Source organism: Saccopteryx bilineata, chromosome 4 (assembly GCF_036850765.1).
Source record: "Saccopteryx bilineata isolate mSacBil1 chromosome 4, mSacBil1_pri_phased_curated, whole genome shotgun sequence".
Taxonomy (NCBI): Eukaryota; Metazoa; Chordata; class Mammalia; order Chiroptera; family Emballonuridae; genus Saccopteryx; species Saccopteryx bilineata.
In genome coordinates this window covers 80599095-80668894 of record NC_089493.1, presented here as the reverse complement: position 1 = coordinate 80668894, position 69800 = coordinate 80599095, and the positions used below count along the sequence as shown (strand labels likewise).

The 69800-nt window shown below is 51.4% G+C and overlaps 2 protein-coding genes across 2 annotated transcripts; both read left to right on the top strand.

Annotated features, from left to right (window-relative positions):
* The first annotated feature begins 196 nt into the window (after nucleotides 1-196).
* On the top strand, nucleotides 197-13239 carry VPS18 (VPS18 core subunit of CORVET and HOPS complexes). The gene is made up of 5 exons (XM_066277046.1): nucleotides 197-653; nucleotides 1704-1845; nucleotides 8247-8338; nucleotides 8486-10356; nucleotides 11042-13239. The coding sequence occupies exons 1-5, from the start codon at nucleotides 563-565 to the stop codon at nucleotides 11765-11767; spliced, it is 2922 nt and encodes a 973-aa protein (XP_066133143.1). The 5' UTR covers nucleotides 197-562; the 3' UTR covers nucleotides 11768-13239.
* A 23774-nt stretch (nucleotides 13240-37013) lies between these two features.
* Nucleotides 37014-46916, top strand: DLL4 (delta like canonical Notch ligand 4). Its single transcript, XM_066277045.1, has 11 exons — nucleotides 37014-37469; nucleotides 37579-37848; nucleotides 38327-38384; nucleotides 39179-39445; nucleotides 39872-39932; nucleotides 40015-40145; nucleotides 42314-42483; nucleotides 42655-42874; nucleotides 44027-44729; nucleotides 45246-45354; nucleotides 45887-46916. The coding sequence occupies exons 1-11, from the start codon at nucleotides 37404-37406 to the stop codon at nucleotides 45890-45892; spliced, it is 2061 nt and encodes a 686-aa protein (XP_066133142.1). The 5' UTR covers nucleotides 37014-37403; the 3' UTR covers nucleotides 45893-46916.
* The last annotated feature ends 22884 nt before the right edge of the window (nucleotides 46917-69800 follow it).

The following is a 69800-nucleotide window of genomic DNA, read 5'->3' as shown; positions in this document are numbered from 1 at the left end:
CCACTGAACACGTCCTGATCCGCCCCAAGCGGAGAACCGCCGCTGCACTCTCGGCCCCCGCCCTCAAGGGAGGACTGGGTCACAGCCCAGCCCCGCCCACCCCGCCCCGCCCCCCTGCTTGGGGCCCGCCTCCTCAACCCTCGCGAGGCCTCCCAGTGGCCGGACCCGCGAAGTTCCTGCGCCAGCGACGCGAGGTTCTGAGAGCCCGGAAATTACGTTTTAGGCCGGCGTGCGGGGGCCGGGAGTCAGCTGAGCTGCTGGGGCGAGGTTGAGATTACCTGGGCTCGCCTAAAGGGAACCGGGGACCTCTTGGGGGAGGGAGTCGCGTGCAGGACTGCGCCAGATTCAAGGGGGAGGGCCCCTCGGTCTTCTCGGTCTGTAAGGCGAGAGTGAAAACATCCTCAGGATTTTAAAGAGGACAAGGCGGCGGCGGGTTGCCAGGATCTGTCAGATCCCTGTCTAGTCTGAGAGTCGCAGGTTCCCGTCGGGGCAGCAGGGATCCCTGGGGGAAGCCCTGTTGTAATCCCTGGGCCTGGGACGGAGAGTCCAGAAGCCAGACACCATGGCGTCCATCCTGGATGAATACGAGGATTCCCTGACCCGCTCAGCTGTCTTGCAGCCCGGCTGCCCCAGCGTGGGCATCCCCCACTCGGGTAAGGGAAGAAGAGTGCCGCTGCCTCTCTCAGCTCCCCTGGCAACTTTTTGGAGAGGAGGGTGGCTCTAAGAGCTCTGATTCACCTACTAGACCTGCAGTTTGGGTCGAGGCCCCTGATTCTCTTCAGGCTCTCTTGGCTCCCAGCTGGTGGATGGTCGAAGTTTGAAAGAGCGGCAAGAGCAGCCTCCTGATCTAGGCCCAGCCACTAGGGTCCTTCTAAGAGGGAACTGGCACCCAGATAAGGAAGTGACTCGTCTTACAGGGCTGCAGTTGGGGGAACTGAAAATAAGTCTTCAGGATTCACCTGATTCTGTTCTTTTCTCACTAGGGCCCTTCTGGGGGTGGGAAGAAGAAAAGGGGCAAAGAAACTGGTGAAAGGGGAATGTTGTAGGGGAAGGAGGAGTGATCCTAGAGGGAATTGTGTCACTAAACAGGATAAAATGAGTTTTAGGCCTTTGCTAGAGCTGGGTGCAACCTAGCATTGAGGGGAAATTTTTGCAGAAAGTAGTACAGAATTGGCAGAGGGGTCTGAAATGCTGAGGTATTTTGAGCAGTGCTAAAAGAATGAGAGTAAAGCCTAGAGAGAAAGCACTTCAGTTAGTTAATCAACTGCTTGGAATAGTTATCCAGGATTCCCTCTTCCCTCATTCTTCTGGAGACTCACTGAGAGCATTACTGCATGGGCAGGGAGGAGGAGAGTGGAACTAGATGACTTTAGTTGAGTTGGACTTGCTGGGCCAAAGATTGATGAGGGAAATTGCCCAACCCTTTTCCCCTGTTACCATTGGGAACAGGTACATCATGGCATAACAGCATCCCAAGTGTCCAAAGAATCAACCCCTCGCTGCTGTCAGACAGTATGGGGACAGCTCTCTAATGTAGGGATTAGCAAACTACTTGACATATTGATATTAAACTGTTTGATAACCAAGGTCCTGGAGTGGTAATATGTTGGGAAAGTGGAGAGGAGCACTGGTTTTTTGTTTATGTTTTTTTTTGCTTTTCCTGTCTCTTCTAAGCTAACCTTTTCTTTGCTCCTCACCTGTAGGGTATGTGAATGCCCAGTTAGAGAAGGAAGTACCCATCTTCACAAAGCAGCGCATTGACTTTACTCCTTCTGAGCGTATCACCAGTCTTGTCGTCTCTTGTAATCAGCTCTGCATGAGCCTGGGCAAGGACACATTGCTCCGGTAAGTGAGGGCCCAAAATGTATAGGAGTAGGGAGTGGAATGGTTATATTTTGGGCCTATTAACGGACTAAGGCCTTTCTGTTCCTCTAAGGAATAGAAAGAGGGGATTGGGAATTTTCAGGAAATATCTTTCCCAAAGAGAACCAATATAGTGTAGTAGTTAAGAATTATGTAGACCTGGATTCAGTTCCCAGCTCTCCCATTTATCAGCTATAGAATTTTTTTTTTAAGATTTTCTCCACTTTTTTATTTTTAGATTTAATTTACTCATTTTAGAGAGAGGAAAGAGAGAGAGAGAGAGAGAGAGAGAGAGAGAAGGAAGGAGGAGCAGCAGGAAGCATCAACTCCCATATGTGCCTTGACCAGGCAAGCTGAGGGTTTCGAACTGGCAACCTCAGCATTCCAGGTCGACGCTTTTATCCATTGCGCCACCATAGGTCAGGCATTTTAAAAAGATTTTATTTATTGATTTTACAGAGGGAGAGGAGAGAGAGAGGTGGGGGGAATGAGAAGTATCAACTCATAGTTGCTTTGCTTTAGTTGTTCATTGATTGCTTGCATTGCCTTGACCAGGATAGCCCAGGGTTTCAAATCAGTAACCTAAGCATTCCAGATCAATGCTCTATCTACTGTGACACCACCGGCCAGATCCAGCTATGGAATCTTGAGCAAGTCAGGCAGTCTCTCTATATGTGTTTTTTCATCTGTTAAAGGTAGTACTAACACAAGTTAGTCGCATGAATCAGTGGAACTGTCTAGAATCCTGAAATAAATCCATTAGAAATGGAAATAATGTATCTTTTTTCTTTTTCTTTTTTTTGTTGAGAGAGAGAGAGAGACAGACAGACAGAGACAGACAAAGAGAAGGGGAGAGAGATGAGAAGCATCAATTTTTGGTTGCAACACCTTAGTTGTTCATTGATTGCTTTCTCATATGTGCTTTGACCGGGGCTCCAGTAGAGCAAGTGACTCCTTGCTCAAGCCAGTGACTTTTGGGCTCACGCCAGCGACTATGGGGTCACACCTATGATCCCAGGCTCAGGCTGGCGACCCCATGCTGCTCAAGTCAACGACCCCATGCTCAAGCCGATGACTTTGGGTTTTCAATCCTGGGTCCTCAGCATTCCAGGCCAATGTTCTCTGCTGTGCCACCACCTGGTCAGGCAGAAATAATGTATGTTAATAAAGCTGGAAGTAAATACATAAGTAAATAGAAATAATATATGACAAAAGCAAGCCCTGGCTGGTTGGCTCTGTGGTAGAGTGCTGGACCAGCGTGTGGATGTCCCAGGTTTGATTCCTGGTCAGGGCACACAGTAGAAGCAAACATCTGCTTCTCCACCCCTCCCCTCCCACAACCTCTTTTCCCCTCTCTCTTCTACTCCCACAACCATGGCTCGATTGGTTCGAATACATAGGCCCTGGGTACTGAGGATGGCTCCATGGAGCCTCTGCCTCAGGCGTTAATAATAGACCTGTTGCGAGCATGGCCCCAGATGGGCAGAGCATCAGCCCCAGACGGGGTTTGCCAGGTGGATTCTGGTCAGGGTACATGCGGGAGTCTGTCTCTCTATCGCCCCTCCCCTCACCTGGAAAAGAAAAAAATTAAAAAAATACATACATGACAAAAGTGTTAGTAATACTGTTTATCTATCTGGAATAACCATCTGGGATAAAACAGAGCTAAGTCTCTATATCATAAAAATGAATTCTAGGTGGAATAGTTATTTTAAAAAAATGTGAATATTAGAAGAATTTTAATAAATTTCTGTGTTTTTGAGCTGAAGGAAGACCTTTTTACTTAAGCTAGAAGATTTAGATGCTACAGGAAAAAGATATAATTGATTACATTGCTGTTGTGACAATACAAAACAAAGCATATAAATCAGGCCAAGACAAAAGATAGTGGGAAAATAATGTACTGTGCCTGACCTGTGGTGACGTAGTAGTTAAATTGTTGACTTGGAGCGCTGAGGTTGCCGGTTTGAAGCCCCAGGCTGGCCTAGTCAAGGCACATATGGGAGTTGATGCTTCCTGCTCCACCCCCTCTTCTCTCTCTTTCTCTCTCCTCTCTCTCTAAAAATGAATAAATCTTAAAAAAAGAAAGAAAATAATGATTTTCTACATGACTAACAATTTACATCCTTGTTTTTTGTTTGTTTTTGTGACAGAGACAGACAGAGAAAGGGACAGACAGGGTTAGACAAGGAGAGAGATGAGAAGCATCAAGTCTTCGTTGCAACACCTTAGTTGTTCATTGATTGCTTTCTCATATGTGCTTTGACCGGGGGGGCTGCAACAGAGCAAGTGACCCTGGGCTCAAGCCAGCGACCTTTGGGCTCAAGCTAGCGACGGTGGGTTCATGTCTATGATTTCACGCTCAAGCCAGCCACCCTGTACTCAAGCTGGATGATCCCGTGCTCAAGCTGGCAACCTCAGGGTTCCTAACCTGGGTCCTCTGCATCCCAGTCCGACTCTCTATCCACTGCGCCACTGCCTAATCAGGCTACATCCTTGTTTCTTAAAAAGCCCTTCCAAATTAATAAAAAGACAACTTAGTAGAAAAGGAAGGGTAAAGACCATAAACAAGCTGTTCATAGAAGAGGAGCTCTGCATTTCCACTAAACATCTGAAAATAGTTTTAACCTCTGGGAATACAAATTAAAATAACAGTAAGATGCCATTTTTAAAAAGAAACCTATCAGCCTGACCTGTGGTGGCGCAGTGGATAAAGCCTTGACCTGGAACACTGAGGTTGCTGGTTTGAAACCCTGGGCTTGCCTGGTCAAGGCACATATAGGAGTTGATGCTTCCTGCTCCTCCCTACCTTCTCTCTCTCTCTCTCTCTTCTCTGAAATGAATAAATAAAATAAAAATAATTTAATAAAAAAATAAAAAGAAACCTATCAGATCAGCAAAAATTAAAAAACAGTAATATCCTGACGGACCAGGTGGTGGCACAGTGGATAGAGCTTTAGCATGGGATGCCTAGGACCCAGGTTTGAAACCTGAGGTTGCTGGCTTGAGTGTGGGATCACAGATATGACCCCATGGTCACTGGCTTGAGCCCAAAGTCACTGGCTTGAGCAAGGGATCACTGGCTCAGCTGGAGCCCCTCCTCTCCATCAAGGCACATACGAGAAAGCAATCAATGAACAACTAAGGTGCTGCAACTATGAGTTGATGCTTCTGATCTCTTTTCCTTTTTGTCTGTCTGTCCCTGTCTCTCTCTAGCTTGCTAAAAAGAAAAATAAATAAATAAAAGTAAAAACAGTAATATCCTGGTGCTGGCAAAGATATACAGAAATAGACTATCAAAAATTACTGTTGAAAGTATACATTGCTACCATTTTATAGGAAAATAATTAGTCATGTCTATTAATATTTAAAATATATATAACTGATCCAACAATCCCTTTTGGGGAATACATAACTACAGAAAGAAGAGTACCAGTTTGCAATGGTATAGATCCAGGGATATTGATTGCAACATAATTTGTGGTAGGAAAAAATGAACTAGAGCTGAATGCTCATCAACAGGAAAATGATGATTAAATTATGGATCAGCCATGAAAGGGAATATTATGCAGTTACTACAATGAGTTAGAGCTCTATCTGTTGACTCAGTGGAATGCTCATGAAATGTGGGTTTTTTTATTTGTTTGTTTTTTTACAGGGACAGAGAGAGAGTCAGAGAGAGGGATAGATAGGGACCGACAGACAGGAACGGAGAGAGATGAGAAGTATCAATCATCAGTTTTTCATTGCAACACCTTAGTTCATTGATTGCTTTCTCATATGTGCCTTGACTGTGGGGCTACAGCAGACCAAGTATCCCCTTGCTCGAGCCAGCGACCTTGGGTCCAAGCTGGCGAGCTTTGCTCAAACCAGATGAACCCGCGCTCAAGCCAGTGACCTCAGGGACTCGAACCTGGGTCCTCTGCAGGTTCCGGAGCATCCCCCGTCCGATGCTCTATCCACTGTGCCACCGCCTAGTCAGGCACTCATGAAATGTTAAGTGAGTAAAGTATGTTCTGAATTAACATGCACACACATATATACAATATGAAGTCTTTTTTTTTGCAGAGACAGAATCAGAGAGAGGGACAGACAGACAGGAAGGGAGAGAGATGAGAAACATCAGTTCTTTGCTGCGGTTCCTTAGTTGTTCATTGACTGCTTTCTCATATGTGCCTTGACGGGAGGGGGGGAGGGCTACAGCAGACCGAGTGACCCCTTGCTCAAGCCAGCAACCTTGGGCTCAAGCTGGTGAGCCTTGCTCAAACCCGATGAGCCCGTGCTCAAGCTGGCGACCTCAGGGTCTCGAACCTGGGTCCTCTGTGTTCCAGTCCAACGCTCTATCCACTGCGCCACCGCCTGGTCAGGCATGAAGTCTTTTTTTTTTTTTTTTAAAGATTTTATTTTCTGTTGATTTTTTTTTTTTTTAATTTTTTTAATTTTTTTTGCATTTTTCTGAAGCTAGAAACAGGGAGAGACAGTCAGACAGACTCCCGCATGCGCCCGACCGGGATCCACCCGGCACGCCCACCAGGGGGCGATGCTCTGCCCATCCTGGGCGTCGCCATGTTGCGACCCTCCTGGGTGTCGCCATGTTGCGACCAGAGCCACTCTAGCGCCTGGGGCAGAGGCCACAGAGCCATCCCCAGCGCCCGGGCCATCTTTGCTCCAATGGAGCCTTGGCTGCGGGAGGGGAAGAGAGAGACAGAGAGGAAGGCGCGGCGGAGGGGTGGAGAAGCAAATGTGCACTTCTCCTGTGTGCCCTGGCCGGGAATCGAACCCGGGTCCTCCGCACGCTAGGCCGACGCTCTACCGCTGAGCCAACCGGCCAGGGCTCTGTTGATTTTTAGAGGGAGGAGAGACAGAAAGAGAGAGAGAGAGAGAGAGAGAGAGAGAGAGAGAGAGAAAGGTGGGGGCGGGAGGAGTGGGAAGCATCAAGTCACAGTTGCCCCTCATATGTGCCTTGACCAGGCAGCCCAGGGCTTTGAATTGGTGACCTTAGCATTCCAGGTCGATGCTCCATCCACTGTGCCACCACAAGTCAGGCAATATGAAGTCATTTTTGTAAAGATTGACAGAACAACCCTATTCTATTATAAGCATGGAGAATGATGTTAACTTTAGTTTTCTCTGTTGAGAATGACAGCTTTGAGAAGAGAGTCATTAACTTTTTCTTTATACATTTTTGCACTGATTTTTTGCATAGAATAAGCATATAATTTGAAAAGATTTTAATAAGGGAAATATAATTCAAACAGGAGCATTCCTGAAGGTTATTGTGAAGATTGAGATCATATTAGATTAAGTCCTTGACATGATGCTTCATATAGAGAAAGTACTCAGTAACCATTAGCTACTATTTTTCGTTTTTTTTTGTTTGTTTGTTTGTTTGTTTTTAAGAGAGAGACAGGCCCTGGCCGGTTGGCTCAGTGGTAGAGCGTCGGCCTGGCGTGCAGAAGTCCCGGGTTCGATTCCCGGCCAGGGCACACAGGAGAAGCACCCATCTGCTTGTCCACCCCTCTCCCTCTCCTTCCTCTCTGTCTCTCTCTTCCTCTCCCGCAGCCAAGGCTCCATTGGAGCAAAGATGGCCTGGGCACTGGGGATGGCTCCTTGGCCTCTGCCCCAGGCACTAGAGTAGCTCTGGTCGCAACAGACCGACGCCCCAGAGGGGCAGAGCGTCACCCCCTGGTGGGCAGAGCGTCACCCCCTGGTGGGCGTGCTAGGTGGATCCCGGTCGGGCTCATGCAGGAGTCTGTCCGATTGTCTCTCCCCGTTTCCAGCTTCAGAAAAAAAAAAGAGAGACAGACAGACAGACAGGGACAGACAGGCAGGAAGGGAGAGAGGTGAGAAGCATCAATTCTTCATTGTGGCATCTTAGTTGTTCACTGATTGCTTTCTCATATGTGCCTTGACTGGGGGGCTCCAGCAGAGCTAGTGACCCTTGCTCAAGCCAGTGTCTATGCTCAAGCCAGTGGCTGCGCTCAAGTCAGGTGAGCCTGTGCTCAAGCCGGCGAGCTCAGGGTTTCGAACCTTGGTCCTCAGCATCCCGGGCCTACACTCTATCCACTGTGCTACCATCTGGTCAGGCTGTTGTTCATTTTTTATCCAGAAGTCTGGGATACCCCTCCCCATCTTTCTGAATGTACTGAAGATCTGTTGAGCAGAGGGAAAAGACTTTTGCTTAGTGGACTTCTCAAAATGAGGTGCAGGAAGTCTCAGCTGAGGGTTAGGTAGGATCCTGTATATGTTTCAGAGTTCCCTTGGGATTGTATTCAGTTTTATGTGTATATATGGATTTCAGGGAAGAAAAGCTTTGGCTTTCATCAGGTTGTAAAGAGGTCTGTGATTCAAGAAAAGGATCTAACCTTCTTTTGTCCTGACAGCATTGACTTGGGCAAGACAAATGAACCCAACCATGTGGAGCTAGGACGCAAGGATGATGCCAAAGTTCACAAGATGTTCCTGGACCATACTGGTATGTGGTGATGGTGGTCTGAGGTGGGAGGGGGCTGAGGTTAAGCCACTGCCTGGGTGGGTGGGATCTAAGGGTGGAGGGGCAAGGAGGAGGAGGAGGGTGGGGATGGCAGCATCCTCTAGGATGCCATGCTCTCCCCCACTCCAGGCTCTCACCTGCTAATTGCTCTGAACAGCACTGAGGTCCTCTATGTGAACCGTAATGGACAGAAGGTGCGGCCACTGGCGCGCTGGAAAGGACAGCTGGTGGAGAGTGTGGGCTGGAACAAGGCACTGGGCACTGAGAGCAGCACAGGCCCCATCCTGGTTGGCACTGCCCAAGGCCAGATCTTTGAAGCAGAGCTCTCAGCCAGCGAGGGTGGGCTTTTCGGCCCTGCCCCAGATCTCTACTTGCGTTTATTGTACACTCTAAATGAAGAAGGGGGTCCAGCACCTGTTTGCTCTCTTGAGGCTGAACGGGGCCCTGATGGACGTACGTTTGTTATTGCCACAACTCGGCAGCGCCTCTTCCAGTTCATAGGCCGAGCAGCAGAGGGGGCTGAGGCACAAGGCTTCTTGGGGCTCTTTGCTGCCTACACTGACCACCCACCCCCATTCCGTGAGTTCCCCAGCAGTCTGGGCTACAGTGAGTTGGCCTTCTATACCCCCAAATTGCGCTCTGCGCCGCGGGCCTTCGCCTGGATGATGGGGGATGGCGTGTTGTACGGAGCATTGGACAATGGGCGTCCCGACTCCCTGCTGAGCGAGGAGCGAGTCTGGGAATACCCAGAGGGGGTAGGTCCTGGAGCCAATCCACCCCTGGCCATTGTCCTGACCCAGTTCCACTTCCTGCTGCTGCTGGCAGACCGGGTGGAGGCAGTGTGCACACTGACAGGGCAGGTGGTGCTACGGGATCACTTCCTGGAGAAGTTCGGGCTACTGAAGCACATGGTGAAAGACTCCTCTACAGGCCACCTGTGGGCTTACACTGAGAGGGCTGTCTTTCGCTACCACGTGCAGCGGGAGGCCCGAGATGTCTGGCGTACCTACCTGGACATGAACCGCTTTGACCTGGCCAAAGAGTATTGTCGAGAGCGGCCCGATTGCCTGGACACTGTCCTGGCTCGGGAGGCCGATTTCTGCTTTCGTCAGTGTCGTTACCTGGAAAGTGCCCGCTGCTATGCCCTGACTCAGAGCTACTTTGAGGAGATTGCCCTCAAGTTCTTGGAGGCCCGACAGGAGGAGGCTCTGGCTGAGTTCTTGCAGCGAAAACTGGCCAGTTTGAAGCCAACTGAGCGTACCCAGGCCATACTGCTGACCACCTGGCTGACAGAGCTCTACCTGAGCCGGCTTGGGGCGCTGCAGGGTGACCCAGAAGCTCTGAACCTCTACTGGGAAACACGGGAGCGCTTCCGTGCCTTCCTCAGCAGCCCCCGCCACAAGGAGTGGCTTTTCACCAGCAGGGCCTCCATCCACGAGCTGCTCGCCAGCCATGGGGACACGGAACACATGGTGTACTTTGCTGTGATCATGCAGGACTACGAGCGGGTGGTGGCCTACCACTGCCAGCACGAGGCCTATGAGGAGGCGCTGGCCGTGCTTGCCCGCCACCGGGACCCCCAGCTCTTCTACAAGTTCTCGCCCGTCCTCATCCGTCACATCCCCAGCCAGCTGGTGGATGCCTGGATTGAGCTGGGCAGCCGGCTGGATGCCCGGCAGCTCATCCCTGCTCTGGTGAACTATAGCCAGGGTGGTGAGGCCCAGCAGGTGAGCCAGGCCATCCGCTACATGGAGTTCTGTGTGAACGTGCTGGGTGAGACTGAGCAGGCCATTCATAATTACCTGCTGTCTCTGTATGCCCGAGGCCAGCCAGACTCACTGCTGGCCTACCTTGAGCAAGCTGGGGTCAGCCCACATCGTGTGCATTATGACCTCAAGTATGCACTGCGGCTCTGCGCCGAGCACGGCCACCACCGTGCTTGTGTCCATGTCTACAAGGTCTTGGAGCTGTATGAGGAGGCTGTGGACCTTGCCCTGCAGGTGAGCCAATGAGTCTTGATGCCATCTAAGAGGGGTCTGGAGAGCAGTAACTTCAGTGCTGAAGGGTTGGAGAGGTGGCTGTGTCTGGGGTGTGCTGGCTTCACTCGCAGAGAGCTGCTGTAGTATAGAGGTTAAGAACAGGGGCTCCAAAGTCAGGAATTCTGATTCTGCCACTTTCTAAGCTGTGAAATCTCTGTGCCTCAGATTATTCACCCAGACTCTGGGGGTAATATTATAGTACTTCCCTCATAAAGTACTGTATATAAAAAGCACTCAGAATGCTTAGTTAAGTTCTGCATACATGCTATCTCTTGTATTATGGTCACAGTTGTAGAAGATGCTGAGTGACATTTCTGAAATCATGAATTATTACCTAAAGGACTTACTGAATTAGAATGTATACAGGTGGGGCTCTAAAATTATGTCCTCCCCTCATGATTTTTAAATTCACTAAAATTGAAGTCCTACCATCATAAGTAGCTTTTACATAGCTGTGACAGAGACAGGCCCACCACTGCGACAGAGCCTATCCTGGCCCTGGGAAGCTCTCGATCGCTGCTGGGAGCGGTGGGAATGCCACCTTGGGCCTCCCCTCAGGTCCCATCTCCCTGGGCATGTTTCTCCCACGGGCTCTATTTTGGGTGAGGAGGAGGCTTGACCCTTAACACTCCTGGTTACCCCACAGGTGGATGTGGATCTGGCCAAGCAGTGTGCTGATTTGCCCGAGGAAGATGAGGAACTTCGCAAGAAGCTGTGGCTGAAGATTGCACGGCACGTGGTGCAGGAGGAGGAAGATGTGCAGACAGCTATGGCCTGCCTGGCCAGCTGCCCCCTACTCAAGATTGAGGATGTGCTGCCCTTCTTCCCTGACTTCGTCACCATTGACCACTTTAAGGAGGCAATCTGCAGCTCACTGAAGGCCTACAACCACCATATCCAGGAACTACAGCGAGAGATGGAGGAGGCCACAGCCAGTGCCCAGCGCATCCGGCGAGACCTGCAAGAGCTACGGGGCCGCTATGGCACTGTGGAGCCCCAGGACAAATGTGCTGCCTGTGACTTTCCCCTGCTCAACCGCCCTTTTTACCTCTTCCTGTGCGGCCACATGTTCCATGCCGATTGCCTGCTGCAGGCTGTGCGGCCTGGCCTGCCAGCCTACAAGCAGGCCCGGCTGGAGGAGCTGCAGCGAAAGCTGGGGGCCGCTCCACCCCCCACCAAGGGCTCTGGCCGGGTGAAGGAGGCTGAGGGGGGCGCTGCCCCTGGAGGGCCGAGCCGGGAACAGCTCAAGGCTGACCTAGATGAACTGGTGGCGGCTGAGTGTGTGTACTGTGGGGAGCTGATGATTCGCTCTATCGACCGGCCCTTCATTGACCCCCAGTGCTACGAGGACGAGCACCTCAGTTGGCTGTAGGAGGGCGTTGCCCCTGATATGTGGGCAAGCAGTCAAGGACAGCTATTTGCCCAGTCTTGGGAAGGCCACATGGTAGTGTGTGCTTAGTCATCTGGAGACTGCTGGGCTATGGCTGGAGGCGGGCATGGAATTACAGCTGTTGCCCATGGCGTGTCAGCTCTGAGTGCACCTGCCCGCTGCTCATGCTGTTCTTCAGAGCTGCCTTAGAGCCACTGTTACACCAGGCCATCAGCCTGCCTCCCAGTAGAGGGCATTAGTTGGAGACGTCCCAGTTCTGATCGCCTTCCCGTCCCCTCTGCATCTAACAGCTCGTTTTTCCTTTTTACTCTCTACACACATCCTGTTCACCTAGACTAAGAGTACCCGCTTGCTTTTCACTCTGTGCCTCTTCTCCCTCAGAGGAAACCCTCTCTTCTCTCTGGCCCCCGGCTCCAAAAGTAAAAAGACAGCCCCTCCAACTCCTGGGCATGGGGGGTGGGAAAGGTGGTGCTGATGGCAGATGTGCTCTTGTGCACGCTGGGGCTCCACTGTGAGGGGTGCCCTGGGCAGAGGGCCTCATGGAAGACTGTGGGAGCTGGTGATGGGGTGGAGAGCATTAAACTGCCTTCCTCGCACTGGTGGCTCTGGAGCTGATGGCTTTGTGTTGACGCTGGGTGAGTGGGGTGTGAGTGATCTCCAGGAGAGGCTGGGTGCCGCAGGGAGGTTGCCAGGGGCCTTCATGCTTTCAAGTCTTGGCCCTGCTTCTTCACCTGGAGGTGTGACAGGACAAATTTCCCATTTCATGCTTGCTTCTCTTCCTCCACCCGATCCTCTCACTCCAGGCTTCAGATGGAAATTACTGTCCACCATCCTGTCTTGGAGCAGGGATTGTTCTTCCCTTTGGCCAGCAGGCGGTGCTACTCCCCACAGAATCCTTTGCACTCCAGCAGCTGGATTGCTCGAGTCTTTTGCTCCACTAGTGCTTCCTCAGTCTGTTCCTTCCCTGGTTGTCCTGTGAATTCTCTGGATGTCTGCACTACCTAACCATGAATCTAAGTCCGTTATTCCTCCTCCCTCCACTAGCCCATACACATGCTAGATTTTACTTGTCCTTCTCTTTGCTAGGCTGGATCACTGTTTTTCCAGGTTCTGCTCAGCTTTGATAATGCCCTACCACTGTCTAGCATTTAACCACAATGTTGAGGTCCAACATGGAGGTGAGAATGCCACTGCCACCATTCATGGCATTTGGCAGATAGGTTTTTATTTTTTCATCTAGCTCTTGTAACCTCCCCCTCCCCCCAGATTACACTTCTTTAGTTGTGGCTGATGGCTAAACCACAACTAAAGATTCTTAGAGTGGGACCTTCCTGTGACATCAGCTGAGCACCCTTTGCTCCGAGCACTGGTGACCACAGTCCACTGCCCAGCTCTATGGGTGTGGTGTGTCAGCTGCCAGACTGAAATAAAATAACAAATGGTTGTTCCTGGAATCAGGCTGGGGTGAGGGCACCTGGTTGGTGTCTGCATGCTTTTTTCTTTCTTCCCTGCAGCCAAATCCTCTGCCGAGACTTATCTCCCACAGACTTGGTGGAATCTTGCCCTGCTGAGTGGCCCAGCCACTAGAACAACAGAGTCTCTTCAGAGCCTCTGCTGACTTAAAGGGCTAGAAGCTACTCATCTCTGATGAACTTCAGACTCCCTGTTTTCCCCCAGAAACAAGAGTGGGAGTAAATGTGTGTGTGGGAGGGTCTCATTTGGTAAGTAGAGGACATGATAATCCTCCCCCCCCATTCCAGGAAGATTTGGAGGGCTCCTGCTCCCTCTCCCTATGTGGCCTAAGGCTCTCCTCACACCTAGACGTGCCCAGGGGAGGACTCAGGTTCTGTTCCCCCCATCAGTGAGTATTAGGTATAAACCTTTGCCTGCAACTGGCGTGTTCCCTTGCTTACTTAGAATAGTTTGGGGCATCTGTCTTTGCACATTACGGGTGCCTAATATATGTTAGTAAACACTGCCCTGTTGCTCCCTCCTCCCAGAGGACTTGGCTAAGACAGCCTGGGATGCCCTTGCCCCTGCTGTCCTCTTCTAAGCCTGCCCATCTGGTCCTAGGCTGCTTCCTCTTTCCTGGAAAAAGGCCCCTGGCTTCCCTGGCACTGACAGAATGGGGTTCCGTTGAGTCAGGGCAACAGGAAGCCACAGCTCTTAGATCCCTGGAAACCAAGGCCTGGAATGAAGGGGGAGAGAAGGCCCTTAGGGCCTTGGCCATAAGCCTGGGGGAGGGCCAGAAGGAGGTGGGGTGGCGGAGCAGCTGCGTGGGCAGGGGCCAAGATGAATGAGCTGCTCTTGGAGCCGTCACTGGAAATAGCAGGAGTGGCCACAGGCAGTGACGTTGGGATCAGGGCAGGAGGCCTGTAAACAAGGAAGCCACCTGGGGGAGACTGGGCGGCCCCTGGTCCTGGGGAGCAGGTGCTTCCTGAGGCCCGCCCTTGAGAGGGCCCTGGGGGGCCGCTTGGTCCACTCATAGTAACACTAGGGGACGCTGTCTGCTAGCTTCCCAAGCCCACCGGCTCCCTTCCACAGCCCCTGGGGGAGTGGCCACTGGAGGGTGTGCCAGCCCAGTGTCTGAAGCCTAGTTTACCCGCCCAACCACCCTCCCTTTCTTGTCCCCAAGGCAGACTGGCCAAGGGCACCAGCCCTGGCAGGGAGAGTGCAGGACTCAGAGCCTGGGCATCCTGGGTATGAATGAGCTTATTCCCCTGGGACCACCAATTCTCACAGTTCCTGTGCTTGCCTCCAGGGCTTGCTTCGAAAGCTAAGAGGCCCCCAGGCTCCAGGCTGCCCTGGGAGCTGCCCCTCTGGTGCCAGGGAAACTAAAGGTTAGGGGCCCAGAGGGAGTTATCTGGCCCCACTGGGGGGGAGGGGGCAAGGAGGGCACACCTCTTCCCCACTCCCGCAGCTCTGCAGATTCTTCGAGACACTTTCACAGACGGAAATTCCCAGAGGTCAGAGGAGGGAAACGGTTAATTCCTTTTATTCAATGGGTCCCCCCTACATGCCTCCCCCTAACTTCCTCCCTCCACTTCCCGCCCCCCCCTGTGTGAACAGGAAGTGGAGAGGAAAAGGCTCTGAGCAGAGCAGCTGGGAGCAGGAGGCAGGGAGTGGGCGGCAGGCTTGGTGCCAGCCCTGCCCCTCATGGTTACTTGCTGGAGGGCCAGGCCCACTGTGGCCTGGGAAAGATCCTGCAGCCCTGCTGGCGAGTGGCAGGGGAGCTGGAAACAGCCTAGTGTCTGAGCCCCCTTCCCCAGCCTGGCCCTGGGGCACAGGCTGCTGCACTGACACTGGCACTTGCAAACCAGCTGCCCTTGCCACCGCAGCCCCACCCCCACTGCAGGCTGGGCATCCGAGGCTGGCAGGCATCTCTTCAGGCAGCCACCAGTCCTGGCACTGACTCCAGCCACTCAGCCCCTCAGCCCTGCCAGTCCTTTGAAGCTCATGCAGTGCTTCCTGTTTGGGGCGGGCAATGCCAGTGCCCCTCCCCCACCATTGTTCTGTAGAGACCATAGGTCCATCTGTTGCCCCATGGTGGGGCCCCTAGGCAATGCCACAAGGGAGCAGCACCACAAAGGACCCTGCTGGCAGCTTTGCTTATGTGGCGTGAGGCTGCAGCAGGTTGAGGGTGAATGGTGGTCAGAGGCAGGTCTAGGGTGAGCAGTGGGATAGAAACAGGATGCTAGATCTAGTTCTTGGGCCCTGGCTGGATTGCTTGACTGGTTAAAGCATCGTCCCGAAGCACAGAGGTTGCCAGCTCGGTCCCTGGTCGGGCACATACAGGAAGAGATGTACCTGTCTCTCTCCTGCTCTCTCCCTTCCTCTCTCTAAAATCAACAAAGTAAACATTTTTTTAAAAAAATCATCAAAGAACTTAGATCTAGTTCTTGGGCCGCTGGCGCCCTCGGCTTTCTCCTCCACCTGGAACGTGGAGATGATTATAGGATGAAGACACCAGGAGAAGAAAACCATTCTTACGCCCAGATTTCAAAGGGGAAACTGATGCAGAAGGGGAAACTTTGGTCTAGGATGGCTGGTAAAGGGGCATAAAGGAGGCTTTTCTTTCAAGGGGATTATTAGCCGTTGCTTGCTGGATGCCCCTTGAATGGTGCTTTCCTCTCCCTCAGCAACTTTGCCTTTGCCCAGCTTTTGCCTTGAAGTAGCCCTTGAACTGGGCAGTCAGGAACCATGAGGTCATGGGAGATTAAGGTGGCCGTAGGTTGGTAACCAGCAACTGATATCCATGGAGAACAAGCCCAGTCTGGCAGAAGAAGAGAAAGGGGCACTGGTCTGGCCCAGGAAGTGGGTGTTGCTCCTGGTTCCCAGGCTGCCCACTGTGGCCAAAGGTCTGTCTGTGTTTCCCAGGTGTAGAGGCAGGTGCTGTGTATCTGCAGCATGCCTCCTCTGCCGTAGCCTCGTCTCACAGCTCTGATCTTGACCTGTTTCCCCCCAGGGCTAGAAGGCGAGACATGGTCTAGCCCACTTCCCTTGGCAGATTCTCTGGCTTCTCTTTACAGCTCAAGACCTGAACTGCCCAGATCACGGCTCCCATGTCAGAGCTGCAGAGACCTCAGATAGATGCCATGGGGTGATGTGGGACCTTTATTCAGATAATAACTTCCATGGATGTCTGATACCTGAAATTCGTATACTAAGCTTCCCTGGTGGAAATTGAATGGGGTGGGAGGAGTATACCTTTATTCGCTGTTCTTCCCTCCCCCAATATCTAAGGGATGCAAGATGCCCAGGAACCCAGTTTGAACATCACTGAGCTGCCATTCCCACCGTCTGGTTTTACAGATGCTGAATCTCAGGAGAAATTGGTGGTTGGTTCTAGACTCCATCTAGGATCCTGCCCCTTCTCCATGAGACTGAGCATCAGCCAGCAGTGATTGTATACCCACTGGGAGCCACACACTGTCCCAGGCCCTTCACCGTGCTCTTTCTTCACCTCCCGCCAAAGTGGGTTGGTTGCACTGAGGGACAGGGAGATGATCTGGAAAGAGCAAGTACAAGTCCCTGCTCTGCCATTTACCAGCTGTCTTGGAACCTCAATTTCTTCACCTGTAAAATGTGAGTAAATATAACAGACCTTGAGAGGCTTGGGTGAAGCTTAGATAAGAGAAGTGCAGCATCTGCCCAGTTAGCCCAGGGCCTGGCACCTGAGCAATGCCTGCTGGCTTGCTTTCCCTTCTGTTTTACTCTGCGCCTCATTCCTCTAGGGCTGGCACCCTATGGTCCCTCTCATGGCTCTTCCCTTAGAAACCCCAGTGTGGGAGTCAGACTGGAATTGGAAGAAAGAGGCTTGCTTGAAAAGGTTTTCTGTGCCCTGGCCCGTGGCTCAGATAGAGCGTCGGCCCAGCGTATGGACATCCCAGGTTTGATTCCAGGTCAGGGAACACACAAGAAGCAACCATCCACTTCTCCCCACCTCCCTTCTCTACTTCTTCTCCTCCCAAAGCCAGTGGCTCAATTGGTTTGGCCCCTGGGAGCTGAGGGCAGGTTGGTTGGTCTGAGCCCCTTAGCCTCAGATGCTAAAAAAAATAGCTCGGTACTCAAGCATTGGCCATGGATTCAGGTCGGGGCGCATGCGGGAGTCTGCCTCACTATCTCCCCTCCCCTCACTTAAAGGAAAAGAAAAGGTTTTTCTGGTTTCTCGAAACCAGAAAGAAATTCAGGACGAGTATGAGAAAGTAAGACCTCAAGCAGATAAGAACATGGCCACTGAGGTGGGACAGAAGTGCTGCTACCTTGGGGGACAGGGTTCTGGTCTCCTGGAGGAGAGGGCACAACTCCAGCTCCAGGGGATAGAGAGGATGCGCTGAGGAGGCTGAGCCAGGCACAGCTCCTCTGCCAGCCTGTCCTCATGGTCCAGCCCAGAGCTTGCACAACAGCCTGGCTGACTGGCTAGCTGGCACTCCCCTGGGAGCCTCAGGAAGTCCCCCTTGTCCCCCCCCCCCGCCCTGACCTTTGATCCCTTTGGCCTGCTACAAGCCAGAATTCCAGGCAGCAGTCCTCTCTTTTACCTTCTGTTCCTGGCCATTTCCCTTTAAGGCTGAGACTCAGAGATGCCCCGAACCCCACCTTTCAGCTCATCCTCTCACACACTCCTCAGGAGAGACCAGCTGGAGCCTCCCCTGGGGCAGCTCCCTATTTGAGCCATTGGGGACCCTTGGCCACAAGCCAGCACGACCCTTGGAGTCTAGCTGTCTGAAGGACCCAAGCCTTACAAGAAAGCCCCCCAAGAAGTGCTCCTAAACCACCAGATATCCTCCCAGGTGCCCTGTGTGGCTCCATCCTTGTCCTAAAGCCCAGCAGGTAAAACCAGGAACAGCAGACAGAGCCTCCTTCTCTCCCGCCAACCTCTGAGCAGTCAAAGTCCGAAGAACTCTTGATATCGTTCCACACTAAACCATGCTGTGCCTCACGGCACTTAGTTTCACAATTAAATAATTCCCTTTGGTTTTCTAGCGGAATTTTTGCTTTAATTTTGTTAGAGTTTCTAGGCCTTTCTTTTTTAAGTTATCAGTCTAAATTTGTCATCGCACATCCCCTGTTTCCGCCCCTCAGGGCCTCCTTTTCATCCCCTGGAATCTGGAAACCATATGTGTGGGCAGAAACCCCCAACATCTCCCACAGCACCGTGGCCCAGCCTGGCCTCCGCGGGGGAGCCTGTTAACTGGGGAAGAGCCCACACTCCAAGCTGGGGCTGGAAAGGGAGTTTCTCTTTGGACCTTCCCAGCTTAAGCCATGGAGAAGCCGTGTGGTCTAGTGGTTAGGACTGGAACACATGAGTCTGTCCCCAGCAATCTCTTTGACTAACGCCAGCAACCCGGGAAACTCCCCTTGGAACCCAAGGGACTCAGTTTCCCCACTGGCTGAGGGACTCACAGTTTCACCAGCTAGCTTATCTCCTACCTGCCTTAGTAAAAAGAATTTTTGATCCAAAATTTTTATTTTGTCACTTACAAGCTGTGTGACTTTAACAAATGGCTTAATCTTTCAGAATTTTAATTTCCTCATCTATAAACTAGAGGTCATTCTTGTACCTATCTCCTGCTTGTTAGGGTTAAATAAGATATATTCTCAAGGGCCTAGTGCCATGTGTGCTGTAAAAGCTCAGTGAACAGTAGTTGTTTTTGTTAATAGTAAGTATACATGAGACGGGAGGTGGTGTTCTCAGTGCTCACTGCGCTGAGGCCTGGCCTGCCTGCCCTGCCTCTCCTACACAGGCTGCCCTGTCCTGACCTTCCTTGAGCCTCCTCTAGTCCAGAAGGAGCAGGGATGTCTCAGGAGGTGTGGATCAGGGCTGAGGCCCTGCTGCTCCTCTTTGTCTCCATGACGACCCCAACCCCTCCCCTCCTTCCTTCCTCAGGAGCTTTCTGTTTACTGTAAACAGCTGCCCCAGCTCAGCCCAGGCTGATCCTGCCCAGGGCCAGCCAGACCCTCTCTGAACTGGGGACTGGCTTGATTTGTGAAGGTCTGGGCACAGCGTCCTGGGCTGCATGTGGCCTTGAAGAGGCTCTGCTTTGCCACCTAGACTGGAGGGGAGGGGAGAAGGAGAGGGGAAAGGCCTGTCACCTCAAACCAGGGCAGCCAGGGCCTCAGAGACAGAGAGCAGATGGAATGTAATTGAGGAGGACCATGCTGAGAGCCTGCTAGAGAGATCTATGGCTCGGCCTTAGACTGACCTGGGTTCAAATCCTGGCCTAGATTTACTCACTCTGTGACCTCAGGCTGGGCATTTAACTTCTCTAAGCTTTTCTCAATTTATTGATTTGTAAAATAGAGATAATAACACCTTCCTCAGAGGATTGGTTGCTGTGTAGTTGGTGATAATGCATGTACATTCATGGCATGTCACAGCCTGCACTGATAGTGGCTGGATTTATTTATTTATTTATGATTTTACTTACTGATTTTTAGAGAGGAAGGAAGAGAACAAGAAGGCTCAACTCATTTTTGCTTCACTTTAGTTGTTCATTGATTTTTTTCTCGTGTGTGTCTTGATGAGGCAAGCCTAAGGTTTCAAACCAGCGACCTCAGCATTCCAGGTCGATGCTCTATCCACTCTGGATGGCTGGATTTATTATTTCACCTCTCAGATTCTCTCCTGCTTAGGGACCTTGCATGAGTCCCTGCCTATTCCTTAACTTGGCATGCCTCCATCACACAAACCTACAGCATATGTACTTGTGCATGAAGCATATATGCACGTGCACGCAGCAAATACAAGTCAGCTAAACTCAGACACTGAAACTCACAAGTGTCTGAGGCACAGGACAATCTCCATGAAGGTGAAGTAAGAGTCTAGCTGTTTCCTAAGCCTGTACCTGGGCCCAAGTGGGCTGACATTGAAGCTGGGACATCTGTGTGTACCGCCATCACCAGGTCACCACAACTATCTATCTCTCCTTCCAGGCAGCCCCCAGGATTTCACCCACCCTCCCTGCCCAGCTGACCACAGTGCAGAAATACTGGGAATGCTTTCAGGGTATGGCTCTACTTTCCTGGGTCAAGCTTTCAGAACAAGGTCTCTGGGTTGTGAGGCTCTTGGCTGCCAGCTCCCAAAGGGCTGACATTGGCTCCTTTTGACTTTCCAGTGTCCGTAGACATGCCAGCCTGTTAGGAGACTCTTAAAGGGTGAGATTTAGACCTGCCATTCCCCTGGCCATCAGAACCAGGGCAGACTGGGGTTAGGCAGGGGCATTCATCAATTTGAGTCATTCCCCACAGACCCATGAGTAAGTGTGGCTCTGGATTTCCAGCCCGTGCTCCTCACCGAGACGCCCATCGGGGTCTTCCAGAGCTGGATCCCTTTTGGTACAGCCATGGGTTTCTGTCCTAAACTCAGCTCCCCGCAGAGCACTGAGGAGCAGCTTGTGGCTTGTGGGCTTTGCTGACTCTGATGCCCTCAAGCGCACTTGCCAACTACCAGGTCTAACCCTGGAGCTTCTTTCTTTTCTTCTTTTAAAGATTTTATTTATTGATTTACAGAGAGAGGAGAGGGGGGAGAGCAAGAAATATCAACTCATAGTTGCTTCACTTTAGTTGTTCATTGATTGCTTGTTCTATGTGCCTTGACCAGGCAAGCCTAAGGTTTTGAACCGGCAGCCTCAGTGTTCCAGGTCAACGCTCTATCCACTGCGCCACCACAGACCAGGCAAACTCTGGAGTTTTTGTCCTTACCCAGGCCTGGGCTGCATGGGAAAGGAGAGGAGCCCCCAGGACTGAAGTTAGCACAGTGGACAGGGCTGGAAATCCCCCACTTCTTACCTTGGCCAGTTGAGGAAACAGCCTCCTGGCAGAGGGCCGCCTCCCGCCAGGGACTTTTCTCCTGGGGGTGACACAGCACACAGGGCAGCTACTGGGACCCCAGCTACACTTCCGCCAGCCTGAGGGTGAGGGGAGAATCATACAGGACCACGGTCCTCCTTGCAGGAAGCATGGCAGCCAAAGATCCCAGAACCCACTTGGGGCTTGAGCAGGCCCTAGATTGGGCAGGGAGAAGGGTAGGTATGAGGGGGGAGGGGGCCTGGGGGGGCAGTGGTGGCCAGAAAGGTCCATACTGTTGGTGATGTTAGGTGGTGTGACCAGGCCCAAACGGTTCTGCACCCAGACCTCACTACCCCTCCTCCACACTCCCTTCCCTCACGCAGCACCCAATCTGAACAGTCTTCTGATAGGCTATGAAGCCCTAACTAATCTCCTAGGATGGTGGTGTCCAAACTTTTTTGATTATGAGTATTTGTGTATAGATTATGTGCTATAGTCAATACACATGTTAAATATTAAAGTTCAATTTATTATTTTTATTTTTTATTTTTATTTTTTGTATTTTTCTGAAGTTGGAAATGGGGAGGCAGTCAGACAGACTCCCGCATGTGCCCGACCAGGATCCACCCGGCACGCCCACCAGGGGGCGATGCTCTGCCCATCTGGGGAGTTGCTCTGTTGCAACCAGAGCCATTCTAGCGCCTGAGGCAGAGGCGCTTAGGGACCTCTGCTTAGGGACCTTGCATGGTTGGTACACACAGATGTCCTAGCTTCAATGTCAGCCCACTTGGGCCCAGGTACAGGCTTAGGAAACAGCTAGACTCTTACTTCACCTTCATGGAGATTGTCCTGTGCCTCAGACACTTTGAGTTTCAGTGTCTGAGTTTAGCTGACTTGTATTTGCTGCGTGCACGTGCATATATGCTTCATGCACAAGTACATATGCTGTAGGTTTGTGTGATGGAGGCATGCCAAGTTAAGGAATAGGCAGGGACTCATGCAAGGTCCCTAAGCAGGAGAGAATGGCCGTGGAGCCATCCTCAGCGCCCGGGCCAACTTTGCTCCAATGGAGCCTCGGCTGCGGGAGGGGAAGAGAGAGACAGAGAGGAAGGAGAGGGGGAGGGGTGGAGAAGCAGATGGGCGCTTCTCCTGTGTGCCCTGGCCGGGAATCAAACCCGGGACTTCTGCACGCCAGGCCAACGCTCTACCACTGAGCCAACCAGCCAGGGGAGTTCAATTTGTTTTTTATCTATAAAATAAGTTTATATAGAAGTCCTCTTATCCCGCCCCCCACAGATGACCTTGCTCACTTCTACACACAGCCCCCTAGGAGCCTGCCACACTGATAGATAAGGCAGGAGAGCCCTTCTCACAGCAGACCAGCCACCTTGCAGGAGGGAACAGGGCATGGGGACAGGGCTAGTTTTCTTAATACATTGCAAACCACAAACAACTGTGTAACCCACATCTGAAGCCCTTCTACCTGGTGCTGGCAACTTGAAAAAAAACTTGGTCATTTCAGACAAGACTCTATTGCTGCAGCGGTGGTCATGCAGCTCCCATCCTGAGCACCACAGCGTCCCAATGCAGAAATCAAACTTCTGACAAGGAAGAATGCAGAGGGCTCCGTGTGTGTGCGCGTGTGCCTGGGCTGTGCCATTTAAACAGAACTTTCTCAGTGACAGCCTGTTTTCTTGTCTGCTGGTTGTAGGGACCTCATGCAGATCACACAGGTATTGAAACACCTGTCATTAACCCTTATGACATGAGTCATAAGAACCCTTGACATTGAATCAGATACTTTATCTTATCTGCGTCCTCACAACATAACCGTTTAGGTAGGTAAAGCCTGTATCAATATGTCCATGTTGGAGGTGAGGAACCCGAGGCACAGGGAGGTGAGAGAATTGCCTTAAGTCACACAGTTTGGCACATCTGGGTCTGTTTGCTCCCCCTCTTCCCAGCACGTCTCCCCTCACATCCTGCCACCCTGCAGCTGTGGGGTACCTGCTGTTGCTGCCCCACTGGAGGGAAGGCAAGCCCAGGGCCCTCTCCCTGTCCTTGGAAACATGGCTCAGCCCATGGGTCAGCCCTGTTAACAGGGAGCAGGGTCCCCACAGGCGGAGGGCAGGGGTCTTTCCTGTCAAAGCCAGAGTTGCCCCTGCTTCATTTGCCTGCCCGGCTGAGGGGCCAGGGCTTTTTTCTCCATTTGAAGGCTCAGCCCTGTGAGAGTGGCAGGAGGGGAGGGTGAAGGGAGGGCTCAACCTCCAATCCCCTCCCCCCTCACTGACAGACAGCTGTAATCTGCTTGGGAAAATCTCTTTTTTTCCGTACAGGAAAAAATATTAGTTGTCCCGATAACAAGGAAAACAAAATCCAGCGCAGGGCATCAGAGACTTCCTGAGGCGGGAAACAATGTCCAGGGAGCTCAGTGAGAAGCCCGAGCTTGGAGGCTGAGGGGGAGCAGAGAGAGAGGACACTGGTCCAGGCCTATCCGACCGGCGGGGGAGGGGGTGACAGATCGAGGAACTTGGAAAAAAGATTTCCCCCCTGCCAAAACCTTGAAGTCTGGGCTGTTAAGCTATATCCGGGAAATGATTCAGGACCAGCACACGTCCCTGTCCCTGAACGGGGGCAGGCCCCTGCGTCTCAGGTGCTCTGAGTCCACCACTCTTCCATCCTGGTCCCAGCCCGGTCTCCTGGGCAGGCGCTGTTCCCCGTGGGCACCCTTCCCCAGGCTTCTGGCCTTGTCTGCCCACAGCTGCTTTCCTGGGTAACTTTCCACTGGAGTTTAGGAGGTCAAGAAGTAAAAGGCTTCTCCAAAGCCCCACCTGCAGGTCTAGGAGACTGGTGCCCATTTCCCTTGCTGCCCAGTGAGGGTGGCCTCTGAGCACTGTGGGCTCCAGGGAGGAGCAGGTGACAGCCTGCAATTTAAGGCAGGGCTTTGAGCTCCCAGTAAGCAGTAGTTCTCAAACCTGACTGTGTATTGTGAGCTTTCGGAAAATACCAGTGCCTCCCAGGCCTCATCCCAAACCAGTTATATCAGAATCTCTAGGGAGCTGCTCAGGTGATTCCAGTGTGTAGTCAGGGTTAACAACCTCTGCTCTATGAACCTGCAATCTTCTGGTCACTTGCTGGCTGGTCCCCTTCACCTCTCTCACCAGCACTATCCCCTCAGTTCCAGATGGGAGCCCCTCAGAAATGACCACCTATCTGGTGGCCTCCAGAGGTGCCTGCAGAGTTCTCTGCCCAGCTGGAGGCTGGCTGACCAACCCAACAGCAGGTTCTGGGTTACCCTGCCCCTTCCCTCTGCTCTTCCTCCTCCTTCTCCTTCTCCCTGGTCAGTGATGCCTGGGTCTTTGTTCTCAGTCAACAGGAGTGTCACCAGAAACCTATCCACAGCTTAATTACAGTTCTATTCACTGGCCATAGCCTGGCCACCATCCACACTTAATCTGTCCAGCTCTCCTGCTCAGCATCCCCCACGTCCCAGGCAAGCCCAGCTCAGCTCCTCCCCACATCCCAGTATCAACAGCTTCATTCTCAGGAGGACCAAGGTTCCTTCCCCCACAGTGCCCTCAGCCCTTACTCTGCACAAAACCTAGGTCCCTCAGGGAGGTCTGGGCTCTGACCACAGAAGCTGTCCTTCCCCTCCCCCCGGGGTTGGGACTCCCCACCAGTGTGCTTCTGTGCTATGCCAAATACTGGACTTCTATGGTAACTTCTTTGAAGTCAGAAACAATTTCTTGTTCATTTTTGATGGTTTATAAGCATTTATCAGAAACCTAGGTGCTAGGTCTTTGGGGGAAACCCCCATGGAACGAGCCACAGTCCTTTATCTCAAGGTCTTCTCAAGACAGAGGGAAGGGCTGGCTGTCATGAGCTATCACAAGGTAGCACCATTTGAATTCCCTGAAACCTTTCCAGAACTCCTCATCAGCACAGTATAGAAAGAATTGCAACTGCTACATAAATGTTTGTTGACTGAATATTTGTTTCTCTCTATATATCTTTTTTATCTTTTTCTTTTTCTTTTTCTTTCTTTTCTTTTTTTTTTTTTTTGAGGGAGAGAGATGAGAAGCATCAACTTGTAGTTATGGCTCTTTACTTGTTGGTTGATTGCTTCTCATATGTGCTTTGACCAGGGGGCTGCAGCTGAGCCAGTGACCCCTTACTCAAGCCAGTGGCCTTGGGCTCAAGCCAGCAACCATGGGGTCATGTCTATGATCCCACCCTCAAGCCCACGCTCAAGCTGGTGAACTTGCACTCAAGCTGGGGATCTTGGAGTTTCAAACTTGGGATCTCAGCATCCCAGGTCGACGCTCTATCTGCTGCACCACAGCCAGTTGGGCAATATTTGTTTCTTAAGTAGACCATAGTATTTCCCTCCCCTAACTACAAATAAAAGAAGATATTTCAGGGGTCAGGGACAAGGTGGGGTTCCAATTGCATCAAATGGGAAGGGAGAGGACAGCATGAGCTGGGGCCTGCAGCCTTACTCAAGCAAACTCACTAGAGTTCCTTTTGGCTCCCAACAAGGCTTTCACTAATGAGGGGCTTGCAGGTCTCCAAGGTCTGACCAGGGGGCCTGTGGTTTACCACCCTTCTCTGCCCAAGTGGTCTTTCTACCTGGAGAATCATCAGTGTACCTGAGAGGTAGGGCCACAGAACAGGCTCTTCCCTTCTCTTAAGGGGGCCTTCTTGGCCTGGAATTCTCAGGAGTCTCCCCTTCCTTTTCTCTGGAGGAGCCCAGCCCAGCTCCTAGCTGCTATCCTAGCATTTTCCAAACAGGTGGAAGATGCTATGGACAAGTGGCCACCTGGCTGGAGGAGAGGGGAAGCCCCAGCGCATGTCCCTGGGGTTTCAATCTCCCCAGAGGGAAACAGTTGGCCGAGGAGCAACGGCCTGGTCCCCAGAAGCTTAGGCTCTGACCTTTGGCCTGGGCAGTGGGCAGCAGGCTTCAGGAGCTTGGAGTAAGGGGGCTTAGAAGGGAGGGGCTCCAATCCCAGCTGCCTAGCTCTGGGTACTAACAGGCCACGAAGGGGCAGCTGAGATTGGGGGGGGCACCACCACCTGCTTTTCCTTGTTTTGTTTTCAGGGCACTAATTACTGTGCTGAGCTCCAAGCTGCCTAATGAGGCCGTTTGGATTTCCTGTTGTTCTGGCTTCCCAAGACCCTTAAAGGGCCAGCATCACACTAGGAGTGGGTCTGAGTGGTACACCGACCACTCTAGTGAGAGGAGCACAGAAGGGCTATCCCTATGCTCAGCCTGAATGCCAAGGGCAGTGATGAGGGGCTGGTCCAGTATTTCCTGGGTGCTCTCAATGCCCTTCAAGAGGGCCCACTCTGAGCTGTTCGCACGGGAAGCAGGAGCTTCAGGACTGTGTGGCCTAGTCAGAGCATGGAGTGAAGGGGAGGAGGAGGTGAGGAGGCCAGAGCTGAGGAGGAAAGGCTGGTGATGTCACCAGTGCCCAGACTGTGAGAACCACTGCAGCACCAGGCAGGAGGGAAACGCCATGACGTCCTGTTCACGCTGCCCCCCCCCCCCCGGAAAATAAACACTTGTTGTCCAAGAAGCCAGCTCCACTTCCGAAGGGGCAGGCTGGCCAGGCTAGGGGCCAGAAACAGGCCTGGGCCCAGCTTTGAGCAAAGGTTTTTGCCCAAGTTGGATGCAGAAAGGCCGGCGGTCAGGCTGCCCCTAACTCAGCCCCTCTGTGGCACACCATCCAATGGGGCTTACGGGACGCACCCATCCCTTCCACACCTTTCGCTCATCTTGGCACTCGGAGGAGCTGAGAATAGTTGAGGATGCCAGGGAGCCCCTTCTAACACTTGATGTAGGCTGCAAGTGGACTGGCAGGCCAGGTGGGGGGCACCCGTCTGCTTCCTGAGTTTCCCTCAGATTTGAGGCACAGCCTCAGCCCTAGGACCTGTCCTAAGTGCCCCCCAGGTGCCCCAGACTGTGGGTCCCTTGGGCCCCAGAAGGCCTGGCCTGGCCTATAACGCCCTCCCCCACAGACGGGGTGACGACATTGTTGTTCTTATACGGGGCCTTCCGCCTGGAGTTCCGGCTCCGTTAAATGGTGGGAATGAGGGTCCCAGGGACAAAGCCAGCCTGGTTCCCGCAGCCACCTCAGAATGGACGGAATCCCCATTGTATGCGGGCGTCTTGTGCCCTCCCTCCCCTTGCCCTAGCCGGACATGCCAACAAACAGCTCATTGAGCCCAGGGGAGGGGCCGGGAGACAACAATGTCCTCCAGAGGGCCAGAGCAGTGAGCTCAGCTGGGGGTGGGGGCTGCCATGGGGGCTGGAGGGTGATGATCTCAGCTTAGGGTGGGTTGGCCCTTTTGACAGACTGACCAGTGCCTGGACTCCCCAATGAGGCTGAGAAGGCTGCCCAGGGCTGGCCTCACTCCGGCTGCCCCACCCCCAAGGGCTGAGCTGGGAACGGATTTCTCACGCTTAAACTGCCCCAGCCCAGGGCGCCAAGCAGACGCAGCAGGGGGGCCCACAGGACCCAGCACAGCCACCCAGACCTAAGAGGCTGGTGGACCTTCCCTCTGGCAGTGCCACTGCACAAGCCCCTCAGTGAGGCTCACCCCAGACAGAGCTCTCCCATACTACCAGCTCACACTGACTACAGCAGGACTTTCAGATCAACAAGATGTACTTTCTATAACCAGAACCATTTCAAGAGCAGAGATCAGCCTGGGGAGGGTGTAAGGGTCCTGTTTCTGGAGGTATTCAAGCCCTTGACTATAGAATATGGGGTTGGTCTAAATGCCCCTGAGAGTTTCCCTCGCCCTGAGCTTCTAGATATAGGGCCCTAGCTCAGTCCCTACAGACACCTCTGGACTCCCTTTGTGGGTTCCAGGTTTGAGGTTGAATGAACTACATCCTGAGCCAATCCTTTATCCTCTTCCAGGCAAGTCTGGGCTGCCAAGCAGGGCCTCAGGCCTCTGAGCAGAAAGGGAGAGGGATGGCTGGGAGAGCAGTATGCCAAAGTGGCCCCCACTTTCAGTGGAGAAGCCGGGAAGCCCTGCACCTGGTCATTTCTGCAGGGCTTTCCCTGGGAAGCAGGGGGAGGGGAGAATAGCTGCTGGCAAGGACAGCGTGGAGACTGTCCCAGCCATCCATCAGGGCCTGGTGTGCTCAGGTGCCCTGCCATCGCAGGGACAGGACCCAGGCATCAGTCCATACCTGGCCCCTAGCGACAGATGCTCCCAGCTCTGCCTCTGGCTTTCCCTCTGCACCCCCATGCTCCAGACCACCCTGTCCACCACTGCCAGGTGGTGGCTGAACACTCTCCTCTGCACAAAATCCAGATTCCCTCAGGCGTCTCAGTCATCTGAATTCATTTGTCAGGTGGATCTCCATACCCTAGCTCTCTGCCCTCCCGTCCAACCCCCTCCACGTATGACACCCCCTCCAGGTGTCCCCACTTCATTTCTACCCTGATCCTTTTCCTCTCCCCGTTTCCCCTGCCGGGAAACCCCTTTTCTTTTCCTTTCTTTTCTTTTTCTTTTCTTTTCCTTTCCTTTCCTTTCTTTTCTTTTCTCTTCCCTTTTCTTCTCTTTTCTGTTTCTTTCATGTGTGAGAGATAAAGGAAAGGGGAGAGATGAGAAGCATCAACTCGTAGTTGCGGCACTTTAGTTGTTCATTGACTGCTCCTCATACGCGCCTCGACCAGGGGACTCCAGTCCAGCTAGTGATCCCTTGCTCAAACCAGCAACCTTGGGATCAAGCGAGAGACCATAGGGTCATGTCAATAACCCCGCACTCAAGCTGAAGATCCCAGGCTCAAGATAGCGGCCTCAGGGCTTTGAACCTGGGACCTCAGTATCCCAAGTCAATGCTCTATCCTGTGTGCTACCACCAGTCAGGCTCTTTTCTTTTTATCTAAGTTCTGCTCTATTTTTCAGGCCTGGTACAGTCTCCCTCTCCCGCAGAGGCTTCTTTGACCCTTGGGGCCCTATCCCGCTCTGAACCCTGGTTTTGTAAGTCATTACACTCCTTTTCATCGCCCTAGATATCACCTGCACATCCTATAGGCTTCAGAAGTTGAATTCAATATTCCCTTTGGCCTCACTGACCTTATCTCAGTACTGGGCACATAGTAGACCTCATCTACAACTGGTTGACTGATGAAGCCAAACGGTGTATGCAGGTGGGCACACCCACAGGCACTGGGAAAACTCATCATGGGGTACACAGCACCATGCCCCATACATGTCTTTTGCCTGAATTCTCTTCTTCTTCTTTTTTTTAGAGAAAGGAGAGAGGGAGAGAGAGAAAGTGGGTAGGGGAAGTGGGAAGCATCAACTCATAGTAGTTGCTTCCCATATATGCCTTGACCAAGCAAGCCTGGGGTTTTGAACCAGCAACCTCAGCATTCTAGGTTGATGATTTATCCACTGTGACACCACAGGGCAGGCAAGCATTCTCTCTCTTTTTTTTTAAATTTATTTTTAATTATTTATTCATTTTAGAGGAGAGAGAGAGAGAGAAGGAGGGAAGAGCAGGAAGCCTCAACTTCCACATGTGCCTTGACCTGGCAAGCCCAGGGTTTTGAACTGGCGACCTCAGCATTCCAGGTCGACGCTTTATCCACTGCGCCACTACAGGTCAGGCGCATTCTCTTCTTTTGATGGCAGTTTAATGGACTTGTCCCAGTTCTCTCCAGCTTCCTCCTTACTTGGAGAACTATGGTAATGAGGGTAGGGGATTAGGCCACATAGGAGAGAAGGGGAAGCAACAGAGAAGGGAGTTGGCCATGAGGCAACACAGGAATTTCAGTGGCAGAATAGCTTCGACAAAAAGTGTTTATGCTGCCCAAGCAAGATTCGTGAGACTGGGGTGAGTGAGCACAAAAGAGGATTCAAGCCCGCCTGTTTCTTTTTTTAAGATTTTATCTAATCATTTCAGAGAGAGAGAGAGAGAGAGAAAGAGGGTGGAGCAGGAAGCATCAAGTCCCATATGTGCCTTGACCAGGCAAACCCTGGGTTTCGAACCTCTGACCTCAGCATTCCAGGTCAACGCTTTATCCACCATGCCACCACCAGTCGGGCAGCCTCCTGTCTGTTTCTAAATGTATAGAGTTAGCTAAGGCTGTTACTGAAACCCCTGATGTTGGAGAACCTGAGTGCTCACTGTTGCCCTGGAAATTCATTATAGGCTGGACAGTTCCAGCGGGCTTGTTTTCCTGAGAGCAGCAGCCAGAGGGCTGGGGGCAAGAGAGGCGAAGTGGCATTAGCTCAAAGTGGCCTAACACTGTCCAAAAATCCCCTTGGGGCTGAGAGGAGACCTACATCTTGGTGCCTCCCAGGTCTTTCCGAACTTCTTTACTGGTGACAGTCTAGATGCAAGAATTCTCTGGGCTGGAGGTTCTTTGCTGATCACAGGCAAGGCATCATTAGCAAGCAACAACATGAAATTCTCATCAACTCCAGGGGAGACTTTAACCTGGATTAACAACTGGGATACATAGTATAGATGCTGTCACAGGAAGTTCTCCTATATGTCTAACCTAAATCCTTCCTGCCACCATTGAAGCCTGTTTCCTCTTATTCTGATTGTGGTGGGAGAAGGAGACAGCCAGTCACCATCCTTTGCTTAAGACCCATTACCTACTTGACCAAGGCAGTCAGATTCCTCCTCAGCTTTCTCTAGGGAACAGTGACCTGCCTATTCAGGCAGCTGTTCACAGATTTGGCACCTGTCCTTGGTTTCTTTCTCTGAGTATGAGAGTATTTGAAACAGTACTTCCTGGTTCAGGCCTGACCCTTCCTTCCAGGGAGGCTTCAGGGAACTGTGGCCTGTCTGAGTAACACCCCCTCCAGGTTCCTAGAGCTACAGAGAAAGAGAGATGTGACCCCATCCCCCATCTCTTCTTGCTTCAAGTCCTGGGTGGCACTTGGAATCAGAGAGCAGAGGTTGTGTAAAGAAATGAGGAGAGGTCAGAGTTTCTTTCAGGCGATGAGTTGTTGGTCAGTGGAGGAAGGTGAAGGCACACAAGGACCCAGGGACACTAAGGAGTTAGGAACAATGCTGGACCTGGATGCTAATAGAAGACCAGAAAAGGGGAGTGAGCGCTGAGGGGGAGGGTAGGCTGGGGAGAGCTTTCCACCTGTCAAAGTTGACAGAGAAGAGCAATTTCAGAGACAGGACAGCTGTACACTGGGAGGGGACCAGAGAAGAGAACAGTGAAGGCTAGCACAGCCAGGACTGAGTAGGAACGGGTGAGGGGGCTTCTACAGGGGAATAGGAACCTCTGGGTGGGAAATCAACCCAAGACATAGGGCTGAGGGGATGACTGGGCCTTTGCTTTCAACTCCAGCTCTGCTCCCACACCCACCTACCCACTGTCCTTCAGCACAAGTGGGCAGAAGGCTCTCTTTTGGCCCCATCACTCTATGCAATGCCTGCACCCTTGCCTTCCGTTCTCTGGCCCTGTAAGCCCCCCTCAGAGTCCTCTGTGCCCTGAGGGATATGGTAGGAGGCAAGGGCACACGGGAGCCAGGCCTGAGCCTGAGGGTCTCCATGCAGAGGCCTCCCTGAACCTTCCCTCCCTTCCCCAGAGCTACTTGCTAACCTGGGGTGGAGACAGGAAAGAGCTAGGGAAGGGGAAGCCGGGGGCTCTGGGAAAGTTGCTGTGGAGTCTGCCCTAAACCCCGGACTACTCTATGGCTGGAAATACCCACTGCATGGCTCCTGGCCCTAGCTTTCCAGGCATCCCCTGAGTTTGGCAAATGAAGCTGGGGCAGTTGCCAGGTCACCGCCAATGAGGGCCCTTGCCTCCAGCCAGCTGGTCTCCACCCTGCCCCTCCTCTTTCTCCTTGCCTCCTGACAGGCACACAGGAGGCCTGGGGAGAGCTTTCTTCCTACAGAATTAAAAGGGGCTTCTCAGTTCAGGGGTCCTCAGCTTCTCCTCTCTTGGGCCCATTGTCTCTGCAGGACAAAGCTGTTCTCATTGGGAAGAGAGGGCCCAGTCCACACCAGCTACCACCTGCACTGGGGTTTGGAGAAGGCAAAGAAATCAGAGTATGGTGCTAGCCTGAGCTCTCAGGATCCTGGGAACCTGGGAGAGAGAAGGTGGGAGGCCTTTCTGGTCTCATAAGGAATCAGAGGAGGCACTCTGACTCATGTGTAATGGTCTCACCCACTTGGACATCCTTTCCTTGGGACATTTGGGTCATCAGTCATGAGCCATTAGTCAGTGGACAGTCCAGCTCAGTCTATGTGCCCTTTGGGGGTGTGGGGAGGGCTGAGCCTCAGTGACCAGAACAGTTCCAAGTTGACTTTTTCCTCCTCTACACCTCTGCCCTGAAACACCACTAGAAAGGAGGGTTGTCAGCCTAAGACCTACAATTGGCCCTGGCCAGAGAGTCATCTTTGGAAGTCCAAGGCCATAGGCAATTGGTTCTTCCAAACCTTTATCTCTTCTCCAAACACATTCTCAAAACTCCAGTCTTCTCCCTTCAGACAAGAACCTGTCGCATCCTCTTCCCACAAAAGGCCCTCACACTTGAGGTTTTCCACAGGGTCCGTCTCCTTTTTATGCCCCTCCTGGCTTTCTTCTCTCTCTTCCTTTCTTTTTTAAAAATCACCTTTTCCTCCTCTTGCCTTGGCCCTTATGATTATTTTCAGCCTCCTTTTTCCTTCCTTTCCTCCCGGAACTCATTTGCTGTCAGGGACCTCCCCTCTACTCCAAGTCTGGCCCTGGCAGTCAGGATGCTGCCTGTGAAAAAGGAAATTTATGTTGTTTGGGACCTGCAAACACATAATTAGATATAGTCCCTCAGTCACCTTCCCAGGCCACTATTATTATTATCCCCATTGTTCAAATGAGAAAACTGAGGTGTAGGGTTATAGTTAAAATACAAGGTGAAGACCACATAGTTGGGAAGTGCCAAGAGCCAGGTGGATGTCATGTTTACTCAGCAGACTCAACCAGAAGTTGGGGAGAGGCCCAATTCCACCTCAACCCCCTGAATCTCCACCATGAAGATTCTTCAGGACTCAGTGTCTCTCAGTGCCCATGCCCTTCCTCCTTCTCACAGGGGTTTTCACATATTATCATCAGACACTGCATTCTTCACCCCTGCCACCCCTCCCCCCACAAACACTGTGAAGCCCTCAAAGGAGTCCTCAAGGCCACCACCAAGTCATCACCTTCCTCTCCCCTCCACCAGCCCCAGGCCTGTCCTATGGGGAACCCACTCTGTCCCGCGGGAAAGACCCAGAGCAGGCAGTTCCTTGTAGTGACTCCAGAGAAAAGCAAAGGAGGCCCCGTGGGGAGCTACTCGCCGAGCGGGAATCCCGGCTCTAACCGCTGGCGCCCCTCAGGGGAGGGGCGAGGGCGGGAGGTGGTTCTGCGGCGGCATCTGTCCCAGGCTGGCGGGAAGCTGCTGCATTAAATTGTAAAATCGATTTATTGACCGGCAGGTGCGAGCAGCGGCAGATGGAGAGTAGCGCTGCCGGGCCGCATCTGCGGGGAGCGGCGGCATCGATCCTGACCCCCCTGTGAAACCCGTTGGTTCTGGTCTTTTCTCGTCGGCTTGCTTCCATTTGCAGGGCCAAGGTCCGCAGAACTGCGGCGCCTGAGTGACTACGGTAACTCGGCTCGGTCCCCTTTCCCCCTTCTGGCCCCAAAGCCCAGGCTGCACCCCCACGGCTGGCAAGCTCTGCCAGCCCCACTGCCCCAGTTGGCACGCGGCGGGCCGGGCTGACGCGTGGCAGCGCCCTGCGGCAGATGAGGCACGCGCCGGCCTCATTTCAATGTGAATGGATCGAATGGAGCAGCCATGTGGCAGCAACAGTTTGCAAATCTCCCCGCCTTCTGTGCTGCTCCTGGCCGCCGCTCCCTGCACGTGGCCTCTTCTCTGCAGAGACCGCAGAGGCACCCTCGGGGCTTACGTGCCCCGCCCAAGCCAGGCAGTTCCTCCGCCTCCGGCCTGCCCTGAGGGTGCCTGCCCCCACTGCACTCCTACCTGGGTACAGCTTGCTCTGAGGGGAATGCTGTCCGGGAGGTGTGTGTGTGGGGGGGGGGGGGGTCCCGAGGTTCTACGCAGCCCCCGGCCCACCCAGGGTCAATTTGAGGGCCCGGCTGGAAGATAACCTTGGCCATTCTCGCCAGAGTGCGGGTTTTGCCTGCTGGGGGCTTTGTGCAGCTGGCAAGCAGAGACGAGAGCAGAAGCAGAAGGCCCCTGGGGAGGAGGCTGTGGAATCTTGCGTGAAGCTGGATTTTCTCCCGCTCAGGACTCTGGATAGTGTGGGGGGGTGCCGGTTGGGGGTGAGGAATTGTGAACTATCAAACTGGGGCAGTCCAGGTCTGTGGGAAGGGCGTCTACATGGCAGGGTCAGCAGACGTCCACTCGAGTCCAACACCACTGTGATTCGTGGCCTTCCATCATCTCATGGCCTCCTGTTCTGGGGAGCCCCCAGAACACATGCTGGGTCTTCTGTCCACAAGTCTCCAGTGGGGGAAAAAAGGGAGGGGCCCCAGCTGTGGAGGCTTCCCATTTCGGTTCCCTGAGGGGCAGTCTGACCCTCTCCTGCTCAGCAAAAGTGAGCCAAGCTGGACCCAGATGATTGGAACTCAAGTGGGTACTCAGGGCCGAGGGTGGAGCCCTATTGGGATAATAAACTTCAAATAGGTTCTTCATAAATTACTTTTGATGATGATGCCTTTTTTCCTCAGGTCAGAGGCTTTCTAGATTTCTGGGATCCCTTGCATTTTGTGTCTGAGGAAAATGATGGTAATTACTTTTTTAAAAAATGTTTATTTTATTGATTTTAGAGAGAGCGAGGAAGGGAGGGAGGGATACACACACACAGGAACATCGATTTGTATGTGCCCTGACAGGGGATCGAACCTGGCAACCTCTGCACTTTGGGATGACCCTCTAACCAACTGAGCTATCCAGTCAGGGCACTATGGTACTTACTTTGTTTGGTCCTTGACTGTGTGTGCGCAAACTGCTTTTGGACATATTAGTCTGGATTTGTTTGAGGGGTAGAGAGTGTTCCAGATCTACCAGTATTAAGCAAATGCCTCCTGTAGAACTGGATATTTCCCTTGACAGTCAGGCAAATGCCAGCGCCAGAAAAGAACCAAGTTTTTATAAACTCCAAGGTCAGGATTTAGGGGGAAGCAGACAGGAACTAGGTAGGGTTGGATGTCAGCTCAGAGGAGTGAAGGGCACTTTTTGGCACCCTAGACTGGTGGTGTAAGGACCCGTAGAGTAGAGAAGAGAGAGGATGGGAAACTCACTTATCAGGATCACTGGGAGGCATGCCCTGGGCTCCTCCTCCCTAGGGCCTGGGGACTCCGCCTGCCCATAACCTACATTAACTCTGGAGCGCAGCCTGGGCCCATCTGCCGGCCCCCGCCCCACCTCGGTTCCCCACGCCAACCCGCTCGCGCCAGATGGTAGCTGGGGAGGGGTGGCCGTGCGTGGGGGACCCCGGAGCCTGTCTCTTCACCTCGCCCCTCCCCCAACCCACGCTCCCAACCTCTTGTTTCTCTCTCCCCTCCATCCTTCACCACCACCCCCAAGTCAAAAAACCAGACCATGCTCGGCATAGGCAGCTGTTGGGCTCCGTTCCGCCCCCCCCCCCCGGCTCCCCCGGGCCCGCGCCGCGTCCCTGCTCCCCTGGCGCTGATCTTATCGCCCGACGACAGCCATCGCGGTGAAGGCGGGCTGACAGCTGAAGCCCCAGGGCCCCCGCTGCCCTCAGCGTCGCAGTGAGAGAGCTCTCCGGCACTCCCTGAGACTTGGAGAAGCCGGCCCTCCCCGATCTAAGGCCTCCGGGGATCACGCTGGGTTCCGGGAAAGCAGCTGCCCTGTCGCCGCTCGGAGAAGTGGGGCCACCGGGGGAGCTTCGAAGGAGAGATGGGTGTGTGTAGTCTCCTGAAACTAAAACGAGTCCGAGCGTTTCCAGTTCCACTCTACATCTTGCCCCATGAGGAAAGGACCCGGGTCGGCCCGGCCTCAGCCCTTCATCTCGACTCTCCAGTGACTTGAGCCAACTCTGAAGCCAGAAGAGTTCCTCTGCGCCCCAGCAGAGCGTCAGGACGCGGGAGGGGCTTGGGACTGCTAGGGTGCGGGGGGGAGGTGGTGGGCGCTGGAACAGAAGCTGAACCCAGGTGAGGGGAGGCGCTGGGGGTGGGGCCAGACCCTTATTACCATACAGCTGATGTCCGCCCATCCTCTACCTCTGGGACCACGCCCCCTCCCCCATCTCCCGGACCACTTGTCTGGCCGGCACGCGCCGATCGCAAGCTGGGGGGCAGCAGGGAACAAGTACGCGCTGGACACACCCCACCCCTCCGCAGCAAGGGAGGGAGACGCCCACCAGGTGGAGGGAGGGAGCTCCGAGCCTTAGACGCTTGGCCCTTCTCCTTGCCGCAAATAGCTGCAGAAAAGGGTCAATGCGTCCGCTGGCGTCCCTGCTGCGCCGCGGAGGCGTGGTGGGTGGGCTTTCACAGATTGAGGCCCGACCAGGCGAGGGCTCCAGAAGCTCCGTGAAGGAGCGGGAAATCCGAGTCCTTTAGCGCTGGTTTCGCTTTCCGGACATAAGTTCTTTTTACCTGCTGCAGGTAACTAGTGCTGGCTGCCGACGCTAGGTGCCGGGTGACTCCCCAGTGACTCCGCCCCCACAACTATCCTGGAACCGTTCGCTCACCTCCCGTCCCATTCTTCCCGGTCCTCTCCTTATTCTCCCACTGCCGGGGTCTCCGCGTGTAACCCCGCGACTGGGGAGGTCTGGTTGTCTCGGCACTCGCAGAACTGGGGGACCCAGGGGCTGAGAGCTGCGCGGATGGGCGGGGACCTGTGCCTGACTGGCTGGCTGGGAGGGGGTTGGCGGGGGCGGAGGCCCCCTCCCGGCAGCGCTGAGGCTGTAGCAGTTAGAGGCCCGGAGGGGAGGGGAGGGGAGAGTGACAGGCAGAGAGGAGAGAAGCCAATATATATAAGGAAGGCTCCGGAGCGCGCAGGTTTCAGAAGCGGCGCTGAGCGCAGGCTGGGAACACGAGGGCAAGAGCCGCGCTCAAGCAGCCTCAGTGCAGTGTGCCCGGGCGCTAGCCGGTTTGCAGTCCCAGGATTAGCCCGAGGACACGTCCTCAGAGCAGCCGCCGCCGAGCCTCCCTCACCTGGATTACCTACCGCGGCAACTTGAGCGGAGCTAGCAAGAAGGCCAGCGGGAGAAAAGCCGCGAGCGGAGCCTGGTTTTTCAGAGACTCCTTCCACGGGTGGACGCACGGGGAAGCGGCGTCCCGAACCGAGCCAGCTTCAGGGCGGGCGGGTGGAGAGAGCGACGCCCCAGGGAATGGCAGCCGTGTCCCGTAGCGCCTCTGGTTGGGCGCTACTGTTGCTGGTGGCACTTTGTCAGCAGGTAACGTCCCGCGCCCCCTCCGACCCATCCCACCGCGCTCTGGGCCTGAGCCCCAGTGTCCACCGAGCTGACGGCTCCCCTCCCTCCTTCCCTGGTCCCTGTGCAATAGCGCGCGGCCGGCTCCGGAATCTTCCAGCTGCAGCTGCGGGAGTTTGCCAACGAGCGCGGCGTACTGGCCAGCGGGCGGCCGTGCGAACCCAGCTGCCGGACGTTCTTCCGTGTCTGTCTTAAGCACTTCCAGGCGGTCGTCTCGCCCGGGCCCTGCACCTTCGGCAGCGTCTCCACACCTGTGTTGGGCACTAACTCCTTCGCCATCACGGACGACAGCAGCGGCGGGGGACGCAACCCTCTCCAATTGCCTTTTAATTTCACCTGGCCGGTGAGCACAGCCTAGGCGTACTGGGAAGTCACGAAAGCCAAGAGAAGGGGGCTCCTTGAGACCCCAGATTTCCTCGCTACCCTCAAAACAAGGGGCATTCTCTTCTGATCCTTTCTTTGGACTCTCTCCTGGGACCTTATCCTCTGGAAGGCTCTACCTAGTCTCCCTTTCCTAATTCTATGCCCTCTCTTCTGCCAGCTCTTGGGATGTTATTTTCATCGTCCCGGAGCGTCCCCTACTTCCGACTGGTTCTCGCGTACATTCCCCCATCCCTCAGTCCTCCTCCCGCCCGGGGTTCTCCTCTCGCCTTTCGTGCTCGCGCGCGATGCTGCGCACAGACCCGTTAGGGTGACCCGGGCGCAGTAATTGTATCCTGCTATTAGATTAATTAACCCGGCTGCCGCAAGGCACCCCCACCATCCCTCTGCACATCTCACTCCCTCTCTGTTTCCCCCCGCCCCCTCCTTCCGCTTCCCAGGGCACCTTCTCACTCATCATCGAAGCTTGGCACGCGCCGGGAGAGGACCTACGGCCAGGTGAGTGGCTCGCTCCGCCTCCACAGGGGGGCGACAGGGCGCAGTGCCGAAAGAGTTAACCTGTAATAATAGGAGGGGGAAGTGCGGGCTGGGGGGTGGGAGGCCGGACGCTTAGCTCGGCCCGGAGTTGCGCCCCGCTCTGGCCGCTCGGATTCCGCCCGCTGCCTGGACTCTGAGCACAATTGCGTTTCCTGCGGGTTATTTTTGGCGTGGGAACGCGGGGAGCACGGCGGTGAGAAAGGCCGAAGCTGCCAGCGCCGCTGACGGGCCCCTTCCTGTATTTTACACCTTTCGCGAATTCCGCTCCTTTGGAAAGGGAATAATGGCTTTGGGATGTTGTTCTGACACAGAGGAAAAGGATATTTCAGCAGCACAACAATTCTCACTTTGAAAAGGAAAAAGAAAAGCATTACCCACCTCTGAGGGCAGAACCCCTGAATGGGCACCTGAGGGGCCCTTGCCCAGGGTCCTCCCAGCATAGAGAGCTTTTCTTTTTCTCATTTCTCTCTGTCTTTTGTTTTTGTTTTTTCATTATGACTTTTCCTCTTTCCCCTGCCTATCTGCTTACAGAACACTGGGATATCTTAACATCCTTCTATTGTCCCCCTTTTGAATGGCATCATGCCCCCTGCACATGCACACACACAGGGCAGCTAAGAAGTGGGACCCTTGGGTTCCTCTGGCCTGTGCTTGCTGGCAGGTGGGGGTCATCTGGACAACTGGTTTGATCCAGCAGTTGCTGGCACCCTTGGGGACAGGCTGCCCTTCCTTGACCTGGCCCTCTGCCCCTTCAGAGGCCATGCCACCAAACGCGCTCATCAGCAAGATCACCATCCAGGGCTCCCTAGCTGTGGGTCAGAACTGGTTATTGGATGAGCAGACCGGCCCTCTCCCAACAAGGCTGCGCTACTCTTACCGGGTCATCTGCAGTGACAACTACTATGGGGACAGCTGCTCACGCCTTTGCAAGAAGCGCAATGACCACTTCGGCCACTACGTGTGCCAGCCAGATGGCAGCTTGTCCTGTCTGCCCGGCTGGACTGGGGAGTACTGCGAACAGCGTAAGCAGCCAAGCTCTTTTCTGCCTGCCTGGAGTGGGGGGGGGGGTCCCCTGAGCAAAAACAAAAAGCCAAACCAGTGGCTTCTCACAGCCTGCCTCCCTTGCAGAGCAGGTCTGAACTGCCCACTAGCTGGGCTTCAGGAACAGCTGGGGATGCTTAGGACAGGTTTGGGCTCAGAACTCTCTCTTCTGAGTGCTCCTCCCCATTGTGCCAGAGCCCACAAGGACCCCAGTATTGCATTCCATCCAGTCTGGATTCTCCCTCCCTGAACCACCGGTTCCCTTTAAGACACCTATGGCTCCTCTGGGAGGCCAGGGGTGGGACGTGAGCCCAGGAGAGCTGGGAGCACCCTCGAGGCCAGGAGAGGAAGTAGGCGTCAGAGTCATTGGCATCCCAACCTCACGCAGCTCTGTTTTCTTTCCTCAGCTGTCTGTCTTTCTGGCTGTCATGAACAGAATGGCTACTGCAGCAAGCCAGCAGAGTGCATGTGAGTAGGAGACAGGAAGCAGGAAGGGGGCATCTCCTGGCCAAGCTCTCAGCTCAACCTCAGCCTCCCTTTTGTTTCACAGCTGCCGCCCAGGCTGGCAGGGCCGCCTTTGCAATGAATGCATCCCCCACAATGGCTGTCGCCATGGCACTTGCAGTATCCCCTGGGAGTGTACCTGTGATGAGGGCTGGGGAGGCCTATTCTGTGACCAAGGTGAGTGAGGCCAAAGAAAATACAGAGGAGGTGGGAGAGATGCACAAGGGGTGGGAACCAGAGTTATTGCCTGGACTCTTCTCACTTAGTGACTGCTGAGCTGGCTTTCCCATTATCCTTCAAGGAGCATGGGGCTTTCAAGGATCTTTACAACTGGACTAGAATAAGATGGTGGGTGCTTCTTTCTCTGGTGCTGGGGAGGCAGGATGGCTGGATAGGCCAGGAGGGAGACAAATTGGTAGCCTGGAGGTTGCACTCATAAATTCCAGTGAGGCTAGGGAGAGAGAGGGATGCTGGGCTCAGTTCCTCCTACTTCATAGTTAGCTATTAACCCCCTAAGTGTTTGCTTACCTGCCAGAGCTGTTTGAGCAGTTCTCCCCTAAACAGCTGTCTGGTGGGGTGTGCCCACCCGCTGCCTGGAGGCTGTGTGAGCTGGGGCACTGGGTGGAGTGATATCTAACTGACTTTTTGGTGTGGGCATAAGCAATCTCCCTTATTCACCCCCCCCCCACACACACACCCATTGTACTTGCCAGGCAGCTGCCTGATTCCATAGTCTCTTCTTCTTGGTGTTTGGCGGGGCTGGTCACTCCTCTGGCTACACAGGGGTCCGCCAGCCCCAACTGTGGAGGAGGGATCCTTTATCTCTTTCATCTTGGGAGCCAGCTGCAGCATGTGTCTCCCATTTTCAGGGTCAAATGGGTGGCTGCTGCCATGGAAACACCAGCACAAGCCTGGGTAGGATGGGCAGAGGGCTTGCCAGGATAGAAGCAACTTGCCTATGCCCTGACTTGCTGGCAACAAGGGGCTTGGAACTCAGCCCTGTATATGTGTGTGTGTGTGTGTGTGTGTGTGTTGCTTTCTTCCCCTCCCCCTTAAATACACACACACACACCTGGTTCCTGCCCATTCTCTTTCTTCTGCTCACATTTACTCCCAGGTGACACAGTCATATACTCATCACATACAAACACAGCCCTCACAGTCCCTATTTTGCTGTGTCTGGTTCTCCCTCCCTATGCTTCCCAAATACAAAAACAAACACAGGCAGTCCCTGGGTTATGAATGAGATAGGTTCTGTAGGCTTATTCTTTTTTTTTTTTTTTTTTTTTTTTTTTTTTTTTTTTTTTTTCATTTTTCTGAAGCTGGAAACAGGGAGAGACAGTCAGACAGACTCCCGCATGCGCCCGACCGGGATCCACCCGGCACGCCCACCATGGGGCGAGGCTCTGCCCACCAGGGGGCGATGCTCTGCCCATCCTGGGCGTCGCCATGTTGCGACTAGAGCCACTCTAGCGCCTGAGGCAGAGGCCACAGAGCCATCCCCAGCGCCCGGGCCATCTTTGCTCCAGTGGAGCCTTGGCTGCGGGAGGGGAAGAGAGAGACAGAGAGGAAAGTGCGGCGGAGGGGTGGAGAAGCAAATGGGCGCTTCTCCTGTGTGCCCTGGCCGGGAATCGAACCCGGGTCCTCCACACGCTAGGCCGATGCTCTACCGCTGAGCCAACCGGCCAGGGCTGTAGGCTTATTCTTAAGTTAAATTTGTATATAAGTTGGAACAGGTACATTTACCTATTAAATGCAACTTAGATGTTTGTCTTAACATAGCATTTATTTTTACCTTTCTGTGCATATAAATACTTAAACATTTTCGAGACTACAGAACCTATCCCGTTCATAACCCAGGACTACTTGTACTTACATTTCAAAATACCCTTGTAATGAATTCCCCTTAAAAAAATGCCTGGTCACTACCTTTGGTGGATCTCGCCTCCCCTCTATCATTTCCACATGTTAAAATTTTATCCCTCCTTCCAGGCTTATCTCAACCACCCCTCCTCTATGAAGCCTTTTCTGACTTCTTCCTCAACACATGGCCATGCTGTCCACTCCTCCTCCTTACCTTCATTCTATCCCGCCTGCCTGTCTTTGTGAGCTTACCTGGCAGGCAATTGTCGATTTGTTTTTCAACTTTGATTGCACTGGTCAGGTGTGAGTCAAGGTGCTTCAATATACATGATTTCACTGGGGGAAGAAGAAGGGAATTTGGGCCTGGAAGACTGAATTGAAGCCTCTGGGCCAAACATGGGCAGTCAATTTACACTATAAGGAACCTGAATGTGGGGATGATTCTCTGGCTCTGCTCAGCTGGTTGGTTCCTGTCTCTGCAGATCTCAACTATTGCACCCATCACTCCCCATGCAAGAATGGGGCAACGTGCTCTAACAGTGGGCAGCGGAGCTACACCTGCACCTGTCGCCCAGGCTACACTGGTGTGGACTGTGAGCTGAAGCTCAGCGAGTGTGACAGCAACCCCTGTCGCAATGGAGGCAGCTGTAAGGTGAGGCCCAGGCCAGTGTAGGAAGGCACAGGTCTGGCCAGGTAATGCCCAGGCATCTTCACCCTAGGTGGCCAAGGACAGGCATTGTGGACATGTGGGGCCTAACCCCCAGCCATGCCTCCCTGCCTCCAGGGTCTAATTTTGGCTCCTTTCTTTCTGATCTCTCTCCAGGACCAGGAGGATGGCTATCACTGCCTGTGTCCCCCGGGCTACTATGGCCTGCACTGTGAACACAGTACCTTGAGCTGTGCCAACTCCCCTTGCTTCAACGGGGGCTCCTGCCAGGAGCGCAACCAGGGGACCAGCTATGCCTGTGAATGTCCTCCCAACTTCACTGGCTCCAACTGCGAGAAGAAAGTGGACAGGTGTACCAGCAACCCGTGTGCCAATGGTGCGTCTTGTTGCTTGCTAACCCAGTGTACCAACCCTGGGGAGAAGAGAACCATCTGGTGAAGGAGGGTCAGGAGAGGAGAGAGGCCTTGTCTGTCACTCTGGGCAGGCTGAGATGGGTCCCCATCTGCTTTGGATGACGAAGAGCTTGCTTGATCAGCTGGGTAGCTTTGAAAGAGGAGCAGGTTAGCAGTGGGTGCAGGCCTTAGGAGAAGGAGTGGTGTACCCTGAGTGGCTTTTATTCCTATTCCCATGTCAGAACCCTGTCCCTGCTGGGGTGGCCTCTGACGCTCCCCAGGAAGTCCTAGGCTAAAGAGAGGGACGTTGGGGGCCTCTTGGTCCCTTCAAGGGAGGCTGGCATGGTCAGGGCCCTGCTCCTGAAGGCCTCACCTTGGCCTATGGCGACATGGAGCTTGGTATGGCCATGGTATCTAGAATGTTCAACATCTTTGGGACACACAGCATGCTGGTTATCCTTGTCTCTTCGGCCTCCTGGTGACTTGCCGTGACACAGGTGGACAGCACTGTGCAGGAGAGAAGCCTTAGGAGCTGGAAAGGGGTTGGAGGGCTGAAATGGAGGCTGCTCCCTGGCTAATCACTTGGTTAACTCCCTGGAGCCATAGTCTCTTCGTCACTGAGGGGGAAATAGAATACCTGTCCTCTGTCTTTCATGTGAAGATTAGATGGAAAATGATCATTGCATTTATTTGAACATTTACTATATATCAGGCGTGCGTGACTGCCCTCATGCAGCATCACGCCTTACCCTCAGAGATCTCCTGTGGAAGGGATAGCATTACATTCGAATTTAACAAATGAGGAAACTGAAGCTTAGCAGTAAGGTAAAGCAACAGGTGCCAAATCCGCAGCTAGAGACAAGAGAGTCAAACCCAAGCATATTTGTCTGGCTCTACCATAAAGCTCTGTGAGATGCAGGCAGTATTTTAACATGAACCAATGGAGGCATAGCAACCAGGGTCACCTCAGCTTTTGGTCTGCAGACTCTTTGTGCCGTGCTCTTTGTAGTGGGACCTGTAAATGCTGGCTGTGCTCAGGGAGGCAGAAGGCCCAAGCTCGTTCCTGGGATGGAGTACTTGCCCTCCGCACCAGAGGGCTTCCCGGTGATTGCTGACTGTGCTCTGTGTACCTATAGGGGGCCAGTGTCTGAACCGAGGTCCAAACCGCATATGCCGCTGCCGTCCCGGATTCATGGGTACCCACTGCGAACTCCACATCAGCGACTGTGCCCGCAGCCCTTGTGCCCATGGTGGCACCTGCCATGACTTGGAGAATGGACTCGTGTGCACCTGCCCTGCTGGCTTCTCTGGCAGGCGCTGTGAGTTGCGGACACCCAGCGACGCCTGTGCCTCAGGACCCTGCTTCAATGGGGCCACCTGCTACAATGGCCACTCTCCTGACAACTTCGCCTGCAACTGCCCTTATGGCTTTGTGGGCAGCCGCTGCGAGTTCCCTGTGAGCATGCCACCCAGCTTCCCCTGGGTGGCTGTCTCCCTGGGTGTGGGGTTGGTGGTGGTGCTGGTGTTGCTGGGCATGGTGGCAGTGGCTGTGCGGCAGCTGCGGCTTCGGCGGCCGGACGACAGAAGCAGGGAGACCATGAACAACTTGTCAGACTTCCAGAAGGACAACCTGATCCCCGCTGCCCAGCTGAAGAACACAAACCAGAAGAAGGAGCTGGAAGTTGACTGTGGCCTGGACAAGTCCAATTGTGGCAAACAGCAGAACCACACATTGGACTATAATCTGGCCCCAGGACCGCTGGGGCGGGGGACCATGCTAGGGAAGTATTCCCACAGCGACAAGAGCTTAGGAGAGAAGGCACCACTGCGGTTACACAGGTGAGCAGCACCTGGAGTCCCGGGGCTGGCCACGGACCCTACGTGGTACTGCCTGGGCTCCCCCAAGGCACGTGGGAGGCTAGCACCAGGGGCCTTGACTGCTTTTAAGTAAACGGGGGGTTTTGCTGCTGATCTTCCAACAAGAGTTCCGCCAGGGGTCTTTTGTCTTTTTCTCTCTCATACTCACTCATTCATTCATTCATTCACAAATGTCAAGTGTCCATTTCGTGTCTCTTGTGAATTCCATCTTTCTATGGCATGGCTTGCCTCTCATGGCAAGGCTGGCTTTTGCCAGGCCTGAGGCCCTCTAGTAAGGTTGGAGGTACTATGGCACTCTTAGGGGCCTGTTTCTGCCTGTACCCCAGGTTAGCATTGGGCATCCCCATTCCCTGCGTCTTCTCCCAGAACCACTTCTGCCAGTGCCCTCTGACTCTCCAGGATCCAAGTTAGTGCCCCCACCCTTCCCCCAGCCCTCTCCCCACACCTCCCTCAGCGGCCTGTCTTGTGTCCCTTTAGTGAGAAGCCAGGGTGTCGGATATCAGCGATCTGCTCCCCCAGGGACTCCATGTACCAGTCTGTGTGTTTGATATCAGAGGAGAGGAATGAGTGTGTCATTGCCACAGAGGTGAGTGCTGGGCTTGCCTGCCTTTCTAGCATGTTCCTGCTTGCCTTTTGGGGATGGGATAGTGGCCTGTTACTCCTGACCCAAGGGACCACTCTGGGGTAGGTCAGGACAATTCCTTGGCAGGCCAGGCTCAGTGGCTCTTGGGTCGCTGCTGGCCTCGTTGCCACAGAGGGTGTGAAACAGGAGCCGTGCTGCTGAGCCCGGCCCAGTCTCTTCCTGCTGGGTTAGTGCCGGGCTGGGCAGCCGTGGCACCTGGCCAGCTCCCAGGCACTGCTTCCCAGCTGCTGGTGGGTGAGGGTAGTTGCCTTGTGCCCCTCCTGCCCCTTCTCCCTGGCTTCCTCCTTTGGCCCACCTATGAGCATGGGCTGCCAGGCATGCATGTGTGCTGGGACAGAAGACCAGGGAGGGCTGCCCTACCCTTCCTGCAGCTCACCTGCTCCAGTGGCTTCTACCAGGGAGACCCAGGGCAGTCATGGAGGGAGGGCTTTGTACTCCAGGGGAACTTACTCCCCACTTTGCACATGCTCCTCAGGTATAAGGCAGAAGCCTCCCAGGACATCCCAGCTTTGCCCCGCAGCTGGACCTTCCTTCTGCATTGTTTACATTGCATCCTGGATGGGACGTTTTTAATATGCAACGTGCTGCTCTCAGGAGGAAGAGGGAATGGCATGAACTGGACAGACTGTGAACTCGCCAAGAGATGCAGTAACTTCCACACCTTTGGGTGTCTGTCCGGCATCAGCTTGGCAGCCGCACCAGCCAGGGGAACAGAGGAGAGGAGTAGTGCCACTTGGACCTGCTCTGCCAGTGGTGGCCTTCAGAGGGCTCCTTTGGAGCTCCGGCCTGTTTTTCAGAGGGAGTGGCAGTGGCCCTGTAGGATCTGGAGCTGTGGCCTCCACTGGCATCTGTGTTTCCAAAAGTGCCTTTGGCCCAGGCTCCATGGTGACAGCTGGGTCCAAATCAGAGAGGAAAGAGAAGGCCAGTTAGGGCAGGGCCATCTGTGGGCCAGGAAACCACCAGGTGTGGTGGCTGTTGGCAGGAGTTTCCCTGTAGATGAGGTGAGCACACGATGTGGGAAGAGCACTTTCTGCCCACATGGCTCCAACTACTGCGTGTGGGCCTTGCTCATAACGCTGCCCTGCCTCTCCCTGGCGCAGGCCCTTGGGGCAAGAATGTTGGTAAGCATTACCTGGCTCTACAGCTTCCAGCCTTGGCTCTGAGCTCCTGTGAACAGAGAGGTGGAGGGCGAGCCAGCAGTGCCAGGCCTAACTGGGGAGCTCAGGGCAGTGACATTGGAAATTCCAGTGAGGGAGAAATTGGGTGTTGTCATCACCTAGGCTGTTTCCTCCCTCAAGCCTTGAGTCTGAGCTCTGCCCATGCCCACCACTGCCCCTAGTTGATCTTCAGAAATCAATAATATGAGTTTTTATTTTGTTTGTTTTTTGTAGTTTATTTTGGAGTCTAGTATTTCAATAATTTAAGAATCAGAAGCACTGACCTTTCTACATTTTATAACATTATTTTGTATATAATGTGTATTTATAATATGGAACAGATGTGTATAGGAGTTTATTACTTCTTGGGTCCTGTGTTTGTGATGGCCGAGTGGGAATCCTCTCCCTACCCTCTCTGACCCCCCTTCTCATGCCGTTGCCAGCTGCTCCACACAAACCTCTGGGGCCTGTGCATGCACTTGGGTTTGGCCTGCTGTGCTCCAGGCTCTTCTCCCCTTCCAGGCCTCAGGGAGCCTGGCCTCACCCATCCAGTCCCCAACTTGGGCCAGCCTTCCTTGCCTGATGGTTGGAGGCTGGTTGTGGCTCCCTGTCCTCCTTGTGCTCTCACCATTCCTTGGGAGATATGCCCCCTGACATGAATCTATCCCCCTTTTCTCTGCTCAAGTTTGAAAACGCTCATGGGCTCCAAAGCCAGCCTGGGGGATATCGGAATTTGGGGGAAGGGAATAATCCTGCCTGTTTTCTTCTTTTCAAAAGAGATTCTCTCATTGGAGAATGGAGTTTCTGAACCACGATGACATCTGGGTCCCTCCTCCTGCCAATGCAGGGTTTCACCCTACTCTTTTTTACAGTCCAAGTGGGGTACTGGGATTGGGGGAAGTGGGGCTTTGCCTTGGGTTTGCCCTCCTTGCAGCTGGACAAGAGAGCTGAGTCTGGACAACTGGTCTGTGGGGAGGCGAGGAAGAGGAGAGGGTGGGCTTTCGTGAGTCCAGGTTTCTTTGGTTGAGACACTAATGGGGGAGTTTCCAGTCTCAGTTTCATGCCTAGCTTCCTCTAAGATACAGAATGGTCCTAGGCTGCCACAGTCCTCTTTTATAGCCAGAGACATACCCCATGGAAAGCAAATGAAAAAAAAAAAAATGAGCCACTGATAAAAGCTGAGCAGATGCTACCATTTCTCAGCCTATCCACAATAAGGCTAAGTAAACCCACTAGATGCTCCCAATGGAGTTCGAGTATATGCAGTGCTTGCTATCTGCCTCCCTTTTCCTCTTTTTCCCCAGCACACATACACACAGCATGCCTGCCCCGATCTGGTTGCCTATGCCAGAGACATGGGAGCCAGAGACCTAGGCTCATCACACACCCTGCACGCACAGGCTCCATGCCTTGCTCGTTGGTCCCTGTTCCCTCATTGCACACACAGGGTATCAAACAGGAAAGCATTCAGGGAACTGTTCCCACAGCCCGAGCCGGCAGCAGAGGGAAGAACAACACGACCTCACTCTTCCTGCCCAAAATGAAACAGGAAAGCAGCTCCCGGACCCTGGGGGGCAGGGGAAACTGGGTTGGGACATGCAGGCCAGATGACGAGGCTCCCATGTGGAGGACAGGTAGGGCACCCGCAGGCCTGCACGTCCACACCACCAGGCTGTGCTGGATTATTGCTCTGGCTGCCAGCCCCTCAGAACAAGCTGGCTGGCTAAACCCACTCACTGGCTCTGATACCCTAAACATGGAGCTGGGAGAACCCACCATGCCTGCTTTCTGGGGAAAGAGGGGATCTCTGTGTGGACTTAGTCTAGACAGTTCCAACCTGTAGCTCATGCCAGGTTCCACCTCTAATGACCGGGCAGAAAGTGGGCCAGGCACTTGCGGTGTGTGTGAACAAGCCACAGTGGAATCCCTAGGATTTCCAGATCACTTCCTGAGAATCCAACCCCTTCTTATAGGTAAGGTACCCCAAAACTTTTCTGACGGGAAGTCAGGTACATAGTAGAGGTCCCAGACTTGGCAGAAATGAGGCCAGATTATAGCTCCAGAATCACTGTGGAGTGCTTACCATTGCTTAGTAAATGCCCATGTTTAATCTGCATGGTATTTCACAAGAGAATTCAGAGTTGAGCAGTTCCTTAACAGCAGGGAGGCAGTGCCCTGCCTACAGGATAAGTCTGACCCCACAGTGACCTCCAGCTCTGAGGACAGTTGCTTTTACAAGGCCCAGTGGCTGGGAAACACCTGGATATCACTGTGGGGAGTGAGTCACGGAGAGGCTGTGAAGAAGGAAGGAAGGAATGTCTATCCTGCTCTCTCAGCCAGGTCCACTGTGCTGCCTCAGGACCATGATCAAACTGATCAGGGGATAGAAAACGATAGTGGCTCCTACCTCCCTCTCTGCCGCTAGTTAAGGTCACTAAACTCATGCAGTATTTATGTTTCACTCCTGATGGGGACCCACAGGGCTGTCCCCTCCTTGCAGCTCTGTCTCACTGCGTGTGTCTCCAGGATCTTCGGACCCAGTCCCCCCGCCCTCCCCCGCCATGGTCTGCTGCATTCCGGGAAAGGGATGGAAGTGATTCAGGGTATTATGACTGTCCCTTCCCGGGGAGAGGATGCGCCTGGTAGGTCCCAGCGGCCTTCCCAGGGCGGCCGCGCCCTCCTTCGTGCTTAGGACGCACGGTCGGACCCCGCGGCCCAGCCGGATCTCTTTGAGACGGGAGGCTCGAACAGCCGCGGAAGAAGGAGGTGCGGTGTGATGGCCCAGTCAGCCGTCCACCTGCTGTGGCCGCCGGGCGCCCCGGAGGTCCTGGGCTCCCCAACCCCCTCGCTCTTTGTTAAAGCTCGACTTCCTGTTTGCGGACGCCGACCCGGGCTCACTTCCCGGGCCGGGAAGCCGCCGAAGGCCGCGAGTTTCTCGCAGACTACCCCCACCCTCGCCCGCTCGGCCCCGCCTCTCGCACCCCTGGATCCCGCCCCCACTCTGGGAGCCCACTGGCCCGGCTGCCCGGCACAAGAGGGCGCTGCGCGGTCGTCGGGGCTGAGCACGTCCGGGCTGAAGGTCAGCGCTTCTCTGTCCTTGGCCCATGGAACCAGCCCGGAGAAGGGCAGCTGGACACAAATTCAGTTTTTGTCCTTTTCCCGCAGAGTTCCCTCGAACCCTTAGCCGAGGGAGTAAACTGGAGAGAGCTCAGTGCACCCTTTCCCCTAAATATGACTCAAGGTGTTCAGAGAGGCAGGGCCCTCTCGCATTCTCTGAGCAGGCACAGCAGCCAGCTTCCTTCCCACCTCCTCCTCCGCAGTCCTCTGGCCATCTCCCCCAGCCAGCAACTTGAAAGGAAAGGAATGGGTTGGAAAGGGTACCCGGTTTGAGTCCGAGGCTGAAGCTCCCTGCCAGCACCACCTTTTATTGTCCGGTGACCTGGTACATGTCCAACTATTCCACACTGTTTGAACCCCCTTTATATGCCAGGCATTGGCGATAAAACATGGTCATTGCCCAAGAATACTAATCCTCTACTGAGTCTAGTTAATTATCTTTAACCTCTCAGAGGATGATCATATCTCTTGTACATTACTATGAGATTGAAATGAGTTAGGGTATTAAAATATTTGTGAACTAGAATCTATGTAAACACAATAAATTAAAATTAATAATAAAAATATATATTTATAATATATATATATAATATATATATTTGTGAGCAATGAGTTCCTCACTGGTTAAGTCTTTTCAAGCTATACTAGCAAACCATAGGATGGGTGTAGGCTAAAGAGGAGTTTGGACTCTTGGTTGGATGGATCCAGCATTCACCCTAGGATCAAGGAGGTAGTTGAGATCCTGGGGTACCTCCACCATTGCTTGCTTTGTGTATGTCTTTAAGGAACACCATCAGTCTAGGTCAGGGGTCCGGAACCTATGGCTCGCGAGCCAGATGTGACTCTTTTGATGGCTGCATCTGGCTCGCAGACAAATCTTTAATAAAAAATATAATAACATTAAAAATATAAAACAGCCTGACCAGGCAGTGACACAGTGGATAGAGCGTCAGACTGGGATGCAGAGGACCCAGGTTCGAGACCCCGAGGTCGCCAGCTTGAGTGCGGGCTCATCTGTTTTGAGCAAAGCTCACCAGCTTGGACCCAAGGTCACTGGCTCGAGCAAGGGCTCACTCAGTCTGCTGAAGGCCCGCGGTCAAAGCACATATGAGAAAGCAATCAATGAACAACTAAGGTGTCGCAACACGCAACGAAAACTAATGATTGATGCTTCTCATCTCTCCGTTCCTGTCTGTCTGTCCCTGTCTATCCCTCTCTCTAACTCTCTCTGTCTCTGTAAAAAAAACAAAGCAAGGCCCTGGCCGGTTGGCTCAGTGGTAGAGCGTCGGCCTGGCGTGCAGAAGTCCCGGGTTCGATTCCTGGCCAGGGCACATAGGAGAAGCGACCATCTGCTTCTCCACCCCTCCCCCTCTCCTTTCTCTCTGTCTCTCTCTTCCCCTCCGGCAGCAAGGCTCCACTGGAGCAAAGATCGCCCAGGCGCTGGAGTGGCTCTGGTCACAATAGAGCAACGTCCCAGAGGGGCAGAGCATCGCCCCCTGGTGGGCAGAGCGTCGCCCCCTGGTGGGCGTGCCGGGTGGATCCCGGTCCGGCGCATGTGGGAGTCTGTCTGACTGTCTCTCCCCGTTTCCAGCTTCAGAAAAATACACCCCCCCCAAAAAAACCCCCAAAAAAACCCATTTTCATGTGTTACAATCCATTCATTTCCTACCACTCATGTTCATGGTTGCGGGTGGCTGGAGCCAATCACAGCTGTCCTCCGGGACAACACCAAATTTTAATTGGATAATGCCTAATGTACACGGGTCTTTATATGGCTTTCACGGAATTACGTTTTAAAATATGTGGTGTTCATGGCTCTCTCAGCCAAAAAGGTTCCCGACCCCTGGTCTAGGTCAACCTCCTGTGATGTGAGGAGTAGTAGAAGGGAGACCCTGGCTGTGGGGAGGAACAGCAAGATCCCAAGTCCTCAAGAGTCTCCTTTCTTGCCTGACCAGGTGGTGGCATAGTGGATAGAGCATGGACCTGGGATGCTGAGGGCCTAGGCTGAGACCCCAAGTTTGAAACCCTGAGGTTGCTGCAGGCTCACCAGCTTGAGCACAGGATCATCGGCTTCAGATCCTCATGACTCCGTGGTTGCTGGCTTGAGCCCAAAGGTCGCTGGCTTGAAACCCAGGGTCACTGACTTGAACAAAGGGTCACTGGCTCAGCTGTAGCCTCTGCCTGCCCCAGTCAAGGCATATATGAGAAAGCAATCAATGAACCATCAAAGTGCTACAACTACGGGTTGATGCTTCTCATCTCTCTCCCTTCCTGCCTGTCTGCCTGACTGTCTGACTGCCCCTCTCTCTGTTTCTCTCTTTAAAAAAAAAGTCTGGATTTAGCAACAGGTCAGCTCTGAGCACAAGCCATCCTGCGTCATGGCAGGGCTTTGCCAGACAGGGCCAGCCTGTCTGTCTCCAGTGATCCTGTCTCCTGGCTCAGGATGGAGGCACAGCAAGCCCTGGGGGTTAGCAGAAAGGCATGTGCCACTTAGTTTGTCCAAGGATTGATGTCCCTTTTCCACAGCAGCAGACATCTGGGTCAGGACCATCATACCAGTGCTGGTCTATTCAGTTTCACCTCCACCAGTGACTCTCTTGACTCAGTGCTTCTTCTTCTATTTCTCTGGTCTGGTAAAAGATCTAAAATGCTCTGGGATCTCCTTTTCATTCTCAGTAGCCTTTGGAGGATGGTGTCCCAGCTGCTTGAAGTGAAAGGGGCTTCTCTTTCTTGGCTCTTTGTGGGCCACAGGGTCTGCCTCCACAGTCAGGCTCCTTTTAAGCAGTCATAGTTCTCCACATGGGCTGTTTTCTTAAAATTCTCTTCTAAAGTCAGGTCCTGCCATACTGTAGCATTCTGTGGGTCTGCTATTCAACTCTGACCCTATGAGTATCCTCTCCACACTATCCCTGTCACTCTACTGAAATGCTCCCTACTGCTGCTCTCCTTAGCCCAGTAGCCAACCGCTTCCTGCTCCCACAAATTGCACCTTCCTCTCTCCTTGGAATTGGGAACAAGGCCTCACCATCCCAACCTGTTGTTGGAGCCATGGCCCCGCCCCTTCCAGGTAGTCCAGGCAGGAGGTCTGAATAACTGGAACCCTAGCCATCCCAGTGTTCTTGGTCAGCAGCATCTTCCTCCCTCCTTGGAAGTAGAATTGGGCACAGAACCAGGTTTTCCCACCATCCCATGAACCCTTTGCCAGGACATGGGCAGATCCTTACAATCCCTGCTTTTGTGGACAGGGGAACCAAATAGTCTTAGCCCCTTGACCATGGAGTCAGCTGGCATAAGCAGCAGAGCATGTCTTCTCCTCTCTCTCTTCTGAAGTGGACTGTATTGAGCGATTCAGCTAGTCTCTCTTCCCATCCTTTTGCCAGAATATTGGTGGGACCTATCTCCTTCTTGCACATGGGCCACGAACCCAAGGACACACTTATCTCTCAGAGGGCTGTGGGAAGTGTAGCCCCTCACAGACTGCGGGTTATTTATTCTATTAATTAATGAATTAGAGCGCCCCCTCCACCGAAGCATACACATAAAATATCTCTCTTTGCTCAAAGAGCTATTCAATTTATAGTGTTCTTAGGGCAGACTATCATGCATTCTGTCTTTTAAAAAACATTTTCTTTAGTACCCTATCTGCTGGAACAATCTGGAAATTATATGGCAAGAACGAAGGGTGAGATAGCTAGAGATTTCCCTCATGGAATCAAAAATACTTACCCTGATCACTTTCCTGACCCACCTAGTTCTTCTGAGCTGTGCCAGACTCAGAAGTAGGGTGAAGAAAAACACTCTTCCTGTGCAGCTCATCTACTCTCAGATGTGGCAGAGCTACTATAGCAGGTCTTCAACTCGTCGTTTTGTTCAATGTTGTTTTGTTGTAACATTGTTGAGGGGGGAAAAATTAATTCCCAGTGGGGGCCACTGTCTGTGTGGTTTCCATGTTCTCCCCACATCTGTGTGGATTTTCCTGGGTACTCTGGTTCCTCTCACATCTCAAAGATGTACTTTTGAGGGGAATTGGTGCATCTAAATTGTTCAAGTTTGAGCGTGTACATGTGTGTGTATGCATGAGTGCTCAAGTGATGGAAGGGGTGTCCTATCCAGGGTTGGGTCCCCTTGTATCCTGACATGTCAGAATTGGCTCTGGCCACCTGTGACCCTGAACTAGAATAAGCAGACTGGAAAACCATCATTTTACTTATTATTCATCTTTCTTTTTTTAATACAGAGACAAAGAGAGAGTCAGAGAGAGGGATACACAGGGACAGACAGACAGGAACGGAGTGCTGAGAAGCATCAATCATTAGTTTTCCATTGCGACACCTTAGTTGTTCATTGATTGTTTTCTCATATGTGCTTTGACCATGGGCCTTCAGCAGACTGAGTAACCCCTTGCTCAAGCTAGCAACCATGGGTCCAAGCTGGTGAGCTTTTGCTCAAACCAGATGAGCCCACGTTCAAGCTGGCGACCTCGGGGTCTCGAACCTGGGTCCTCCGCATCCCAGCTCGATGCTTCATCCACTGCGCCACCACTTGGTCAGGCTATCTTTCTTTTTTTTTTTCATTTTTTATTTTATTTTATTTTATTATTTTTTTAACAGAGGCAGAGATAGACAGGGACAGACAGACAGGAACGGATAGAGATGAGAAGCATCAATCATCAGTTTCTCGTTGCGCATTGTTACTTCTTAGTTGTTCATTGATTGCTTTCTCATATGTGCCTTTACCGCGGGCCTTCAGCAGACCGAGTAACCCCCTGCTGGAGCCAGCGACCTTGGGTCCAAGCTGGTGAGCTCTTTGCTCAACCCAGATGAGCCCGCACTCAAGCTGGCGACCTCGGGGTCTCGAACCTGGGTCCTTCCGCATCCCAGTCCGACACTCTATCCACTGCGCCACCACCACCTAGTCAGGTCAGGCTATCTTTCTTAAATGTAAGTATAGCTTACACTTATTTCAATGCTTAATATTAGGTGTGTGGCCTGACTAGGTGGTGACGCAGTGGATAGAGCGTCGGACTGGGATGCGGAGGACCTGGGTTCGAGACCCTGAGGTCGCCAGCTTGAGTGCGGGATCATCTGGTTTGAGGAAAAGCTCACCAGCTTGGACCCAAGGTCGCTGGCTCCAGCACGGGGTTACTCGGTCTGCTGAAGGCCCACGGTCAAGGCACATATGAGAAAACAATCAATGAACAACTAAGGGGTTGCAATGCGCAATGAAAAACTAATGACTGATGCTTCTCATTTCTCTCCGTTCCTGTCTGTCTGTCCCTGTCTATCCCTCTCTCTCACCCACTCTCTGTCTCTGTAAAATAAATAAATAAATAAATGTTTTTAAAAAAATATTAGGTGTGTGTGGAGTCTTTATTTAGTGTAGTGATGTTTTTGTGACCAGAAATATGCTATAGTAACTTAACTCTTGCTTATGTCAGTTAGCCTACGGTAAAGTTGGTTTTGTTATATGTCGTTTTGTTTAAAGTTGCCATTTCCAAGAACTTATCAGTAATGTTAAGTGAGTACTTATACACACTACTTCACTTCTGACACAGACATGTGGGTTTTCCACACATCAAACAATTCTGCGACACCATCTGGGTGTCCTATAATTTAACTAAATTCTGACACTCTCTGCCTAGAGATAGCATCATATCCAGCAGATTAGGGCTCAATCTCACAAGACCCTCTTCAGATGCCAACTGCAAGTCCAGGTTGTTACCTGAGCTTCTTACTGACTGGCGATAGATTGGAGGTTCCTCAAACCCCCAGCTTGGGTTTAATTAATTTACTAGAGAGGATCATAGAATTTAAGGAAATAGTTTACTTATATCTATAGATTACAATTTTCTTTTTTTCCCCATTTCTTTTTTTTTTTTAATTACAAAAAATTCCCCTCAGCCTGACCAGGTGGTGGTGCAGTGGACAGAGTGTCACATTGGGACACAGAAGACCCAAGTTTGAAACCCGAGGTTGCCAGCTTGAGCACGAGCTCACCAGCTTGAGCATGGGATCATAGACATGACTCCATGGTTGCTGGCTTGAGCCCAAAGGTCTCTGGCTTGAAGCCCAAGGCTGCTGGCTTGAGCCCAAGGCTGCTGGCTTGAAGCCCAAGGTCACTGGCTTGAGCCCAAGGTTGCTGGCTTGAGCCCAAGGTTGCTGGCTTGAGCAAGGGGTCACTCGCTCTGCTGGAGGCTCCCAGTCAAGGCACATATGAGAAAGTAATCAATGAACAACTAAGGTGCTGCAACAAAAAATTGATGCTTCTCATGTCCCTTCCTGTCTGTTCCTATCTGTCCCTCTCTCTTTCTCTCTCTCTCTCTGTCATAAAAATCCCCCCCCATTTATTTGAGGGGGAAGAGAACGAGAGAGAGAGAAGCATCACCTTGTTCCACTTAGTTGTTCCATTTTGTTGTGCACTCACTGATTGCCTCTCATAAGTGCTCTGACCAGGGGTGGAACGGCAACCTCAGTGCGTTGGGATGACACTCTATCCACTGAACAGCCCAGCCAGGGCTAGACTACCAGTTCATTATAAACGGATATAACTCAAATACAGTCAGATGAAAGAGATGTAGGACGAGGTGTATGGGAAGAGATTCTAAGTTTTCGTATCCTCTCTGGGCACACCACCCTCCCAACATCTTCACATGTTCACCAACCTGAAAGCTCTCTGAACCTTGTCCTGTTGGGTTTTTATAAAGGCTTCATTGCATAGGCATGATTGATTAATCATTGGCAATTGGTGATTGAACTTAATATCTAGTCTTCCTCTCAGGAGGTTGGAGGTCTGGAGGTAGAACTGAAACCTCCAGTCCTCTAACCATACATTTCGTTCCCCTGGCAACCATCCTCCCGCTTCTGTGTGTGTGTGTGTGTGTGTGAGAGAGAGAGAGAGAGAGAGAGAGAGAGACAGAGAGAGAGAGACAGAGAGAGAGACAGAGAGGGTCAGATAGACAGGAAGAGAGAGATGAGAGCATCAATTCTTTGTTGCGGCATCTTAGTTGTTCATTGATTGTTTTCTCATACGTGCCTTGACGGGGGCGGGGGGGGGTGCTGGTGAGCCTTGCTCAAACCAGATGAGCTCGTGCTCACGCCAGCGACTTCGGTGTTTTGAATCTGGGTCCTCTGGTCCCAGTCTGACGCTCTATCCACTGCACCACCACCTGGTCAGGCCCATCCTCCATCCTTAGTGACTTCTAAAAAGTTCCCTCACTTGACCCATGGTAGTGTAGTGAATAGAGCATCGACCCAGAATGCTGAGGCACCCAATATGAAACCTCAAGGTTGGCAGTTTGAATGTGGCTTGAGCATGGGATCACCAATTCCTAAGGTTGCTGCCTTGAGCCCAACATTGCTGGCTTGAGCAAGGGGTCAGTGGCTTGGCTTGGGTTTCCTGGTCAAGGCACATATGAGAAGTGATCAATAAACAACTAAAGTGAAGTAACTATGAGTTGATGTGTGTGTGTTTTTTTTTAATTTAGAGAGACAGAGAGAGTAATGAGAGAGGGACAGATAGGGACAGAAAGACAGGAAGGGAGAGAGATGAGAAACATCAATTCTTCGTTGCGGTTTCTTAGTTGTTCATTGATTGATTTCTCACCTGGTCAGGGGAGTTGATGTTTCTTATCAGTCTCCTCTCTCTGTCTCTCCCTTTATGTCTTTTTCTCTCTCAAATCAATTTTTTTAAAAAAGTTTCCTCATTTATACTGCTCACAAAAATAAGGGGATTGCCTGACCAGGCAGTGGCACAGTAGATAGAGCGTCGGACTGGGATGCAGAGGACCCAGGTTTGAGACCCTGAGGTTGCCAGCTTGAGCTCGGGCGCATCTGGTTTGAGCAAAATGCCCACCAGCTTGAACCCAAGGTTGCTGGCTCCAGCAAGGGGTTACTCAGTCTGCTGAAGGCCCGCGGTCAAGGCACATATGAGAAAGCAATCAGTGAACAACTAAGGTGTTGCAACACGCAATGAAAAACTAATGATTGATGCTTCTTATCTCTCTCCGTTCCTGTCTGTCTGTCCCTGTGTATCCCTCTCTCTGACTCACTCTCTGTCTCTGTAAAAAATAAAATAAAATAAATAAAAATAAGGGGATATTTCAAAATGAATATGAAGCTATAAAATATCCCCTAATTTTTGTGAGTAGTGTAGATAAACTAAGGTGTGTTGGTAGAAGTTTGTTATGAGTAAGGAAAGACACCTTTATCATTTCTATCACTTAGGAATTCCCAAGGGTTTTAAAAGCTCTGTGGCAAGAAGAGGACAAAGACCAAATATATATTTTATATTATAAATCATAATACCTATGGCTCTACCCTAAATGAAATGGAAAGTGAAAAGTGTAACGTAAGGTCCTGGACAGGTAGCTTAGTTGGTTATAGCAGCAGAGGTGGATATAACAGTGGGCACACAGGGTGCGTGCCCTGGGCCCCAACTTCAGAAGGGCCCCACAAAACCCCAACTTTACACTTTGTGTGTGTGTGTGTGTGTGTGTGTGTGTGTATATATATATATATTTTTTTTTTTTTTCTAAAGTGAGAATCAAGGAGGCAGAGAGACAGACTCCTGCATGCACCCAACCAGGATCCATCCGGCAAGGCCACTAGGAGACGATGCTCTGCCCATCTGGGTGTTGCTCCATTGCAACCGGAGCCATTCTAGTGCTTGTGGTGGAGGCCATGGAGCCAGCCCCAGCGCTCGGGCCAATTTTGCTCCAATGGAGCCTTGGCTACAAGAAGGGGAGAGAGAGAGAGAGAAAGAAGAACAAGAAGGATGGAGAAGCAGATGGGTGCTTCTCCTGTGTGCCCTGGCAGAGGATCAAACCTGGGACTTCCACACGCCGGGCCAACGCTCTACCACTGACTGAGCCAACCGGCCAGGACCTACGCTTTTTTCCTTTCTTTCTTTCTTTTTTTTTTTTAAGATGTTATTTATTTATTTATTTATTCATTTTAGAGAGGAGAGGGAGAGACAGAGAGAGAGAGAGAGGAGAGACAGAGAGAGAGAAGGGGGGAGGAGCTGGAAGCATCAACTTCCATATGTGCCTTGACTAGGTGAGCCCAGGGTTTTGAACTGGCAACCTCAGCATCCTATGCTTTTTTTCTAATGACACCAAGTTTGGTTTCATATGTGAAAATTTAACATTAATAGTACATATTATTTTTTATTTATTTAAAAATATGGTTAACATGTATTTTTATTTTCACTCTCTCTCTTTTTTTTAAGGGGCCCAATATTTTCTTCTGTGCCCAGGGCCTCAACCAACCTTAATCTGCCTCTATAGAGTGCCGTCCTAACATACCAAAGTTCTAGGTCCCGTCCCCTGTCCAGGCTCATATAAGAACCAACCATGGGCCTGACCAGGCGGTGGCGCAGTGGATAGAGCATCAGACTGGGATGCGGAGGACTCAGGTTCAAGACCTCGGGTCGCCAGCTTGAGCGTGGGCTCATCTGGTTTGAGCAAAGCTCACCAGCTTGGACCCAAGGTTGCTGGCTCGAGCAAAGGGTTACTCGTTTTGCTGTAGCCCCACGGTCAAGGCACATATGAGAAAGCAATCAATGAACAACTAAGGTGTTGCAACAAAAAACTAGTGATTGATGCTTCTTCTTTTTTAAAAATATATTTTATTGATTGATTTTTAGAGAGAGGGGAGAGAGAAAGAGAAGGGGGAGGAGCAGGAAGCATCAACTCCCATATGTGCTTTGACCAGGCAAGCCCAAGGTTTCGAACCGGCAACCTCAGTGTTCCAGGTCTACGCTTTATCCCAATATGCCACCACAGGTCAGGCCTGATTGATGCTTTTTTTTTTTTGTATTTTTCTGAAGCTAGAAACTGGGAGAGAAAGTCAGACAGACTCCCACATGCGCCCGACCGGGATCCACCCGGCTCTGCCCACCAGGGGGCGATGCTCTGCCCCTCCGGGGCGTCGCTCTGCCGCAACCAGAGCCACTCTAGCACCTGGGGCAGAGGCGAAGGAGCCATCCCCAGCGCCCGGGCCATCTTTGCTCCAATGGAGCCTCGCTGCGGGAGGGGAAGAGAGAGACAGAGAGGAAGGAGAGGGGGAGGGGTGGAGAAGCAGATGGGTGCCTCTCCTGTGTGCCCTGGCCGGGAATCGAACTCGGGACTTCTACACGCCAGGCCGACGCTCTACCACTGAGCCAACCGGCCAGGGCCCTGATTGATGCTTCTTATCTCTCTCTGTTCCTATCTGTCTGTCCCTATCTATCCCTCTCTCTGACTCTCTCTCTCTGTCTCTGTAAAAAAAAAAAAGAAAAGAAAAAAAGAAATAAAAAGAACCAACCATGGCCTGGCCAATGGCTCAGTGGATAGAGCGTCAGCCCAGGACATGGACATCCCAGGTTGATTCCTGTTCAGGATACATAGAAGAAGCAACTATCTGCTTCTCCCCTCTTCCCTCTCCCCCTTGTCTTCCTCTTCCCCTCCCACAGCCAGTGGCTTGATTGGTTTGAGTGTGACCCCAATGGAACTGAGGATAGCTCCATTGGAGCACATTAGCCTCAGGCACTAAAAAATAGGTCAGTACTCGAGTGTTGGCCCCAGATGAGGTTGCTGGGTAGATCCTGATTTGGGCGCATGCAGGAATCTGCCTCACTATGTTCTCTAAAAAAAACCCCACAAGAATCAACCAATGACTGAATGAAAGAGTAGAGCAATGAATTGATGTTTCTTTTCTTTTTCTTTGTCTTTTTCATTTTTCCGAAGCTGGAAACGGGAGGTAGTCAGACAGACTTCCGCATGCGCCCGATCGGGATCCACCCGGCATGCCCACCAGGGGGCGATGCTCTGCTCCTCTAGGGTGTCACTCTGTTGCATCCAGAGCCATTCTAGCACCTGAGGCAGAGGCCACAGAGCCATCCTCAGCGCGCGGGCCATCCTAATGGAGCCTCGGCTGCGGGAGGGGAAGAGAGAGACAGAGAGGAAGGAGAGGGGGCGAGGGGGAGGGGTGGAGAAGTAGATGGGCGCTTCTCCTGTGTGCCCTGGCCGGGAATTGAACCCGGGACTCCTACACGCCAGGCCGACATTCTACCGCTGAGCCAACCGGCCAGGGCCTTGATGTTTCTTTATTTCCCTCTGTCTCTCTCCCTTCCTTTCTCTCTAAATCGGTGTTTCCCAACGTGGGCCCATGCCCCACAGGGGGGCAATTCGATAGTTAAGGGGGGCAATTTGAAAATGGACTCAACACGACTTTAACTCTTTTGCCCCGGGCCATTTAAATGCAATGCTAGATATCAGTGCCAAATTTAACAAAAAATGCAATTCTTAAATAATTGCGGTAAATAATTATTAAGTATAATTTTGTTTGACGAGACCAAAATATCAACTGGGTGATTGGCGTCAAGTAAACTTCGTCCTGGGTTCACCGTGGAGTGCGCCGTCTGCCGCGGGGAACCCCGGACATTTTAAAAACTCGCTAAACAACGCAGTTATTCTCACCTAATTGGCCCATCGCAACTTCTGTAGTGTTTCACATCATTCAGTTGGTGTTAATTTGAAATAAGTGTCAGTCAAAACTGTTGTAAAAGCTCGTTGATTTTGTGTGTGTGTGTGTGTGTTTTTCTGAAGCTGGAAACGGGGAGAGACAGTCAGACAGACTCCTGCATGCGCCCGACCAGGATCCACCCGGCACACCCACCAGGGGCAACGCTCTGCCCACCAGGGGGCGGCGATGCTCTGCCCCTCCGGGGCATTGCTCTGCCGCGACCAGAGGCACTCTAGCGCCTGGAGCAGAGGCCAAGGAGCCATCCCCAGCGCCTGGGCCATCCTTGCTCCAATGGAGCCTTGGCTGCGGGAGGGGAAGAGAGAAACAGAGAGGAAGGAGGGGGTGGGGGGTGGAGAAGCAAATGGGCGCTTCTCCTATGTGCCCTGGCCGGGAATCGAACCCGGGACTTCCGCACGCCAGGCTGACGCTCTACCGCTGAGCCAGCCGGCCAGGGCCTCGTTGATTTAATAAATATACATATATATATTGTATAGATATAATTGGTATTTGATTTTATTTTTATCAATATTAAACTCTTTATTAAGTACTTCTTGCATCGGGGCTAGAAAGCAATAATATTTTATAAATATTATTGGGGCTATAATAGTGCATGCACGACAATTTTAATTTTAGAAGCATAACTTTCCAGAAAATTTTGTCAAGTGGAAAAAATATAGATACCTTTTGATTTGCGGTGTTAGTGTAGTAAATGTGTTATATACATTTAAATAAATATGAATTTTTAGTATACGTTTACTCTATGTCACATTGAATATATTTTAACACATTTTAATATTAGTTTTTAATTGATCTTATTTTTATTTCTTATAGCCCATAGTAAAATGAGTGGTGCAAGCAAGAAAAAAACTCATCAATATTCGGAGGAATATTTAAAATTTGGGTTCATACCCGCTGTTCACGATGAGCGGATTCCTTTTTGTCTTTTATGCCAGCAATGCTTGACCAACGAATCAATGAAACGAGGTCGTCTTGAGGCGCATTTGAAGGCGAAACATAGTGCTCATATTAATTCAGATTTGAGTTACTTTAAAACTTTAAAGAAAAATTTTGAAAAAAGAACAACATTAAAGTCTCTATTTACTGCTCATACTTCAACTAATAATCGTGTTCTTGAGGCTAGTTATCAAATTTCTTTATTCATCGCTAAAACTGGAGAAAATCACACTATAGGAGAGAATTTAATAAAACCATCAATATCAGCATTTCTTAAAACGGTTCTTGAAAAAGATGACAAAGATGTAAAAGCTATGCCACTCAGTGACAATACTGTTAGCAGAAGAATAGACGAAATGAGTGAGGATATTGAAAAACAACTTATTGAAAAGCTGAAAACAAGAAAATTCTCCTTGCAAATGGATGAATCAACTTGGAGAGACAGCGAGGTAGTATTGATAACTTACATAAGATATATTGATAAAGGACATTTTGCTGAAGAAATGTTGTTCTGTAAAAGATTAGAAAGCACCACTACCTCCAAAGATATATATAATAAGCTAAAAAACTACTTAGATGTCAATGATATACCAATGAAAAATATAACATCTTGTGCTGCAGATGGTGCTCCCAATATGATGGGCAAGAAAAATGGCTGCTTAAAATTGATGAAAGAGCCTGACCTGTGGTGGTGCAGTGGATAAAGCATCAACCTGGAAATGCTGAGGTCGCCGGTTCAAAACCCTGGGCTTGCCTGGTCAAGGCACATATGGGAGTTGATGTTTCCAGCTCCTCCCACCCTTCCCTCTCTCTGTCTCTCCTCTCTTTCTTTCTCTCTCTCTCTCTGTCTCTCCCTCTCCTCTGTAAAATGAATAAATAAAAAAAAATTAAAAAAAATTGATGAAAGATGCGAATCCAGAAATGATTCTTGTGCATTGTGTTATTCATAAGGAAAACTTGGTAGCTAAAAGCATCTCGCCTGTTCTGAATGAAGTATTACATACAGTAATAAAGTGCGTTAATGCTATTAAAGCTAGTGCCAAATGTGAGCGTCTTTTCAAGCTATTTTGTGAAGAACAAAATGAAGACCATGTGAGACTTTTACTTCATACTGAAGTAAGATGGCTATCTAAAGGAAACTGTTTGAAAAGATTTATGGAACTGTTTGATACTCTTAGTGATTTTTTAAGCGACAAACCTGAAATGAAGTATCTGTTAACAATAGATGGTAAAGCATTTGTGAGTTATTTAGCCGATATCTTTGGAAAACTAAATATATTAAATAAGCAACTTCAAGGAACCAATAAAACTCTTGTCGATGCAAAAGCAAAGATATTTGGTTTCATTACCAATATTGAGTTATGTCAGAAACATAGTAACAACAAAAACTTTAAACAGTTTCATTGGCTCCAAAAATGTGAAGTAACTGATACCGCTTTACTTGTTTTGTCAATCATTTGAATATTCTATTGGCTGATTTAAAAGAAAGATTTTCTGATTTAAAACAAATTGATTTCCCAACATGGATGATGCAGCCAATGTTAGTGGATTTGTCTGATATATCAAATATGCAGTATCAAGAAGAACTCGCAGAATTGCAAAATGATGAGTCAGTTAAAGCTTTATTTAATATCAAAGGAGCGATGGCATGGCTTTGTGAGGAAACAGAAATCAAATACCCAAATTCAACCAAATGTGCAAGAAAACTATCACTACCGTTTCCATCTTCATTTTTAGCTGAATGTGGATTTAGTGTTGTAAATGATTTACTGGTAAAAAAAAGAAATCGGCTGGATATAACACAACGTGGAGACTTGAGACTAAAGCTAACCAAATTGGAACCTAATATAAAATCTCTGTGCAGCAAGCATCAAGCGCAAGGATCACACTAAATTAAAATAATAAATTAATATAGAAAAATCTGTATTAAAATTATTTGGAATTTAAATTTCTGTTTTTCATTATATGTTTTGAAATTTTACTTACTGTGTTTTGTTAACAATTTCATAGTGATTTCTTCCTAGAACTTACCATTTATGTATTTATTAAGTGAACAAATCAATTTTTTAATGTTAAAAATTATGTATGTTACATAGGGGGGACATAAAAATTTTAGAAAGGTTAAGGTGGGGCATGGCACAAAAAAGGTTGGGAAACACTGCTCTAAATATCAATGAATTAAAAAAAAAAAAAGTCTGTCAATGTAAGAGACATCCACACCTGTAAGAATTTTTATGAGTTTATTAGAGCCAAACTGTCGACAATTTCCAGAAAGCAAAATTTCAATGGATTGAGAAAATACCCTGGAAAATGGCAGTTTCACCACTTATTTTATTATACATCAGAATCAAAGGGGCCTGACCAGGTGGTGGTGCAGTGGATAGAGCATCGGATCCCGAGGTCGCTAGCTTGAGCGCGGGCTTATCTGGTTTCAGCAAAATCTCACCAGCTTGGACCCAAGGTCACTGGCTCGAGCAAGGGGTTACTCTGTCGGTCTGCTGAAGGCCCGCAGTAAAGGCACATACGAAAAGGCAATCAATGAACAACTAAGGTGTCGCAATGCGCAATGAAAAACTAATAATGATTGATGCTTCTCATCTCTCCGTTCCTGTCTGTCTGTCCCTGTCTATCTCTCTCTCTGTCTCTGTAAAAAAAAAAAAAAAGAATCAAAGGTAAACATGTAAGGCAGTAATATGAAAGCCACTGGTGATAGATTAAGGAGGTGGGAGAAAGCAAAAGGTGGGAGGAATCTTTGGGATTGGATCAAAAGTAAACCATATACAGTGTGTCCGTAAAGTCATGGTGCACTTTTGACCGGTCACAGGAAAGCAACAAAAGATGATAGAAATGTGAAATCTGCACCAAATGAAAGGAAAACCCTCCCAGTTTCTGTAGGATGATGTGGCAGCATGTGCACATGCACAGATGATGACATAATACCGTGTATACAGCAGAGCAGCCCACGGCCATGCCAGTCGAGATGTGGATGGTACAGAGGAAAGTTCAGTGTGTTCTGTGGCTCGCTAAATTTGAATCCATGACCAAAGTGCAACGTGAATATCAGTGTGTTTATAACGAAGCGCCACCACATAGGAATAACATTACTTGGTGGGTGGGATAAGCAGTTGAAGGAAACTGGCAGTTTGGTGGAGAAACCCTGTTCTGGTAGGCCAACAGTCAGTGACGAGTCTGTAGAGGCTATATGGGATAGCTACCTAAGGAGCCCTAAAAAATCTGTGTGTGAGCCCACATTGAACTACACTGAATAAGTATGAAACTGGGAGAGTTTTCCTTTTATTCGGTGCAGATTTCACATTTCTATCATCTTTTGTTGCTTTCCTGTGACCGGTCAAAAGTGCACCATGACTTTACAGACACACTGTATATACATACTTTTTTTAAACATAGACAGGTATAAATAATTAACAGTTAATAATGAACATGCTAATAAAAACAATGAGGGGATTTGCAGTTTCTGCTCTAGTTGGGGGGTTTTGCCCTGAGGGGGCTGGAAAAGAAGACTAGTCTTACATTTTAAAGGTATGTTATCAGATATGTTATTGTAGATGCAAAAAGACAACAGATAGGTTCAATTAAGGTAAGCAAGGACCTTTGTTAGAGAAAAATACCTCCCTAGGACAAGACTACTTGCCTTGAATTGCTTTTGCTTAGAAAGTTTTAATTTCAAACCATCCTGTGTGGTTATTTTAGGTCTCTGAGTCTGCAAGGCCACCATGCAGGCCTCTCCTGAGCTTGTCAGGTTCAGCATGTGGTCTTTTTTTCTACAAGTCTAAAACAAAAATAATAAAGAGCCAATAAGTATTGAATGCTCCTGTATAGCAGGTGCTTGCTAAGGTGTTGTTTCTTTCAACCTGTTAGGTTGAAGCTGAGGGTGGCCAGTCCACTGGGAAGGGGAAAGCTTCATTTTAGCTTCTTTTGGTAACTGGCAGGTTGGTTGTAAAGTCAGTAGCCATGGCCACCATCACAGCCACCTGGCCCATGCAAGTTCACATTTGATTCAGACACATGGTAATGAAACAACAGAGCCAAGGACTGGTGGGCCATTACCTTTAATCCTAGCTTGCTCCCAGCAAGCAAGTAAATACACACAGCAGGAAAACACTTCCCTTTCCCTTCAGGGCTCCTAAAGCCGCTGACTCATCCAAGTACTCCTAGAATCAAAGGCCCCACCAGCCTTATTCACCTCTGTTCCCCATCTCCTTCTCTTTGTACAAACTCTGCACAAACTGGCTTCTCCTTCAGCACCCATTAGCATAACCAAGCCCCTTCCCAAGCAGGAAGGTAATTAATATGATCACCTAGGCGATGGCCATTCACATGGGCGGCTTTAACAATCAAAGTGAGCAAAACCAGAAAATACAGATGTGGGTCAAATAAGTTTGCAAATATGATATATATGTTTGCTTGTTTATACTCTGCATTGGGTGTGGGGGACAGGCTGTAAGCAGGCAAGGTCCTTCCTTATAGCCTAAGCCTTAGTTTTAAGACTAAGCTGTTCCCACTCTTTTAATACTAAGATCTTCTCAACAACAAGCTTTTCCCCACACCCTTGACTGTTGCATAATGGGGGGTGGTGCACTCTTATGAGGAATCCCATTTATGCCTCAGATAAGTGACTTTGTATCAGAGACTTCCTTATCTGTATATTGGCTTAAAGGTTTTGATTTCTACACTATAAAATGGGTCAGACCAGGGGCTCTCTCTTAGTTCCTGAAATTAGCATTGCAGCAGAGAGGCAGCCAAGATGGTGAAGTGCAGAAGGAGAAGCCAGTTTGTGTGGAATTTGTGTAGAGAGAAGGAGATGGGGAACAGAGGTGAATAAGGCTGGTGAGGTAGAAACCTTTGATTCTAGGAATACTCAGATGAGTCAGTGGCTTTGGGAGCCCTGAATGGAAAGGCAAGTGTTTTCCCACTGTATTTCTTGCCCGCCGGGTGCAAGCTAGGATTAAAGCTAATGGCCCACCAGTTCTTGGCTCCGTTGTTTCATTACTGTCTGTCCAAATCAAATGCGAACCTGCATGGCCCAGGTGGCTCTGATGGTGGCCGTGGCTACTGGCTTTACAACAGACTTTACAACTCATTTGTCCAACGTTGGTATAAACCCCTGATTAGGTCTGACCTGGACAAAACTCCAGCAAACTGCCTTATCCCGTATGAGATAGCTGACAGGCTGTATGGCTAGTAGCCACGGCCACCATCACAGCAGCCTGGTCCATGCAGGTTCATGTCTGATTCGGACAGACGGTAATGAAACAACAGAGCCAAGAACTGGTGGGTCATTAGCTTTAATCCTAGCTTGCACCCAGCGGGCAAAAAATACACACAGTGGGAAAACACTTCCCTTTCCATTCAGGGCTCCCAAAGCCACTGACTTATCTGAGTTTCCTAGAATCAAAGTTTTCTACCTCACCAGCCTTATTCACCTCTGTTCCCCATCTCCTTGTTTGCTCGTTTATAGTTTGCATTGGGTGTGGGGGACAGGCTCTAAGCAGGCAGGGTCTAAGGCTTAGTTTTAAGACTAAGCCTTTCCCACCCTAAGTGACTTTGTATCAGAGACTTCCTTGTTTGTATATTGGATTAAAGGTTTTGATTTCTACACTATAAAATGGGACAGACCAGGAGCTTGCTCTCTTTCGGTTCCTGAAATCAGCATTGGAGGAGAGAACAGAGAAAGGCCACGTGGAGGAGAGGAGAAGCAGCCAAGATGGCGAATGCTGAAGGAGAAGCCAGTTTGTGCAGAGAGAAGGAGATGGGGAACAGAGGTGAATAAGGCTGGTGAGGTAGAAAACTTTGATTCTAGGAAACTCAGATAAGTCAGTGGCTTTGGGAGCCCTGAATGGAAAGGGAAGTGTTTTCCCACTATATTTCTTGCCTGCCAGGTGCAAGCTAGGATTAAAGGTAATGGCCCACCAGTTCTTGGCTCCGTTGTTTCATTACCATTGTCCAAATCAAACATGAACCTGTATGGGTCAGGCGGCTGTGATGGTGGCTGCAGCTACTGGCCTTACACCAATACAGGCTAAACCTCTTCCTGGGTCTATGGGTAGGTATTGGGGAGAGCTGAACTGAGAACACAAGGCTGGTATATTCCAAAAGGATTGTTTATTTAAAACACCTCGGTGCAAGATACGGAGACAGGTGCAAGTACAGAGAGAGACCCAAATGCCGTGTCGGCAGAGGGAGGGTTGGAGGAAGGTATTTATAGTTTAGTTAGGGGTCTTGGAAAAAGCAGCTGACATCACTGCCTCTACTGGTACAAAGCAATACTTTTTTGTATGTGGATTGGAGAGGCGCCACAGTTTCTACAAATTGTTTATCTCCTGGCTCAACTGTCTAAAGGAAGCCTGTGCTAGTTCAAAAGGTCCCTGGCCGGCCTGGCTGGCCTGGCTGCTGAAGCTTCAAGCAAGCAAGTGCCCCCTCCTCCCACTGGTTTGTACTGCCCTTGGAATGGTGGGGGGAGGAATGGAAGCTAGGGGTGAAGCTAATGGCCCACCAGTTCTTGGCTCCATTGTTTCATTACCGTCTGTCCAAATCAAAAGCAAACCTGCATGGGCCAGGCTGCTGTGGTGGTGGCCATAGATACTGGCTTTACAAACCCCAAGGTCACTGGCTTGAGCGCAGGCTCATTTGGTTTGAGTGCAGGCTCACCAGCTTGAGCGTGGGGTCCCTGGCTTGAGCGTGAGATCATAGACATGACCCCCATGGTTGCTAGCTTGAAGCCCAAGGTCGCTGGTTTGAGCAAGGGGTCACTCACTCTGCTGTAGCCCCCACCACCACCACATCAAGGCACATATGAGAAAGCAATCAATGAACAACTAAGGTGACACAATAAAGGATTCATGCTTCTCATCTCTCTACCTTTCTGTCGGTCTGTCCCTATCTGTCCCTCTCTGTCTCTTTTATCTCTCTCTCTCTCTCTCTCTCTCTCTCTCACACACACACACACACACACACACAAAAGAAGAAGACTGCTATCAGAAGATAGTGCCTCTGGACCTGAAGCCTGGCTTTTACTGTGATTTAAACTCTAATTGTCAGGTCCCTTCCCAATGTAAGCTTTATTGCAAAGAGAAACTTTTTTTTTTTTTTTTTTTTTTTTTTTACAGAGTCAGAGAGAGGGACAGATAAGGACAGACAGCAATGGAGAGAGATGAAAAGCATCAATCATCAGTTTTTTGTTGTGACTTCTTAGTTGTTCATTGATTGCTTTCTCATATGTGCCTTGACCGTGGGGCTACAGCAGACTGAGTAGCCCCTTGCTCAAGCCAGGGATCTTGGGTCCAAGCTGGTGAGCTCTGCTCAAACCAGATGAGCCACGCGTTCAAGCTGGAGAGCTCGGGGTCTTTTTTTTTTTTAATTTTTTTACAGGGGGGGAGAGAGAGAGAGAGTCAGGTAGAGGGATAGATAGGGACGGACAGAGATGAGAAGCATCAATCATCAGTTTTTTGTTGCGACACCTTAGTTGTTCATTGATTGCTTTCTCATATGTGCTATGACCGCGGGCCTTCAGCAGACTGAGTAACCCCCTGCTCGAGCCAGTGACCTTGGGTCCATGCTAATGAGCCTTTTGCTCAAGCCAGATGAGCCCACGCTCAAGCTGGCAACCCCCGGGGTCTCGAACCTGGGTCCTTCCTCATCC

What these genes read in the sequence shown, in the direction of transcription:
- VPS18 (XM_066277046.1), top strand. Translation starts at nt 563, where the DNA reads ATGGCGTCCATCCTGGATGAATACGAGGATTCCCTGACCCGCTCAGCT. An exon ending in GGCAAGGACACATTGCTCCG is followed by an intron (nt 1,846 to 8,246) that starts GTAAGTGAGGGC and finishes TTGTCCTGACAG; the next exon opens with CATTGACTTGGGCAAGACAA. An exon ending in GATGTTCCTGGACCATACTG is followed by an intron (nt 8,339 to 8,485) that starts GTATGTGGTGAT and finishes CCCCCACTCCAG; the next exon opens with GCTCTCACCTGCTAATTGCT.
- DLL4 (XM_066277045.1), top strand. Translation starts at nt 37,404, where the DNA reads ATGGCAGCCGTGTCCCGTAGCGCCTCTGGTTGGGCGCTACTGTTGCTG. An exon ending in TGGGGAGTACTGCGAACAGC is followed by an intron (nt 39,446 to 39,871) that starts GTAAGCAGCCAA and finishes TTCTTTCCTCAG; the next exon opens with CTGTCTGTCTTTCTGGCTGT. An exon ending in CAGCAACCCGTGTGCCAATG is followed by an intron (nt 42,875 to 44,026) that starts GTGCGTCTTGTT and finishes GTGTACCTATAG; the next exon opens with GGGGCCAGTGTCTGAACCGA.